Here is a 70,553-nt window from a genome sequence, read left to right on the forward strand (position 1 = left end):
TCTCCAAGAGTAGAAGCGTATCAAGAAGGAGAGGCAGATGAAGCTCGACAACTTGAGTTAGATTTAGTTGAAGAGGTCAGGATCAATGCTTTGACCCAATCGGCTAGATATCTTCAAAGAGTCAGACGTTAACATGATAGCATTATCCAGCAAAGATCTTTCAATATAGGAGATCTAGTCCTACGAAGGATTCAAGATGAAACAGGACTGCACAAGTTAAATTCCAAATGGGAGGGACCTTTCATCGTGTCTAAGGTCACAAGACCTGGATCATATAGAATTACTGATGCAGATGGTAATGAGGTACCCAATTCCTAGAATATTGAACGCTTGCGCAGATTTTATCCTTGATTCAAGTAGCATGGTTATGTCAGTTGATCTTTTTAATAAAGCAAGGGTTTTCCTCGGCTTTTCGACTACATTAAAAGCAGTTTTCAATCTGGCAGCATCATCTCTGACTACAGATTCATACCGACTGGATAACCTGTTCAGGATAGCTTACACAGTTCTCCATCAGGGTAACTGTACAAGCCTCATCCTTTTCCTCGATATAAGGGCACAACCTACTCGCTAGCTCGAGAAGGAATATGGATACCTTTACTAGTTTGTCCATCTTGGGTAATTGCTTTAAAGGCAAAAACTACTCATTTGCTCGAGTATGTTATGGATACTACTAAATTTTGTCCTTCTGGGGTAACCCGACGGGGTTCATCCTAACCGGTCAATCTTAGTAGTTACTCAAGTCTACAAGTTAGACACCCTATTCGCTAGCACGAATAGGTATTGGATATTTCTAAGATGGTTTCGTCTTGGATAACTCAACGGGGTTCATCCTAATAGATCTATCTTAAAAATTACTCCAGTCCTTGGTCAGGACAACCTACTCGCTCGCTCGAGTAGTTTATGGATATCTTTATAGTTGTTTCTATCTGGATAATCTGACGGGATTCATCCTAACTGAGCAACTATACAGATTACTCCATGCGAGCATTCTACTCGATTACTCAAGTATTTGTATTTATCCTACGTATCAGATCATACTTCTGAAGATACACCAATAGGATAAAAGCAAAATATACAAAGACAAGATCTTACAGAAGATGACAAGAGCTGTTACAAGCAGATCATTCTGCCAAGTTCTTCAAAATCTCCTCAGCAATTACTTCTGACTCTTTACAATAGCTCTGGAATTTCTCATCAGAACAATCAGGAGCTATTCCTTTAGCAATGGGAGCTAAATTATGCTGAGGCCAGTAAGACTTGACAACTCCAATCATATGGGTCAGTTAATTCTTGGAGGTGGCCGTCATGACATCGAAGAGTTTCTTGGGAGCCTCCTCTAGACAGTCTACTAAAGACTTACTACTCGACGACCCCTCTTCAGAATCTACCATATCTACAATAACCTGAGCTGCTGCTACAAGTCGATTATGGTCGCTTGGAGAGCCTGATGAAAGCATATTTTAGTGATTATTCAAATCATTGGTGAAACAATGTCAAGACAAGGGTCAAAATACTTACAGTCTCGAGCAGTCTGTAGTTGTTCTTGGAGTTTGGCTTTCTCTTCATGAAGGCTCTTGATCTGCTGCTTCATATCACAAAGCTCTAGATGATGCTTTCGGTTTGCTTCGTAAAGCTTATTCCGTGTAGCAAGAGACTCATCAAGGCGTTTGGCAATTAGAGCATTCTGCTGCTCCAAGATCTTTCGATTGTCAACAGTCTTATACAAAGCATGTGACTTCAAGAAGGACCGATTGGCAACTTCCTACAAAATACAAAGCAAGATTGGTTAGACGCCACCAACTACTCGACATAAGCAAGTAGCAGCAGAAGAAAGTTTACCTTGGTATATTTAAAACTCCACTGCATATAGTCTGCGAGTTTCTTCACGTTGTCTATACACAACAATGGATCATCAAAGAGCTCTTTACCCAATTCCTCCTGGGTAGACTATGGCATAGACTGGAAGGGTACTACTCGAACAGCAGGATCTCTCGATCCTTCGGCTCTACCACTGTTAGTTCCAACATCACTTGAGGTACCTTCAGTCGCTGCAGGAGTAAGCTTGGGTGCTTCAGGATTTGGATCATTTGATGTCCCAGGAATGTCTGTATTCGGCATGTTGGCAGTTGAGTTCTCGATCAACCCAATCACTGGTGACTCGGGGGCTGATTGAGTAGTTGTTTCTGAACCACTCTGCATCCAATTACGGAAATTTTGGATCTGATCCTTCTCATGCGCTGGGAGATATTGGATCCTAGTCAAGCGAAATTCGAAATAAGAAAGCTGAGGCAAACATGATCTAATTAAAGAATGTCAGATTCTTACTGGCCACTGTCGAGACGGTGTATTTTCCTCTGCAACAAAGCTCCAGGAGCTGCCTTCCACTTCCTGCTATCATCAGAAGGAGTAGCATCTTTTGAAGATGGAGGCATGCAATACCATGTCTTGTAATTTTTTTGCACAGGAAGCAAGGATTCGTCAGAAGATCAAAAACTTTATCTAGAAGTACTCGGCAGTGTTCCTCAACACTTACCCAGGTCTTTTCGGGAGGGTTGGCTGCCGAGAAAAGTGCTGGCAGTTTCAGAGGCTTGTCGAAGTTATCGAGTACTTTACAGCATCTCCTGACTACCTCAGAATGGACCATTGCCTCTGGCGAAAGTCTAGTAGGATCCTTTGTACCTTCATATCTGAAGGCAGGATGTTTCCGGTGCTGAAGAGGTTGGATCCGATGACTCACAAAGGAGAAGACCACATGATCACTGGTAACTCCTTTGTTTTTGAAATTGGCAATGGCACGAAGAATGCATTCGACTTGCTTGCCACCAGGTCCTACACTCGACCAGTTTGTTTGAACTTGGGGGGCGCCAGCAATTTTTTCTGGAAGTGGAGAGACAAAGTTCCCGACATGAAACTAGAAACTTTTCCATTCAGTTCCTTTACCCGCTGGATCATAAGCTAAGTACTCGCCTCGGGTCTCATGACGAAGTACTAATTCACATCCGCCAACAACCGCGGGTTTGGCGGCATTTGGAACGGGTACAAGGGTGAAGAAATGTTGGAAAAGATGGAAGTGGAGAAGGATACCAAGGAATGCTTCACAGAAATGAGTAAAAATAGAAAGATGCAAGATGGATTGGGGAGTCAGATTATGCAATTGGATTACCCAGAATTGCAGAAGAGTATAGAAGAACTCAGATACAGGAAGTGCAAGACCGCGTTCCACAAAATCACGGAACACAACGGTTTCAAGAGTACCTTCAAAAGGGTAATCTTTTCCTTCGCCTGCACACCACTAGATCACAACTTGACTTTGGAGAAGGCCCATATTCTCCAGTTCTTGCACAGCTGCTTGAGACATTTTGCTCTTACGCCAGCCCGTCGAAAGATTTGCAACTGTTTCATCTTCAATCTCGGACTTGTTCTTCTTGGGAGCCATCTCAATGTCACGAGTTTAGGCTCGGGGGCTATGAGAGGGGTTATTGGATGGCACGGGTGAAACAGGCCGGGTTCCCGAAAGGTGAACCCGACCCTCTGTATCGTCGTGATAGTCCCTGGATCAGTAGCTATCACATACAGAACTCATTTCAATTGAATATCATAGACATAACTCACGTTTACAACATCACATGGGTTTATTTATTACATAATCCAAAGGATTGTAATACGAGTCTCAGAGTACAAGCCCCTTGGGCTAAAAGAAAACAAACAGAAAGCGGAAACGATATCTAGTCTTCTGGGCAAACTTCATCTTCACGAATCTTCTCGATCTTTCTCCACAGGCAGCTCGGAGTGTAGCTCGGGCCATCCTTAACTCCTTCCACGTTTGTTGTCCTGTCGACTCCTTCTCTCGGATCCTGCATCTATCAGGCTATCCCCAAGGATGGGATAGGTTCACGTCACCATCCGTATGCAAGCTTTATGTGGATGTAGACGGTATAAAAGTAATGCCAAGGATAGGCTATGTCTTCCTATGCAAGTAGTATATGTATAAGTCATCCAAACACCTTTCAACACAGGCAGCTCCGGTAACCCGGACTCCTGGTATCCTATCTTCCACTACAACTATCCCAACCCTGTTTCGGTGCTGGAACTCCCTCTCCCCGCACCTCAGCTGCTATCCAAGCAGGAAAAGTAGACTAGAGGGAGGTAGAAAAGTATATGTGGATCTACCTACAGTGTGGTGCCAGATTCAGAGTTGTACATGACCAAGTACGCAGCTATACGTATAGTTTTCACCCTGCAGGGGTCGTACACCTGTACCCACTCGCCCCGAATCCAGCCGGGGATCAGCCGACTTTCTCCAAGGCACCAGTCAACGAAACTAATGGCTACGGCACCATCCTACTCCCGGTCTGGGGCGCGTCCTCCCACAGTAGGTCGCCCGGGGCTGTGAAGCTATCTAGAATGGAATCACCATGGATCCTGGGATCGGGGGCTAAAGGGTCATGCCCACTCCCCTTGACACTGAAACACTATCCTCCTGCAGTAATGGTGCCACGCGTAGCTAGCTCGGGCTGGGTCCCCCCTCATAAAGGATAAGTGGTGTGCACGTTTGACATAGTTCCGTCACTAGGGCCATAAAGTCAAGTCCTTAATCCCGCAAGGGCGAGCGTCTTCGTCCACAGTTTGCGTTCCGTAAACACGGTTCGCGATCGGCACCCATTACAGGTATCGCCACCTCAACTCCTCGACTCGTGTTCCCACGGGAACAGCCTTGCACCCGCCACAGGTGCTCGTCACCCATCACAGGTGCTCACAGGGTCGTACCCATCACACAACCCCCAGCTCCCGACCCTATGGTCGGAGAAAAGGTCCGCTCGCCCCACTGTAACCTATCCCCAACTCCTGTATATGTGGAGGCATCTTCCAGCACGCAAGGACTAAACCATATATATATATATATATATATATATATTCCCATACCCCAATCTCACACACATAGTAGCAATAGCATACATCAACAATGATAAACATGGGAAATAAGGAATACGGTAGTAAATGGCTATGCAAGCTCATCTCAACACTCAATTTGGGGGCGTAGCATGTCTAGCAAGCAATGCCTAATAGGTATTCAAAACATGGATGGGCGTGAACCTGATAGGTCTTCGTAGCCTTCCTCGTTCTCTGACGACTTCTGGTCGTCTGATACATCCTTCTGGGTCCTCCGGGTGTCAAGGTAGTCCTTCTGGATCTTCTGGTCGTCCGGGATGTCGGTCAACTCCTCCACATCAGGACCTAATTGTAATTACATATAAATACAAGGACCAAAGTGCAAGAGTGCACAAAACTGCTCAAATAAGATCCAACTCACAATAAAACCTATTCTAACGCGTAGATCATATTTTTAGAAGAATTATGGAACTGGTTTCATAATTTTCGGAGCTCCGGTTGAATTACTGTGAATTTTCTAAGAATAAAGCATTTTTTGGAATTAATAAATGATTATCGAAAAAAGGAAAAGCACACTGTTAGCCATATGGCAGCCTCTCAGCGTGCCACGTGTTAAGCTGCTGACGTCGGGGTCGGCCATATGCTGATATTATCATGACTGTTGATGACGTCAGCGTTGACTTGGTCAATATTGACCAGATCAACGGGTCAACAGAGGTCCACGCCAGGGGACAGCTGGGCTCACAAGTCAGTCACAGTGCGTCACTGACACGCGAAACCCACACGTCAGCTCCAGTTAAAAGAAAAAGAAAAGAAAAAGGCTAACGGGCTCCGTGGGCTCAAAGAGTTAGCGAGCCAGCTCGGCAGTCCAACAGCAGCTCGGCTCGAGGAAACGGGCTAGCTCGACCTGTGGCTCACAGGCCGGCTCCGGGTCGGCTCAAGTCCGCGGCGACGATGAGCTGGGCCAGCTCGGGTTTCGGTCCACCACACTCTCTTCTTCTTCTTCTTCACTTCACTTGCTGACAAACTGGGCCCACGGCAGGTTTTCCTCCTTCCACTGATGGCTCGGTCCCACTCGTCATAGGAAAGCAGATCTGGTGTGGATGTGCCCTGATCCGGTGCGTTCTGTGCGCGTGTGTGCGAGCGTATGTCGGCCAGTGTGTGGGCTCGACGGGTGTTCGACGACCAAATGCCCGAGGGCTTGGTCGTGGCAAGGGCGAGCCAACAACGGCTCGCCTGCACGGCAAGAGTCTCGGGCGGCGGGCTCAGGTGACAGCAAAGTTCACGCGCGCACGGCACTCGGCTTGGCCGAGGGCACGGCGCGGCGGGTCAACACAGACCAAAGGGCGACGGCGGAGCAAGAGTTGAGCGGCCACAAAGGCTCGGCGACTTGTCCAAGACGAGAGTGGTGGGGGCGTGCTTGTGTGCAAGACAAGGCTGTGCGTGCATGCATGCTCATGCCAGAGCAAGAACTCCACTGGGCAATGGGCATGGCTAACTGGTGCTCCCGTGCTCAGGTTAGGCATGCTTGCTAGCTTTCGTGGTTAAACTAGGCTGGCTTGCTAGCTGCCGTGCATGGTGTTGTAGCATCATAGATTGGATCAGATCAAAGTACAAGGTGAACGACAAAGCAGAGACACGGGAGGAGCAGGTATAGGTTATGCAGGCTTGCACTCGTGGCGTCTAGCAATAGCTAGTGCACGGTGACTTGGCTCACGCTCGGGGCGTGCGAGAATAGCGGCAAACGCGACATCCTCCGGCGGCGTGCAGGCACACGGTGCTCGGCGAGGCGGCACACGAGGTCGGGCATGGCGAGCCGCAGAGGTAATGAGGGCGGCGCGTGCGTGCTCGCGGCTCCCTGGCATCCCAGGGTCGCGGCGACTTACGTGAGCGAGGGAAACCGGCTGTGGTCCGAGGCAAGACGGCGGCGAGGCAAGGCAGGTTGGTGGCGCGGCGTGAGCCAAAGGGCTCGGCCTTCCGGCTGGTAGGGTGTGCGCGCGCGCGGAACGCGGCGCGTGCGCGTGTACCAGTGCGGCACGACTGTCTCGTGGTCAAGGCAGATCCAGGCTCGTGCGTGCCAAGGTTTGGCGCTGGGGCTCGGCCTAGGGCTGGCCGGTGCACAGGTCAGGGTGTCTAGGTGGGCTTTGGTGCGCGCTCGCGCGTGGAACGCGGGCATTCCCGGTCCACCGCGACGCGGTGAGGGCCCAGAGCAGGGCTGGGTTGTCGAGGCGGAGGTGTAACGTGACGGCGGCATGGCGAAAGCCAACAGCGTCGCGCGAGGTGTCTGCGAAAGAGGCTTAGCGACCGCCCACAAAGTGCTTGGCAAAATGCCAGCGGCACTCGTGGACACCCGGCTGCGACAGGGACGATCGGTGCGTGTGCAGCAGCACCAGGACGGCGTTCCAGGTGACAGTTCACAGCGAGGTGCGCTCGTGTGCGTGTAAGGGCTCAGAAGGTGTATGCCCAGCGACTGCTCGATGAAATGCCCGAAAGGGCTGGTCATGGGCGAACGCTGCGACGTGGCTGGGTTTGTGCCCAAGCGAGGTAGCAGCGTGGCGTGTGTGTGAAAGGAACAGGAAAACACAGGCTCTAGGAGCTGGGTAAGCGCACGTGCAAGGTCAAGCAGCGGCACGGCGAGGCGACGTCAAGGCTTTGGCCTAGCAGCCGGCCGAGAGGGCGACGGCGGTTTGCAAGGTGCGGAACGCGGCTCGTCGAGCTCCTGCAGGAAACGGGGATAGGGGGGCCTATGGCTTGCTACACTGAGGTTTCATCGACAGCGAATGCGCCCGTCGGACAGCAAGGAGGGTGAACGGGAGCGGGTCGCCGGCACTCACTGTGGGTCGACGGTGTAGGCGTTGCTGGCGCGGTGAGGACTCGCGGATCGGCGACGATGACAGCGTTGATGGCCAGCGCACAGTTCCTCCTTCCTCGCGTGCTCCTCCTGGTTCGGCGGCGCCTCAAGTTTGGGCGGCGTTTCGGGGTAGCAGCTCCTCCACCGCGGCGCGGAGGCGACGTCGAGGCCGGTGGCTACGGTGCTCCTCCTTCCCGGCGCCCTCCCCTTCCTTTCCTCCTCCTCCTTCTTCCTCTTCTCCTTCCCGGCTCGTCCATGGCACGGACGCCAAGGGCGTGGATGGGACGCGCGGGGCAGCGGGGACATGCGGCGGGCATCCGCGGGACGCTAGGGTTAGAGCGGTGGTGCGCGGGCGGTCAAGGGCACGGCACGGGGCGCGCACGTGTTACGTCGGGTGGCGGCAGGCGCGGCCGTGGCCCGCGATTCGTCGCGGAGCGAAGGTGGACAGGGAAAAGCGAGGAGGCGGCGTCAACGCAGAGGCGGAAAGGGGGCTTCGCGGAAAAGGAAGAAAAAACAGGGGGCTCCTGTCACGCGGGCCCAGGTGGTCAGCGGCACAAGAAAGGGGAGAGGGGGTGGCGGTGTTAGCTGGGCTGGGCAGTGCGTCCGCGTGGGCGTGCTGGGCCGCGCGCGCTTGAACGGGCCGCGTGAGCGCGTAGCAGGCCAGGCTGGGTTGTTGTGGCAAGCAGGGCTGTTAGGCGTGGTCGGGCCGGAAAAGAAAAGAGGGGGCAGCTGGGCTTAGGCTGCTGGGTTTGACTGCTGTCGGGTCTAGGTTAGGGCCGGTTCGGGTTAACAGGCCAGATGGCTAGCTGAGGTTCAACTGGGTTTAGGTGGGTTAGAGCTCGGATTTAATTTGAATGGCTCAATTCAAATTAAATTCCACACAAGGGTTAGCAGTTGAAATTAAATTGAGGGGCACACCTCAATTTGATTTCCACACAATTTTCACACAAAATAAATCCAATTCGAATTCGAATAAACAAGGTAGATTCAACTTAAATCCAATTAACTCCAAATATTCTCACACTAGCGATACATTATCCTTAATTATATTAGAAATTTTTAATTACTATGATTTTTGAGGAGGCAGAAATCCTACTTAAGTTGATATTTACAGCATTGCCACGAATTTTTTTTGAAATTCACATTTTTCGACTTTATAACATTCCGGAAAAATCCGAGATGTTACAACGGGTAGTTGGAAACTGTAAATCCAAATTTGACGGCAGCTAGGAGGATAAAAATCCTAGAAGTTACCGAATGGGTTTATTTGGTCTCTAATCGCAATTTTGTGAATACTTGCAAGAGCAACGGATGGGTTTTCTCTTCTGGAAAGGTTTTCGTTACCATTTTTGCCACAAGTTTTTTGATTCTTAAATCTAAATTGAGAGATTTAAATTCAAGGCTCAGGGGCTGCGGGACATGTGCATCAGAGATTTATTTTTCAATTTTTTGGAAAATAATGAAGGAAAAAGACTGAAGTGACCCTCAGCCTGATTCTGCGATTCAACCTAAGGCTCGGGGGCTACTCCATATGGAGCGCGAGTACTTCGCGCACCATATATGATCAGGATTTTGGGGCATCAGCACCTCACAGCCTTAGAACAACCAGAAGTACTATGAAAACTACTCGACATGTCTGAAGGAAGGCCCAGAAGCAACCAGAAGGATGTTCTGATTACTTGAAGTACTCGAAGACGCCCAGCCAAGTACTCGACGCCTGCAGAACTCGGCTACGAAGAGCTCAGGGGCTTGTCTGGCTCGAGGCAGCGGGACTGCTTATAGGCATAGAATATTCTAGAGTAAGGGATAGCTCATGGATGTACTTTATCTCTCTTGTAACTACCCGAATAGGCGTAGAACTAGCTGCAGTGCAAAGAAAACTACCCGATTGTGTTGTAGTAGGACTCCAACTGTACTCGGCTAGGACTTTTCATGTAACCCTGTCCCCCCCGGATATATAAGGGCAGGCAGGGACCCCCTCAAAACAACATCAACACTTAATATAATACAAACAACCACAAAGGACGTAGGGTATTACGCAACTCGCGGCCCGAACTTGTCGAAATCTTTGTGTTCCTTTTACCATCGAGTTCCAGAGTAGTCGATCCCTACCTACAAACCTTACTGTTAAGGGTATCTCCGAGCAGCCTTGGCGGTAAACACCGACACGAGGCGGCCGCGGTGGAGGAGACGGGCGCCGTGGACGAGGTCGAGCGCCAAGGCCGGCGGAGGGGAGGGCGGCCCGGTGCGGCGGGGGAGGAGGGACCGCCGGGGAGGACAAGCGGGGGAGGGCGCGCGCGGTGGGGAGGGACTGCCGGGGAGGACATGCGGGGGAGGTCCGGCACGGAAGGCGGTGGGGAGGCCGCGCTCGGTGCAGGCGGGGCGGCGAGGCCGCGGTCGTTGGAGGCGGGGCGGGGGAGGAACAGGAACAACGCCGGCGGGGAAGACGGCGACGGCGGTGGAAAATTTCGTCAGCCTAACGGCATCTTCTCGCACGCGCCAGGATTCTGAAAATTTGTCCAAGTCTTTTGCTATTTATAGGAGAAAGATTTATAGGGGCGGGTGGGGGCTTCACACGCCTCTACAAATCAATTTGTAGGGGCGGGCGAAGCCCCCACCCGCCCCTACAAATCGTTTTTCAAATTTGTTTCAATAATCTTTTAGTTCAGAAAATATAGTTAACAATATCAAAAAATGTTGAAATTTTTACCATGCCCTTATTTTTATGTGAGAAACACAGGAAAAATACCAATATTACATTTTAGTATATATAATAAGAAAATATGTTCAAATCCTAACCTCTACTATGTGACCCCTACTATCTCATACTACTTAATAGGTACTTCGTGTTTTGCACACTTTCAAACTCTCAAAATCACGATTTGTATATTTGCAAATTTTCACTAGATCTACAGGTTATTATAAGCTAATGGTGAAAAATTCATGTTTTTTAGTCATGGTTTGTAATTTTGTTCGAATTAAATTATGTTTTAGGAAAAATTAGAAAACAATTTGTAGGGGCGGGTGGGTGCTTCACCCGCCCCTAGAAATGGATTTTTAGGGGCGGGCCTTGGCTACGCCCGCCCCTAAAAATCTGTTTATAGGGGCGGGTGACGGTCTCACCGCCCCTCCAAACCTTTTTCCATATATAATCCGAAAATAGTATTATATCAGCAAATATAGTAAACAACATCAAAAATGTTGAAACTTTTAGAGTAAAATGCACTCTGGGTATCTAAACTATTACGTGGGTACCAGATAGGTACTCCAACTCATAAACGTAACAGATAGGTACTCAAACTATTTTGTATGTACCAGATAGGTGCTCCAACCCAGAAACGTAACAGTTAAGTACTCAATCTGTTTAGTCAGCTAGCATGTTGCTGTGTGACGTCCGAGCGAGTGCGTTTAATGTCGAGCACATACGAAATGAAATCATGCATGCGGCAATAGTAAACGGTGGTGTTATCTAATTCCTATTGATTCATGCATGCTGGTCGAAAATAATAAAAGTTACTGGCGCTTTTTACAACAGCATTGCAGGAACCATGTCAGGCTAGTGTTATTATAAATTCATAATATTCAGCCCTGATGCAAGAATATTTATGCAAGTAAATTGTGCAGTTTTTTTTTTCTAAACTATTAATCTGGTGAAGCACATGAATGAAAAACAAACCCTATATGAGATAAAAACAATTACTAACTCCACCTGATTCTAGATGAGGAAATCTTTATTATTAATATTACAAATTCATCCACAAATAATTCCAGACAAGCCCTTGCACAATAATCTCAGGATGAGAAATTACTTTGTCATTACCATTATTATTTATCGATGAGGAATTAAATGCCACCACCGTTTGCTACTGCCGCATGCATGATTTCATTTCTTTTGCGCTCGACATTAAACGGACATCATGCAGCAGCATGCTAGCTGACGGGTGATCAACATAAATAAACTGAGTACTTGATTGTTACATTTCTGAGTTGGAGTACCTATCTGGTACCCACAAAATAGTTTAAGTACCCTGGCTGTTATGTTTCTGAGTTAGAGTACCTATCTAGTACCCATAAAATAGTTTGAGTACATGTCTGTTATGTTTCCGAGTTGAAGTACCTATCTGATACCCACATAATAGTTTAGGTACCCAGGGTGCATTTTACTCAAATTTTTACCATACCCGTACTTTTTTGTGTGAAACATTTGAAAAATACTAAATTTACATTCTAGTGTATATAATAAGAAAATATGTTCATATCCTAACCTCTAGTATGTGACCCTACTATCTCATACTACTTAAGAGCTACTTTGTGTTTTGCACACTTTCAAACTCTCAACATCATGAATTGTTTTTTTTTTTGCAATTTTTCACCAGATCCACATGTTATTATATGCCAATAGCGAAAATTTCATATTTTTTAGTCATGGTTTGCTATTTTTTTCGAATTAAATTATATTTCAGGAAAAATTGGAAAACAGTTTGTAGGAGCGGGTGCGTGCTTCACCCGCCCCAAGAAATAGATTTCTAGGGGCGGGCCTTGGCTACGCCCACCACTACAAATGGATTTATAGGGGCGGATGACGGCCCCACCCGCCCCTACAAATGTTTTTCATATTTAATTGGGAAATTCATTTAAATCAGCAATTATAGTAAACAATATTAGAAAAAGCTAAAAAATTTACCATACGCGTATTTTATGTGTGAAACATGGAAAAAATAGCAAATTTACATTTTAATGAATATAATATGAAAATATGTTGGAAATTGGTCTTTTTTTAGAAAAAATTGGGAGTAAGGCGTGAGAAAATACAAACAGTAGCAAACGACACAAGAAGACCGGGAATTGTATCACATGTTTATACAAATTTGAGAATACATAAATACATGAGATATTTAAGCGGTAACAATTCTCGATTCGCCATCTTTGTGTGCCCACAACTTGTCATCTTTTTGTATGACTGCTTCTATAATCTTCATCTTCTGTGGTAGGTCTGTGAAGAGGTTCATTTGATCATACTGATTATATTATTCCACATTGTCGATACCTTCGACTCTTATGATATCTTGTTTTCCAGGGACGACAACATATTTTGTCGTCTTTGCAGGATCAGCTACATAGAGTAACTATACGACCTGTGAAGTAAGTACCCATGGGTCGTCTTTGTAACCAATATTGTTGAGGTCGACAATTGTGAGACCATAGCCGTCCACCTCAACACCTTTGGAGTGCTTCACCCAATGACATCGAAAGACCGGGATTTGTATATTGGAACCATAGTGCACTTCCCATATATTATCTATGACACCAAAATATGTTGTATTTCGACATGTTCTCTCATCCATGGCCTCAATATGAACGCCACTGTTCTGGGACACAGTCTTCTTGTCCTTGGCGGCAGTATAGAATAGATATCTATTTATGTCGTGCCATTTCCAAGATGTGACCTGGCTAGATGGGCCAGCTGCCAATCTTTTAATTGTTTGCTCCTCGACAGTCTCCCCATCTGGTAGATATAGGTCCTTCAACCATGTAGTAAGTCAATGTTTGTGCTCTCTCATGACCCAATCATCGGAGCGGCCATTACATTGTGCCTGAAGTATGCTCAAGTGTTCTTCGACTAAAGGTGTCATTACCATGAGATGCTGCATGATGCAATAATGTGCTTATTGCACACCTTTGAAATCTTTGTTGATGAAGATTTTCCTGCTGACTGTGCCCACACCTTCCAACCTCCCCAAAAAACAGGGAATTGGCAAACCAAGGGACACGTTATCCTTTAGGTAACCTAGACAAGACTCAATGACTTCCTCAGTATTGTATCCCTCTATCATAGACCCTCTCAGGATGAGCACGATTCAATACGTACTGGTTGAGGATAGACATGAAACGCTCATACATCCACATTTTGTGTAGGTAAAGAGGACCAAGTGCTTGTATCTGATCGATAATGTGAATCATTAGGTGTTCGGTTATATCAAAATAACCCGGAGGGAAACACATAGTCTCCGCACTGAATTCTTTAAGATCCTGCAACTCATCTTCGTCGATCACATTTTGTGAAATCCTGTTGAAGAAGTAACACAATCTAGTGATTACCATCTTTACATATACTGGCTTGATCGCTCTGATTGCAATCGGGAGGAACACCGTCAGCAGCACATGATAATCATGATAGTTATAGCCACATAGTGACAAATCTTTCATTGAGACTAGTTTTCTTATGTTGGACGTGAAACGACTCGGAACTCAGATCCCTCTTAAGCTCTCGCACATTGCCTTCTTCTCATCACGTGTCAAGTTGTAGCTAGCTGGGGGGAGTTCATATCTGTCATTCTCTTTCTCCACAAGGTGAAGATCTTGTCTAATCTTCATAACTACCAAATCCTAACGTGACTTCACGTTATCCTTTGTTTTGGCTGATGTCTCCATAAGGGGCCCTATTGTGTTCCCAAACACATTCTTCTTCAGGTGCATACCATCGATTGCATGGCGAATCTCGAGATCCGCCCAATACGGGAAGTACTTGTAGAAGATGGATTGTTTCTTGAATGGTACGCCATCGATAGGTGCCTTATCTCTCTTTCTCTTCTTCCCATCCTCCTTCTTCTTCCCATAAATGACCTGGATAGTCCGAACTATTTTGAAAACATAGCGCCCGTCTCATTGAACTGGTGCAGAATGGAATTCAGGCATGCCGTCAAAATGATTATAGAACTTCTTATTTCGGTACCTATGTCCTTCAACCAAGAAGCATTTGTCCTTCAAGGGAAGACGATATTGTGCCATCGACGCACACCGTGCATCCTGTCCTACCTTTGATCTGTCCTGACAGGACAAACAATGCCTGGTAATCATGGATGGTGACAAATATAATAGCTCTAAGATTAAAGGGCTGCCGTGCAAAACCATCAAAGATATCGATACCCTCCTTCCATAAAGTTTCCATTTCTTGCATTAGAGGCTCAATGAAAACATCTATATCGATGCCAGGATGCTTGGGGCCCTGTATAAGCACGGATAGCAAAAGAAACTTTCTCTTCTAGCACAACCATGTAAGCAGATTGTACATTGTCAGTATCACTGCCCATGTGCTGTGGGTGCTACTTTGTTCACCAAACGGATTCATTCCATCTGTACTCAACGCAAACCAAACATTTCTCGGATCATTCCCTAATTCCAGATAATACTTGTTATCAAATTCCTTCCACTATCGAGCATCAACTGGATGTCGGAGCTTTCCGTCACCCTTCTTGCGCTGATCTGAATTCCACCATCGCATCAGCTCAGCATCCTTTGGGTTCGAGAAGAAACGCCTAAGGCAATCGGAAACTGGGAGGTACCACATAACCATGGCAGGAATTTTGCTCTGCTTCTCAGACATGCCTAAAGTAGCGTCATCTGCTCAACAGATGGAACTTGATTGTCGTCACCACTGTAACCCGCATTGGTTTTGTACCGACTTGCACAACACACAGGGCATTTCTTCAGGTCTTTGAAAGTATCCCCATGATACAAAATACAATGATTTGGACATGCATGGATTCTTTCAACACCCACGTGAATGGACTAACAAGCTTCTTGGCTCGGTATGTGTTGGCGAGCACTTTATTTGGCTTTGGAAGCAACCAAGCCAAGATACGTAGCAGATCATTGAAACTACCATCTGACCAACTATGCTTAGCCTTCAGAGTCAACAGCTCTAAGATGAGATGAAGGACGGTCCAGTGTTTCAGGCATCCCTTGGATCACTCATATATATTTTTTTCTGCTGATTTTCTCACATTCTCGAAGTTTGGTGACGCCCTGGCACTAGCAGCCAATACCTCTGCTTTGGTGTGGCGCAATAGCTGGCTCAGAAAATCTTCGTCGTCAAGTTCATCTTCACTATTGTCACTATTGATGGGCCTGTCATCGACATCATCACTATGGAATCTACCCGCTCCATCATCAACACTGACACCATCGTCATCTCTGTCAAGATCCTAATAAGCATCAAAAATTCTGCCGAAATCATCACCTTGTATGATTTCATCCGATGGGTCATTTGTCGGAGGGGGAACATCCATCTCGCCATGTTTCTTCCAAATCGTGTAGCCTTTAACAAAACCACTCACTATCACATGCCATCTGATTATAGTTGGCTCGCTAAATACTTTCAAATTCCCACAAACTCTGCACGGGCAATGTATCAACACTGTGTTCTCCTTTCTGGCATGGTTCTCTGCGACTTTAATGAATTTATCAAGCTCTCCACGGAAATATGCGTCCATCCTGTTTGAATTGTACATCCATGCCCTATTCATCTATAAAAATTAATAATAAATAAAAAAATGGATTAAAACATTCATAAATTCTTGTCTTCAATGAAAACTATAAATGACAAATACAAAAACACTTCTTTAAATGTGTAGCTATTGAAAAAACGGTAGTTCACATATTAGTAAATGAGAGAATTAAAATCAAAGATCATGCATAAATTAAAACCTATTATCCTACCACTACATCTTAAATCAAATTCATGCATGTGTGTAAAAAAAGAAAAAAATACTAATCTTCTTCGCTCTCCTCCATAGATCTAGTAAATAATTTCCTAAGAAATGAGGGTCAAACATATAGATTTAGTCCAAATGCTTGGATAATATTGTTCTTCTACTAAAAAAGCACAACTTCATCCAAAAGTTTGAGGCAAATATGCTCTTAAATGGCTAATGCACACCATGGAGATCTAAATCTAGTGAGAGGCTAAGAGGGCTCAATTTGAGCCAAAAAGCACACAAAAAACCTTACAAATGACAAGGATTAAGTGCTAACTTACCTCTTAGAGCCCCCATTTGATGGGAATCGATTTGAAAACCTCCCCCCTTTTTTTCTTTTTTTTCGGGAGGAGGAAAAAGGTGACCAGAATTTATACATATATTTTTAGGGGTGGGTCGGGGGCTCAACCGCCCCTACAAATGGTGTTTTTAGGGGCGGGCTAGTTGCTACAGTGTCGACATCCATTTGTAGCAACGGGTAAAATTTAGATCCGCCCCTTAAAAAAATGGAGCCATTTCTAAAAATCGTTTTTGTAGTAGTGGCAGGGGTGGGGGGGCTGGAGGACGGTGACGGCAGTGATGGAGATAACACAAGGAAGTTGAGGAACGTGCGACAATTGCAGTTGGGCGACAATTGCAGTTGGGCCGATATACGTTAAATCAATAATGTACTGAACTACCCTTAATATAGTTTTTAGAAGTGGTCCCTAGCCCACAAATTAATTTGTAGGTTCCAATCCTCTGCTCTCTCCGTCCTCTCTCTCAATCTCTCCTCTGACTTATTTTTTTTTCTACAAATTACTCAGACTTAGGGAGCACAAAGTATATTGGATACATGTGATTACATAGTATTAGACCTGATAACCAAGAGTAAAAAGTTATAAAATATGCTAGCATAAAGAATCTGCTGCTAAGAAGTACAAAGTTTTATTAATATGGTGGCCAATATTTTAAATAGAGGGCTATAGAACTTAGTAGTAGGGTCATAAAAACGCTATTAGCTCCGCTATATATAGTATGCTATTCAAAACATTGATGGTGGTACGTTTCAGATTTAAGAAATTTTAGACTACAAAGTTTATTAATATGGTAGCACAAAGCCCATATTCAGGTTTGAATGTTTTTGTAACTACAAAGTTTATTAATATATATGGCAGTACAAAGATGATAATTTCATATTTAAGAGTTTTCTCGGACCTACAAAAACGGTGCAGAATCACTTAGGAGTACCTCAGTAAAACCTAACAACGGAATATCTGAGTAGGTCTGCTCAGTGAATCAAGACATGAGCGTAGGCCCTGGTTGCCGCGCTGCCATTGCTCTGTGACGCTGCATTGGTATCGACTGGTACTCGGAATTATCTGCTAGATGGTCCAAGCCGTCAGATCTGCAACGTGCTGGATGAGTTGTCGATGTATGATGAGTTGTCCTTTGTTATTGACCATTTTGTATCTGTACTATATGTACGTACTAGCGCTTTCCTTCTTATGGTGTCCACCCCAACCGGCTATCTCGCCACCATCTGCACGAAGGAAAATGGCACGGTGGGACGCGCTTGTCGATGCCGCGCTAGCGAGTCTGGCCGCTAGGAGGCTCCTGTTCAACACGCGCCTCATCTCCCTCACACCACCGCTGGCGCCCTCCGAAACCTTCGCCGGCCCGGAGCCCTGGGACCGCGACACCGTCGAGGTCCAGATCGACCGCAACTCCCTCCAGCAATGGCTCGCCGCAAGTCAGTGCCCAGCCCCGTTCCTCTGCATCTGCCTCTGCCCCTGCAACCCTGCATTGCATATCAAGTTTCCATTGGACGGCGCAACATTATTTTTCGTAACTGGATTTGCTGGATAAAATTTCTTCCTAATGCAAGGAATGAAATATCTCATCAAGACCTGGTTTGCTTTGGTTAGATGGCGTGGTGAGCAGCCAAGAAGACGAGGTGAACGGGAAACTGGTCCTTTTCTCCGGGAACGACTACATGTGCCTCAGCTCGCATCCGGCAGTCCGTGAGGCTGCAGTCAAGGTGTGCCGATTTTGTCCCTCCTCTTCTGCCGCCCATTCGTTCTTTGGCTCGGCACTGTCGTGTTTCTTCGATAACTGCTTTGAACTTGGTAGGCAGCTCAGGAGTACGGCATGGGGCCGAGAGGCTCCTCGTTGATCTGTGGCTACACAACTTACCACAAATTGGTGGAGGAGTCACTGGCAGAACTGCAGAAAAAAGAGGCACATCTCTATCAGATAATGTATTGCAATTTCTGACATCGTTTTTTCTTCTGCTCGGTATATAGATCGATTTTCATTGGTTCTACAGGATTGTCTCCTTTGTCCCACCGGATTTTCTGCAAACACGGCCGTCATGACTGCCCTGGGCAGTATCAGCTCTCTTTTATCTGCTGGGAGAAAACCTGCAGAGGATGAGAGGATAGCCATTTTCTCAGATGCGTTGAACCATGCATCAACTATCGATGGGATCCGCCTTGTGGAGAGACAGCAAGAAGCCGTAGCATTTGTCTACAGGCACCGTGACATGTCGCATCTTGATTCCCTGCTGTATGTTTTTCTAGTTCCCATCACTTAATTACTGGCAATCATGAGAATGCAACAATTAACTTAACCACGGCTTGAATTATCCTGTAACTGTTTTTTGCTATCTTTACAGGTCCAGTTGCTCATTGGAAAGGAAAGTCGTCGTCACCGATAGGTAACCCAAGATTGAATAAGTGAAGTTATGTATATGCTTGTTTTGTGTGTTTATGTATGCATTTGTGAGAGTACTAAAATGGTACCAGTTTTTCCATTTGCAATACACAGTATCTTCAGCATGGATGGTGATTTCGCTCTGCTGCCTGAACTTGTCAAATTACGAAGAAAATATGGATTTTTGTTGGTCGTGGATGATGTTTGTATTTTGTCTCCTCTCTTAAATTACGTTTTTTTTTTGCATATCTTTGCAGTGACAAATAATGTTTGCAATTGCTTTTTCAAGGCACATGGAACACTTGTTTGTGGTGAGAACGGTGGTGGTGTACCTGAGCTGTTTGGATGTGAAAATAACATTGATATTTGTCTCGGCTCGTTGAGCAAGGGAGTTGGTTGCCAGGGTGGTTTTATAGCATGCAGGTAATACAGTCTAACTATTTGTTATTTCTAAAGTCATTATTTCTATATGTTTCATAATGGATGTTGCATAAAACAATAACTACAGCAGAACCGAATTACCGAAATAGTGTTCATGTTGCCACAGAAATTTTTTTATCATCGGACGACATGGTGATTTTTACATCTCATTTATTCATATTATTAGAAATAATGATCTCTAACGTTGCACTAAATAATGTTCAATAGTTTGTCAGAGCGCCCAATGGATCTGACGTCAGGATGCTAGCGGTGGTGTAAGGAAATTAGGGTCGGATTAGGTCTACATGTAGATGCTTAAGAGCCAAGCAAACCCCTTTAAATAAATAGAGTGGATGCAAACCCCTCTAAATAAATAGAGTGGATGCATCAGTCTATGGTTGAAATTCAAACGGAAACAATTTCGTGATCTTGCTGCCCGGCTATCAAAATTCCTAACACACATGTTGTCATTCACTAGTACAAAACGGGGCTTTACTCCTTTAGTCCCGAGTCCAATAACTAGGACTAAAGGGTTGAAAGGAATTGGGTGCTCATAGCCTAAGAGGGGGAGGAGATGAATTAGGCAAACTAAAAACCTTAACTTCAAGCTCCAACTAATTTGCACAAAACGTAAACTAGATCATGCTATCTAGATGTACACTATGGTTTAACTAGTGTGAAAACCCTAATCCCAAAAGAGTTATGCAACCTATAGCCAATCTTATCAAGGAACTACTATATGAAAGAAAAGGCACACAAAATTGCAAAAAGTAAATGCGGAAGCTTAAAGGAGGGATGAGAGAAAACAAACTCTTTGACACGAGGATTTATCCCGTAGTTCGGTTAGCCACAAAGGCACATCTACATCCATGTTGTTGAAGCACTCACAAAGAGTATTACTTCTCGGCTACCAAGTCTCTTCCGTGAACACAATCACGGTCACATTGTCCCCGGGTTCCACTAAGGAGCTTCACCAAGAAGGGTGGGGGTCTCCACGTCCCCCGCACAAAGATGTCATTGCTGCTCCACACCAAGCCGGAGGGTCGATGAAGTTGTCGGCGAGCCACCAAGACTCCAAGGATGGCCGACACACTGAGTACAAGATGTGGTTCTCTCCTAGAACTAAGGCACAAGGCACACAACCTTGCTCATTCACTCACTCAAGAGCTAAACTAGTACTAAACCTAAGGATGAGATCAATTTGCTCTTTGGTTGGCTTGGAGATGTTCTTCAATGTGTCTAGGGTCTCTCTGAACTCCAGCAACTCTAAAATGGACGGAGTGAGGCGCTTATATATGCCATCAACTCAGATTAGCTGTTGAGTAGCCGTTATGCCTTTTTCTACGTAGGCGTCGGATAATCTGACCCTATCTTGACCAGGGCGTCGGATCATCCGACCCCACCGAGTTTTCCACCGTAGCCATTGCAGTTTAAACTTTGCTGCTGACGTCATTTATCCGACGAGTTAGTCCGACGTGTTCTGAGTCCTGCGTCAGATCATCCGGTGCAACGGTCAATTTTGAATTCCAGAATAACGGCCATGATCATTACTCCCGCCAATTAGTCCGACGCTCCATAAATGCCACGTCGGATCATCCGACCCTGAAGGCAATTTTCCATCTCGACGAAACAGGCACTCTGGAGAATAATCCGACCCTTAGTCCGATGCCTCTTCATTCCACACATCGGATTATCCTGATGCACTTGGGGATTCTTCAGCTGCATTCTGTATCCTATCAGAATTGATCCGACGACCTGCATTCTTCGCGTCGGTTGATCCGGCTGCATTGGTCGAATAGTCCGACCATGGGAGTGTCGGATTATCCGAGCTTACTCTGTTTTCTGCTTCATCCTTGCATATGTCCAACATGTCGCAGCGGTCATTTGCATATGTCTCTGCTTTTTCACTACGATTTGATATCTCTGCGGTGAATTGGACGCCTCGTCTCGATGGTGCATTGGACGCCTCGTCTCAACAGTGCATTGGATGCCTCGTCTCGACGGTGCATTGGACGTCTCGTCTCGACGGTGCATTGGACGTCTCGTCTCGACGGCGCATTGGACGACTCGTCTCGACGGCGCATTGGTCATCTCGTCTCGACGGTGCATTGGACGACTCGTCTCGACGGTGCATTGGTCGTCTCGTCTCGACGGTGCATTGGACGCTATCCAAGGGACCTAAAGAATCCTACAAATATAATCTAGCAAACTCATTAGTACCATTGATTGCGTTGTCACTCGATCACCAAAATCACTCGAAATGGCCTAAATGGGGCCATGTTCGTTACAAGGGTATGTGTAAGGCAAAAGTATTATGCACGATCCAGGACTCAATCCCGAGACATCACGTCTCACGTGTAACTCTTTTACCACCTACCTACCCAACATATATGATTTTAGATGGTATGGTTTCATTTTAAACTAACCCGTGAAGATTTTAGATGGTATGGTTTCATTTTAAACTAACCCGTGAAGGACCCTTTAATCCCGATTAGAGCTTCCAACCGGGAACGAAGACCCTTTAGTCCAGGTTGGATCTAGTAACCGGGACTAAAAGGGTCATCCTATAGTCTTGGTTGATGGCTCGAACCAGAACTAAAGCTCGGTGTCGTCCCCTGGTCGTTGAATCCGGGACTAAAGTTTTCATTGATCCCGGGCCCAATGGTGGCCGGGATTAATATGCTAGACCAAGACTCTTCCTCTACTAGCTAGTGTTTCAGAGAACTTACTTGGTATGAACGAATATCTTTCATTTTTAAGCTAGTATATTAGACTATTAGTAATCTTGGTACATACTCTGGAGACCAAACATTGTGGCAGACACGTATTCCAGTAGTTCATACCATCGGAATTATCAATCTTCATGCATTTGTACTGCAGAATCTCATTTTTAGGAATTTGCTGAATACTGTGTTGGGGTTTCACTGAGATTTATTACATACTAACTGGTTGAAAAATGCTGAGCAGTACTCCATGGAAGAGGCTAATTTTATCACGAGGTCGCTCATTCATATTTTCGACTTCCTTGCCGGTGCCCGTAGTTGCTTCTGTGAATGGTACTATTTACAACTTTAAACATCACTCACAGTTCTTCTAAAAGTGAACAGTGCATGTGTTCCATCTATATTTTTTACAATCAATTGAACTGAGCATCCACATTTCCCCCAAACATTTCATTACATAAAAACTAGTCATTATTTAGATGTTTGCCCTTAATGATACGGTAAGTGGTGCTGTTCCTGATTATAGCACCAGGGACGTTTTCTGAATTGAAACTATTGGTTTCAGCGGCGATCTATGTCTCAAAGAAAGAGATATGGCGAAGATCAACTATTTGGGAGCATGTGCGGTATTTTGCTTCTTTGACCAAACTTGAGATAACTAGTCCCATCATTGTCATTGTAGTTGGAAGTGAAGAAGCAGCTGTCAGTGCTCACAGGTTCCCTCTTGCTTCATCTAAGTTTTCCTTAAATTATACTTATTACACTTATTGACACTCTCATCTGTTGATGTTTATCATGCTTCCCTATTTGAAACTGCAGGCATCTTCTAAGATCTGGATTTCTTGTCCAACCAATACGACCACCCGTTGTGCCACCCAATTCTTCTAGGTTCCAAATCATTTAATTTCTCTCTCTCTCCGAGTTATGAATTTTGCATCTCCCTTTTCATGTCATGAGTTCAGCAACCTATCTACTCGCTTTGTTCCAAAATATAGATCGTTTTAGCTTTTTAGATTTATAGTATCTGCTATGTACCTAGATATACAGAATATATATCTAGACGCATGGCAAAATCTGTAAACTTGGAGAAGTCAAAACGAACAATATTTTGGAATGGAGGGAGTAGAATTGATAATGCACCATTTTGCTCATGTAATAAGTGGGATCCCTGCTAGAACTTGATGGATGAACATATACATCCTCTAGTAGCTCAATACTGGAGTCTATTGAGTTGAACTGAGACTAACTGTGGATCTTTTGCCAGGTTGCGAATTACCCTTAGTGCAGCTCATTCTTCGGATGACATCAAAAGGCTTGTTGATGCGCTCACTCCCTGGCTCCCTATTAATCATGCTGATCAGCAAAGTTACGCTACAACTTCAAGACTATAAGGATTGGACCATCTACTGTTGGTGTTTGCTCAAGAGCCATATCTTGGGGATAATTGTATCACTTCTGCATTTGATATAATTTTGAGCAATGTGTTTATTTTTTTGGCGAGGAGATGGAACAGTGCGTTTATTCTCTGTTTGTTGGATAATTATCTTTTTTACATCAATCAACAACTGTGTGTGACTTGTTTGTAACGCTCTTTATTTGATTTGTTTGTTATATTATTCTAAAAAAGTTTTGTTATCATTTTTTTATCAAATTAGTAATATGGACAACTATTTAGAAAATATTTCTAAAGAAATATAAAATCATATAATCAATATAGCGCGCCAACCTTGATATTTTACTGCAATCATGCTCTAGAAATCCCAGTGTCATGAACCATGTAGGACGTAAGAGAAAGAAAAGCAAAATCTAGCTTAGGCACTGCATGCATCAGGCCTGTTAGTTAACTTCAACACATATTCGAGTGACTTTTTTCACGGTAATATTTGATTTGCCAAGATGATAGATAGGACAAAAGATAATGTTGGTGGGCCGGGAATCCTTTTTGGCAACCTGCAGAGATGTGCATGATGAGATGCGGCGTGGTGCTTGCGTGGTCACTAGGCACACTTGCTGTTGTGGGCTTGTGGCCCTGTTTTAATTTGTCATGTCATTGAGAATACGTGGTAACGAATATTGTTTTAAGTAGAGGAAGGTCGGAAAGGCCCGGCCCCAGTGATCTCGCTCCGGTGCGATAAGCGTAAATACGAGAGCCCCGTGACCAATCGTACAGGGTGTACGAACAGGTGCGTATATATCCATGCATTTTGATGGCTACCCATTTCGGGAGTACCATACCTTCTAGAGAATGTACGTTAGTACACATCGGTGCGGTCTAATAGATTGTCTCGTATAATTTCACGTAGGCTTTTTTTTTTTATGATAGAGTCTGATAGAGAACGAGGTGATGATTATCATAAGCTAATATTAAGAACTATGGAACTGATAACTTACCATGGTACGAGTTAGTGTAGTAATGCAACTTACAATATTTCCTTTTTATATATACATTAAGAGATTGAGCAATTATCACGGAGACGCTTCAAAGGATAATGTATTTTAGGAATCGCCTGTTAAATTGTCTTAAAATTATATGACAATGCATAAGACCGCCTATATATATTAGATAACACCATTAAGTAAATTGCATAGTCACTGACAATTCAAGCTATTTTCTAATCTACACAAAAACTACTATTCATACTAGTAGTAATGCAAACAAACATGTGTCACGCTTGATTTTGAAAGAATAAACCGAGCAATAAAACATATGTGCGCTAGCCGCCAGGATTAAAATTACACACATGATAATAAAAGTGAATATAGTAGCAATATCATAAAGTATCATAATTTTTTAGTACAAACCAAACGGAAGTCATCAATATAAAAAAATAAATAAGTGTTGCAGTTCACATTTATTCTATCCACAGGTACCTACCTACTAATCTCAAATATCTTATGAAAAATCTTCAATCTGGTCTTGTTCTGAGCAGTGTTAATTTAGCAACTGTGAGTACACTTATGGTTGGTACTCAGCAAGAATATTAGAAATAAATAACATGAAAGGCTAAAGTAAGGATAAAGGCTGGCTAAATAAAGCGGTAAGCATTACAGTTGAACATTGACAGCCTATTTACTAAATCATGTATGAAACCATCCCTTATTTATGAAATAAAATCTAGCTCAATAATAAATAAACTTGGAACATTAAAACAACGAGTTAAAGTACTGATTTTAATTAAGTTGACATACGAGGGTTCGAGTCACTCTTGACTATGGGCACGACTAATATATCAGTTTTCGCTATGTAGAGGTTGCACACTTTACCCACAAGTCATGTTACTCGTCACGCAATGCTAATCAGGCACAGTCACCACACTTTCTTAGGTATGGGTGCATAGTACACTACGAGGTCTTTACAAAGACTTTTGCACCTTCCCCATAGCGAGGCGAGTGCTTGGGTACACCAGACTGCTAGGCGAGTGCACCTCGTAGGCATACCAAACCCTTTTGGCAAGCCGAGTACCTCTCTTGAACCTAGTCCCCACCCCCCCCCCCCCTCTTACGCCTTTCAGTAAGCTACTAATAAGCCAGAGAAATATAATTCATCAACTAAGATCAAAGTCATATAGTTCTTGTGGTTGCGCTGTTTTTCTCGGTGGTTCTCCATAGTTGATTTTAAATAATCATTATCAAATCATCATAATGTTTTCCAAAAAAGATATAATCCATGTATCAAGTATAGTGTTTTCACAAACCACCTGTAACCATAGTTTAGCAACTAAGCAAGCTACACAAAAGATTTATTAAAAATAACCTGGCTGTTCAAGGACACGGATTAATATGGATCATAGAAACCCATCAATTTAATGTATGCAAGCATATAATAAATAAATGTTATTTGACGAAAATATGATTAAGGAATACACTTGCCTTTCTCAGTCACTTGATGTTGCTCAAAATCTTCAAAGTCATGCTATTGGAAGTTCTCGAACGGCTTATCATCTACTCATCACGAATAAGCCAAGCAACACACAAGTACATACAAGAAAACAATAAAAATAATTTAAAACACAGCAATTATGGATAAATAGAGATAAAAAACTTATAAGCTAGTTCTACATGTTACAACGATCAATACGATACTAAGAATGTGTAAAACAGATTTAAAATGCTAAACATAAGTTAAAAACGACTCTGCAGGAGCTTATTTGCTAGAAAAACTATAAAAAATGGCTAAATAGAAAGAAATCGGGGCCTGAAACATAATTATATTAAAACCTAAGGGCTAATATGCTAAAAACTCAACTAAGGTCGGTAGATTCTATTTTACAAAAGATTAGGGGATTTTATGCAATAAATAGGCTGATTTAAAAATACTTTTCAACTAACGTGGACCACGGGTTACATTTGAAGAAACACATGGGCCTTTTCACAAAAAACGCCAAAGCTGACCAGCAAGGCTGTGATTTGACCGGATTGGATCTGATCCGGACCATCGGTTCTTTATCGAACTGTGGAGGCGGCGGGTGTGCCCGGCGGCGCTAGCATGGCCGTGGTGGAGACTTCGCCGTCGTGGCGCGGATTTGGCGCCACGGTGCGCAAAAAAAATATCCATGAAATAGCTTGGGGCCAAGAGGGCGATGTAGGGAACCCAATTGGGTAGTCCAGGGCGCCAGAGGAAAGTCAGAGTGGGTGGCCGATGGTGATGTGCGGGGGAGAAGCTCCGGCGAGCTCGAAAAGGCGTTAACTTGGACTAAAACAAGCCGAGAAGAGGGGGAGGTAGGGAGATGTTATGGTCACCACACAACTCTAGGAGGCGGCGGTGCGAGCAGAGAGGTTGCAGCGGAGGATGTCCACGGCGAGCTTCAGACAGCGGCACAGGCTCTAGCGGTGGGGCACGCACGTGCGCAAATTTAGGCAGAAAAGCGACGACTAGGGCATACGGGGCTGTGTTGTGCGACCGAAAAAAGTGCACGACGTGTGTGGCCGGGTCGGCCTAGGCGTGCGCGCCCAGGTGGGCTCAGAGATGGCCGACTCCGAGCCGAACTCAGCTTTGAGGTGGAAGGAGTTCATAGGCGGGCCCCGCCAGTTAGTGGAAGAAGAAGAGAGGGAATGGTCAAAAAAAAATGAGAAAAGGGAGAGGGAGAGGGAGAAAAAGAGAGGTTGGGCTGGCGAAAAAACAAGAAAAGAGCCGCCGGCCCAAGAAGGAAGAGAAAAGAGAAAAAATAAATGAAAAGGAGAAAAAGAAAAAGAAAAGATTTTTTCTTGCCAAGAAAGCAAAACAAAATCACAGAAAATATAATAAAACCCCAGACAATTCAGGAAAAAATTCTAGTTATATCTAGAACTCAACCATGATCATACAAAAATAAAATATGCACAATCATGATGAGTAGTCTATGATGAGTTTTAAATATTCCAAAAATAGTCCTTTTAAAACTTGAAAATTACAAAATTAAACTAGACTATTCTAATATGAATTTTGGGGTGTTACAACATGGATGCATACTTTACACAAAAGTAATTGCATAATCTTAGAGAAAGAATTGTCAATTTGTCATAAATAAATTCAGCTATACTGTACCGGAACCCCCCCCCCCAGTTTTTTTTTAAAATCATATAAAGAAAGGATTAAAAGAAATTCAGTTATAAAAAAGAAATACCATTGCCCACCAGCGCGCGAGCAGGCGCTCGTAGGTGGACCGGTAACCTTTGTTATAAAAAAGTTAGACTATTGGACGGATGATCCACTGTGCTATCTACAGATGAGGTGGATGTATCTGGTAGATAGCATCATGCTCTACTATTGTGGGTGCCCTTACAATACTAAGTACTCTACAACTGATGTGGCTATTTTTTGTGGGTGCCCTAAGTTTCCTGTCTCAACCTCTCCGCACCGTGTCTCAACCACCGAACGAATCTCCTCGAGATATCCTCGGCCATGAAGAAGCTCTCCTGCATATTGTCGTCATCGCACTACGAATACGGCCAGACAGCATCGATGTCTCGAACCTACCTCCCGTGCTGCCATTGCGGAGTATCCCTCCCTTATCGAACACATGCTGCCGTCGAGATCGTCAAGGCAGTGTTGTAAAATATAATTAATGAATATACCGCACGTACATTTTACTAGTAACATAAATTCAGCTATGCTGTACCGAACACAACTCCTTTTACGAGGAAATAGCACAACATAAATGTAGGATTATGCATTACCTGAACACGCAGCATTGTTTCGAAGAAATAGCACAATATATATAAATGTAGGATTAAGCATTACCTGAACACGCAGCATTGTTTCCTTCAACGTTGCCAAGGGGTTTGGTACTCTTCACCAGATCCGATCCATACACCACCGTGGACCACAGTCACATGCTGCTCCAAAATGAAAACGACATTTAATGTTCCTTTGTATTTTTACAGGTAATAAAAGAAATGACCGCAGCTTGTGCTATTCAAACGGTTGGTACATCATCCTTCTTCAGAGCATGACTGATTTTTTTTTTCGAATATATTGATTTAGATCAATGACAAAGTGTCAGCATCCCGATTGACTCTCGCACGGGAACAGACCAAACCAAACGGCTAGTAAATCGAATCCCTAACAAACTAAGTGCCAAGCCTAACAAACAAACTGACCGAGTTTTAAGGGAAACAAAATAGATCATGAAGCCAACAAGTAATGAACTGATATTGAAGAATTCTTGCACCGTCATTCGCATCCCTACATAACACGATAAGGTAAAATCAGGACGCCATGAATAGTACTAGTAGCGCCAAAAAAGGGCACCCCACCATTGTATGCCGCCATTTAAGGTAAAATCAGAAATTGTTTGTCACGTGAATATACTCTCCCGGCCTCCCCTTGCGACCCGGCGTACCCAAATACATTGTCGTTGCAATGTTTGGTAGAGCCGTTAGTTGGCAATTGTTCGCTGTGGGAGCATTGCGGCGAACGAGCCGCAGGATTCCAGTTTTTCATCTCTGAATGTAGAAACTAGGAAATTCATCATATTGTAAAAGGATGTTAGCTTGGTTTTCCATGCAGATCTATATGATGAATTTATCTCAATATTCAACAAGGCCTAGTATTTGGGCAAACATGTCGGCAAGCGGTGCATATTCAGTAGCAGTAGTTCAATCATGAACTAGCATGTGTTCGGACTAGACATCAATGGAACTTTCATTACTACTGATTCCAAGATTGTGGCCAATAATCAAACTAATGCTACGGTTCCATATGTGCAGATGCAGCTAACAGTGTGTTGTCGAAGCCACTGGCTAGATTGGGCATCAAAATTAGTAGGCAGTAGCAATGTTGGTCTGCAGTGCTGAATGAAAAGCAGAGCACAAGTAAATTTCAATATCTGCAGGACAAAAAAGCGGACCCACGAAAACAAAAGGCAGCAGCTAGCATAGACTACCTACAGCGGCAACCATTAACACAGAAATAGGTCTCAATAGTGGTGGGACGGACGGGCCTCGCGACCACAAACTAAAAGACATGGTTGAGCAGGGGTTTGGGAGCATGGCGGTACAACTCACCAGGAATTGAAGGCCACGAATGGTGACCAAATTCGATGTCGACAAATAGGTGGTGGAGGATTGAGATTTGACGAAACTCAATGGTGACCAGGTAAGGCAATACTCCCTCCATCTAACTATGCAAGACCTATTTTTGCTTGGCTGCGAACGGCCTGCCGGCCGACTTGGCTAGCAGCGCTCAGTAGCGCCCCCTGCCTGCCGGCCGGGGTTCGATCCCCGCTGGGGACGGATTTTCCGGCAGGCAGTGCAGGGGTAAAAAAATCTCCCTCGCTGTGTTCGCCGCAAGGCATGGCCCTTGTGGGCATGGGCCAGGGTTCGGGGGGTTTTTCCACAGTCGGAGAAGTTGTGGTCGCTTCCTCTTAATGAAATACGGTGGGGGCCGTTTCACCCTCCCGGCCGCGTTTTTTTTGCTTGGCTCAAAGACCAAGGGAAACACTCCCATTATTAGTTTTTCTTGGGAAAAGAACAACCAGCGTTTATTGCAGATTTGATTACTCTCTGCATGTGCTTTCACTCCCGAGGCATGCATGTGATAAATTATTGCCGCACCGATTCCCGAAGCGTCACTTTTGAGGAAAAACCAAAATAGACCTTGCATATTTGGATTTTTTCAGATTTCCTAATAGGCCTTGCATAGTTGGATGGAGGGAGTATATCATAGGGGCAAATTAGTCACTTCATTAGGCTTTTAATGAAAAAAAGGAGTACAAATAATTAAAACAGTGAAAATGCTATGGAAATCAAGATGTGCATAAGGAGAGTGTCAATTTTGCGAGGTCAATATTGAATATGTTAACTCGCGAAGCCCAACGAAGTGTCAAAAATCCAAATTTCACTCGAGGTTGAAGGTAGGCCTCGGCATTCGGTTCTAACCAAACCGATCGGTTTGGTTCCTCCGTTGCTACACAAGTTCGAAGTTCGGTTCTTAAAAAATAAGGACCGATAAGTTCTTTTTAGAAATAGGAATAGAGGAAATTCGGCTTCAGTTCTTTCAGTTTGGTTCCGATTATAACCGAATTAATCGAGTTCATCTCCTCAACACAGTACACAAAGTTAACAAAAAAAAACTAGATCTCGACGGAGGGTGCCACGCCACCGAGCAGCGTGCCCGATCGGGTGGCTGCCGCCGCGGCGCCGCCATGCCGTGCGCCCGCCTGGGTGGCCGCCACCACACCCACGCTGGCCAGCGGAGTGTCCGCCGGCGCCGGCGCCGCCACCCTCACCAGCTGGATCCACACGCTGGAGAGAAGTGGTGGAGGATGGAGTGGAGCGAGTAGCGGTGCGCTGCCGGGGAGAGGACTTGCGAGCGAGAGTAGAGGAGGGAGCGGTGGCAAGCTGGCCGGGGGCTGGGCTGGCGGGCGCAGAGCGGCGGCAGGCGCTAGGCGGGGGGTGGGGGCCGGCAGCAACGAGCAAGGGCCACCCGGGAGTGCCTTAGTGCCTGACTACAGATGGGCTGCGGGGGTGGCTAGGTGGTGAGTGGTTTCATACCTAGAATTTGCTCTATTGGACCCATGATGATATATTGGGCTTAATTAGTAAATGGGTTGAATGTCTATTCGGTTCTTTCGGTCTCTCAAACCAAACTAACCGAGTTAATTCAGTTCCGGAGATATAGAAACCGAATAGAGAACCAGATTTCTTGTTTCTGCTTGTTTCGGTTTCATTCAGTTCCGGAGATATAGAAACCGAATAGAGAACCAGATTTCTTGTTTCTGCTTGTTTCGGTTTCAGTTCTCGATTATTTCAGTTCGATTCTTGGTTCGCAGTTAAATTTGCCCAGCCCAAGTAGAAGGCGTAGGGATAAAAATGGAGAAACGGCTGGGCTGGAGTTCAAAGCAATATTTGGAATTCTAGAAGGGGGGGAGTACGCGACCATCCTAATAGCGTAGCAGTTCCACCATTTGCTGTGACAGTTTCCGGTGCACGCGCTGTATAAGAATTTGAACATTTGGACTAGATGCAACAATTTACTAAATTATTCTACTAAATTGAGCATTTTACAAGTAGTTGGATCAATATGCACCCGCTTACCAAATTATCGTATGACCTAATCTATGGTAGTTTTGACTAATTTTGATGGCTAATATATATTACTTCTGTTCCATGAAAAGTGCAATCCTGAGTTTGAAAAAAAATCCCATAAAGAGTGAAATTCTAGAGATTGGATCTCAATTACCTATCTAATTAAGTGGTTAATTTGAATTCCATGCCAAAACTAATCATATGTGGCAAATATATGAGGGTACGAGAGTGTTTTCATGCCACCACTAAATTGTCTGAAAAAAATCTAAAATTGCACTTATCATGAGATGGGGGTATATCAGTTTTGATGGGCCGCTCTTCTTGGTGCTCAATTGTGCTACTTGGCTGTCACTATAGGCCCGGGGCTGCAGCCAATGCCCACAGCCTGGTGGGCTGTAGCTCCTCCATTGTGTTTTATAAAAGAGTAAATTGTACCCATCATACAACAACTTGCCAGGTGGGTACAAATTGATCCAACAATTTGTAAAGTGCTCAATTTAGTATAATAACTTGATAGCTGGGTGCAGATTCATCCAAAAACTTAAAAAAATACTTATTTTAGTGCAATAACTTGGTAAATTGGTGCATTCACAGTCCAAACATTACACGACAATATATTTGCTAACGTCAAGTCACAATAAAAAGTATATTCACGTCGGAACGTATTATTTGACCGTTGATTTTTGTGTCGCAATGGACACCAATAATTTTATTTTATTTTCAAAATAAATTAATTATTGGTTTATCAAAATAATATATTATTTAACTACCATTACGACATCAACATATTAAGCAAAGTAGATGAACGTCAATAATTCTTAAATTTTATAATTGGAAATTATTGATGGTGATACGGTTGTTGCTTTTCAACTATGTACAATTCTTTATTAGTTCACAAATTTTAGAATTATTACACCATTAGCATAACTCAAACACTAAAATCGATAAGAGGGACCCTGAAACCTTAGGTTTCTTCTGCACTTATGCTCATGTATTCAACAATGCTCATGTTTGTTTCTGTTTATTTGGCTCATTTTTTCTTTCTAATGAATATATGAGGCTTTAAAAATATATATACCAAGCTCCTAAAAGGTATCAATAGTTTGTATCAACGTATTGCTTTTTTAGTTTAATAGTGCATATAATCAAACATATCGGAAAACAGTGAGGGTGAATTTTTCAATATTGAATATCAAATTAAATAGTTTTAACTAAAATTAAATCACTATACATAAATAATTAATGTAAAGATATAACATTAATTTTTAAACAGTGAGGGTTTTTTTATCCTGGCCAAATACATTGCCACGCAGGCCGCAACATAAAAATCAATGGTCAAATAATACTTAATAATTTGTCCTAACATGAATATACTCTTTATTGAGACTTTGCGTTAGCTACATTGCTGTGTAATATTTGGACTGTGGATGCACCTATTTGACAAGTTATTGCATTAAGTTGTGCATTTTACAAGTTATTGGATCGATCTGCACCCACGTTATTGCACTAAATTGAGCATTTTACAATTTGTTGGACCAATTTGCACCCACCTGACAAGTTGTTGTATGGTGGGTGCAATTTACTCTTTATAAAAATATACTCAATCCTTATTAATCATCTTAATTCCATGAAGAACGCAATCCCAGTTTTCTCGAACAGATTAGTGTTATTGGTAAATAATTAACCTTGCTATCCTTACTATTATCTTAATTCCATTATTTGAGGAGAAGGTGTTCAATTTCCACAAAGTTAGTTACAACAAGCAGATAATTAATTAATTCTTAGAAAATATGTTTAAAAGGATAAGATAGGTGGTTATTGCTAGGATTGCATTTTTTGTGGGATTTTGTTTTGAATCTAGAATTGTATTTTTGATGGAACGGAGGGAGTATTTTACAAGTGAAAACTCTAGGACTGGTCTTATAATGCTGGTCTGGATAGGTAAGGGCATGTTTAGTTCCCAAAATTTTTCCTGCGCTACAATAACTTATTACTAATTAGGAGTATTAAATGTGGATAACCGACAAAACTCATTTCGTAACTCAAGGGTAAAATCGCGAGACGATCTAATGAATGTAATTATGTGATGATTAGACAATGCCGTACTACAGTAAACAATATCTAATGATGGATTGATTAGACTTAATAGATTCGCCTCGCGATGTCCTGTCCATCCGTGTAATTAGTTTTATGACTAGCCTATATTTAATAGTCCTAATTAGTGTTGTAAAAATTCCCAAAAAATTTTTTGGAACTAAACACGCCCAAAATTTGTTCGACTAATGTTCTGTTTCTATTTCTCGCTTGTATGCAGTATGGACAACGCTATCTGAATTCAATTTCACTACAAGAAGCTAAAGGCACTTCACTTCCATTATAGCGGATTTTGAGCAGGTGTCTCGTTTCCTTGGGCAACATTTTTGTTAGACGAAACAATCACACGTGGGATCCTGAATCTTTGGTTTGGTCTTCACTCTGAAATCGCAGTTCGTCCTTGTGTTTTTCTTGACTCTCAGGTGCCAGTTCGTTCCTCTTTCCACAGAGGAACATGTAGAGCCCAGCAAGAATCATGAACATGCCTAAAATACTGCATTCATGCAAACAAACGAAGGTATCAGCTCTGCATATCAACTGCAATGCCCTTTACTTTTTTTCAGTTCCCAATAGTCATTGTTATTTCACCTTCCCGATTAAAGTTACTGTATTTTCTAACACTTTTTTTCATCATCATGCCAGATACAAAACAGAAGAAACCTTAACTTCCAAACCCGAGTTTTGTAATTATAATACTTTTTGATGGGATGCTTAGCTTGTGAGTCTTAAGAACTAAGAAGATTATGGAAAAGTAACATTATAATCATACCTTCCAACATACAAGTCATGGCCGAGGAGCAGTGAGTCAAAGACAGTGGTGAACAATACTGACACTGCGCAAAACATCGATGGGTAGGTTGGGCCTCGCTGCGTGACGACCCATGAAATCATCACGAATTTCGCGGCAGTGTTGAGTATTGCCTGTGCATATATACAAAGTATTAGTTAGATAATACAGTAAGAATGAAGCACTTGGCTAAATATTGAACAAATAATGCCCGCACGGCTGCTTAATTTACCGAGTACACGATTGTGAGCAGGCTCATATTCCATTTCAGCTGCCAGGTCTCCTTCTCTCTGTTCATGGCGACCCCTACAACAGCCATCTGTATGCAGCCGACGAAGCATGTGACAACCGTGGACCAGTACTTGTAAGGGAACACTTTCAGCATCTGGGCCTGTCAAAAGAAAACTAGGTGTAAGTTTAGAACTAAGTGTACGCACTCCTTGTTGAATGATCATCATAGTTACATCAAAGTTTCTTTTAGCAGATTTTGTTTATAGCCTGACAGCCGGAACGCTCTGAAAACAACAGATAGAAGGAATGAAGGATACTGCTTGGGTACCATTGTTAGTATCTGCATTTGCTTGCTTATTATACCTGCACTGTGTACCAGACGGCCAGGCTCAAGCAGCTGATGATGAGCAAGATGGTTCCACGCATATGGTGGTGCCCATATGCAGCTCCTGAATGCTTCGCATGGTACCCTATAACGTTGGTAGGCCACAGATGAAGCACTTTGCCCTTGTACAGGCTAATCACCAGTGTTCCCCCGACACAAACAATGGTTCCTATCACCTTCAAGTTTCCTACCAGGCTCTTCATGTTCAGAGGCTCCTTCCTGAAATAAAGGTCAATTTCAGGTGTACCGTTTCAGGAACTATGACAAACTTTGGGTCTCAGTTACCTGAAAAGAACCGCAAGGATGAATGTGGCTATTGGGATAATGTTGTAAAAGTTGATCGCATATCCAGGCGATGTATCTCCGAGGCCAATGTAGTAAAGACCAGGAATAGTGAACCTATCGATAACCAAGAAACACAATTTGTAAATGAAGAAAAATAATCCTGTACCTATGGAGAGTACTTAACAAGATTGATATCAATAACTAATTCATAATAGGACAACTCACCCCACAAGTGCACTTGTAAAAATCCATATGGATGCCTTCAAATTAAGCTCCTTCAACTTCCCCCTACATGGCATAATCAAAATCAACATTATCATAAATGAACACAAAAAGAACATGTTCAGCAGAGCATATTTAGATCAAAGCAATACAAGTAAGAACAATTGTATATCTTCTTTTGTTGATAATAATTGTACAAGCTGTAATGATTTGTTATATTTGGAAGCAAACTCCAGGACTCTGCAATTTTCATATTAGAAAAAAGTAAAATTGTGTGCAATTTTTTTTTTGCTTCTATCGAAACATATAAGGTGGTTGACTGACAACATGAAAGTAACAATACACAGGACAATATTCTTGGAGACTGCAGAGCTAACTTCTCAAAGATCACAGCTAGGGGAATGACCAAGATGGCACCCATGAAGAACCGATAGGTAAGGAGGGTGCAGACGGACAACCCATCATCGACGACCACCTTGGTGAGCAACATCTGCCCAGTTGTGAAAACTTGAATCAACGCCATGAACGAGGCTGCCCACCATTCCTTCTTGGTTCTCCCCATCTCTCTCTCTACAGGACAGTGGAGCAGCAGTTCTGAAGGAGAATAAATAAAGCACTCCGATGTGGCGTCAATGCGTGATGCGTGAAGGGGACAGGGATTCAGCAACAGGTCGACAAGACGATGCTTGTGTGCTTCTATGTCATAGCAGAGGTTTCTTTAGGTCGACAAGACAATGCTCGCTTGCTTCTTTCTCTTAGCTGAGGTTTCTTTAGGTCAGCCTTCAGCCTATGTGTGTGAACAACTATGACGTGTATCGATGCTGATATATATACAGATGATATGCATACTACATGCGTGCAGCTTGTATTATAGCGCGTGAATTGTAGTACAGAACTACAGATATATAGTGATGGTAGAAATGCAGGGGAAGTGTAGTGTATAAAGTGTACAAATTCTAATACTTCAGGCAATAAATTTTTGGCACAGTTTTCCCTGGAACAGTCTACTTTTAGCTGTCCCAAATATTCCTGAAGCAATTAATTTCACAAAGTTATGACTTCCGAAGCAACGTCCAATCTGTTATTTTCCTAACGTTTCAGCAATTACTATATATTGTCATGGTATATATGTATATATAGATATATATAGACGTTCAGATTGTATACCCATTCAAGAAGATTGCAGACTTTGGTTTAATTAAGGTCACTACGGGAAACGCCTGTTTGCAAAGTGCTCTGGGCTTTGCCAAGTGCATTATATCAGACACTCGGCAAACCGAGTGCGGCCACTAAAACACTCGACAAACACATGACACTCGGCAAAGCCTTTTGCCGAGTGCCGAGTGCATTTAGGTCTTTGCCGAGTGCCCTGTATACTCGGCAAACAAGGTGATTCCGGCAGTGGGTGTCCCAAAGGAAGCCCCATCCGGAAAAAATGTAATATAGATACAGGAAGGCGCAAAGGGTCCGGAAACAGAAAGGAACAGCTGGAGACGCAATCAACCAAGGCACGGATAGTCGGCCACCTCGCCGCCATCAATGCATCGCAGGAACAGCTCGGTGACTTCAGGCATCAGAAAGAAGACAAAAGAAGTGATGCTAGGCAAAGACATGAGTTGAAAGGCAGAAGAAAAATGGGAAAACAAAACTGCATCTGGATCCTGGATATGTACATATACATACAAACACTATTGCAGCAGATTTAAGAAATACAAATACGCAGCAATCTGACTCGAAGACGATGCAAATAAAATGGAATTGGCGTAAAACTTCTCAGAGTATTTGCCTAGTTGGGTGATACGGAGTACGGACCTCTCGAAGATGATGGCGAGCGGGATGACCAGCACGGTGCCGAGGAAGAAGCGGTAGGTGAGGAGGGCGAAGACGAAGAGCCCTGCATCGACGACCACCTTGGTGAGCAGCATCTGCCCCGTGGTGAACAGCTCGATCAGCACCATGCAGATGGCCGGACCCCACTCCGCCTTGAACGACGACGGCCTCCCCATCTCGTTCTTCTCGGATCTCCCGACTCCGTCTCTCCACAAGATCGATTGATCAGCAAAGCGAGCGAAGAAGAATAGCCGCAGAAAGTGCAGCCTGAGCAGAGGGAATCTAGGGGGAGTGGAATGGCCCCATTTGGTTACCCTGCAGAAGTCGCTATAACGGACTTTGACCGCTAATTATGGTGTTAAACAAAAATAGTTTACAAAACCAACTCCAGAACTTAAAAAAAAACTTTGCTCATCATTTTTGGACTTAAATGTGACGGCGGAAGAATAGCACCACCCACTACTGATATAGTTATGTGACTGGCAGCATCATTACATGTGATTGTTTATCTAGTCGACACACTAATAGAAAACAAGCTATCAGCCCACCCAAATATATATCGGTATGAACTAGACCTAAAGGTGTCAATTGGTGATTTTTAGGTGCGCCTCCAACTCTCTTTAGTTCAAAATCTTGGACGACTTCTTTAAAGTGAGATCTCATTTTGAACTAGTACAAAATTTTAAATTAAAAAGAGTTGGAGGTGCACTTAAGGGTCACTAATTACACCCCTAACTAGACCTAATATTAATGCTAGACCTGATATATATGGTCCCATTGCTAATTAACACTTATTCAAATGGTGTTAGTTCCAGGGCCATTTAGGAGCCAGATAAACAAACACGCATCCTAAAGCTACATCCCGGTCGACGGATGGATGTTCTAGGCAGTTGCCCTTGGGGGCACAAAATCCACTATCACCATGACACAATTCCGTACCAAAGTACCAAACGGCCACCTGAAAAGAGGCTCCTCATTTCTTAACATCCCACAGTGGAGAAGACGGCAAGAGGAAGGGCCCCCGCCATTTCTTAACTCCAGCTGCGCGCCGGCTGCTCGCAGCCAGTGCTCAGCCACCCAGAATCGCTGGGCTGTTTTGTATCCCGTGCGTTGGCATCGAAACAGAAACACCACCGCAGTCCGCAAGCTGATGCTTTGAAAATGACAGACGTCTCATGTGCCTGTTTCTAGTTAATTGCTGAACAATAGGGTATTGTCAAATATAAATACCACAACGAGGATTGTAATGAACTTTAGGAGCAAAACAGAGGGCGTTTTACAACTGAAATTTATCTTAAATAATCCATGGTAATTAAATACACGTGGATCAGTTATGTACATCGCTCAGATACATGATGGACAAATTAATAATCAGAACTAAGAATTTTACATGGTTGTCACAAAAATGTAATTCTCGATCGTTGGATCTGGGGATCCCTGACAGGAAGATTATATCCCTGACAGCAATGCCAAAGAAATTCACCTAATCCTGATGGACGGCCCACTGCGTGATTCACGACGAACCTTGACCTTTTGTTGCATGCTGATCCAGCCAAGAGATTATATCATTGAGAACTTGGAAAATTGTATCATCTGGCTCACCTTCCAATATGGCGTGGTATGCACCTTTGTAGAGGCACAGCTTCTTGTCTTGGCTCTTTGCTTTCTCATACAGAGCTTTACTCACGGCCGGGTCAGTAACCAAATCAGCCTCGCCGTGTAATATTATCATGGGCAGAGAAACCTGTGAAAGATGAAGCAGGCGTCAACCACCAAGATACTGAAACAGCAACGGTATACATCAATAGACCACCAGCAATACCATATTCTAGTTAAAACTTGTCTTCAAAACAGAACACTTATTTATTATAAAGGCAAGTGTTATCTGATCACACCTATCTATTTCCATAATGTTATGCCAAAGCATTAATTCTGTTAGGGGCCGTTTGGATCCTCTCATTTTGGAGGAACTCAAATCTACTTAGGGTGTGTTTGGTTGGGCTGTAGCTTCTGGAAAAGCTGCGGTGGGCTGTGGCAGTAGAAAAAGCGGCTGTGCAGAACTGGCTGTAGAAAAAGCAGAAGACTGTTTGGTAGAGTAGCTGTGGCTTTGGGAAAATCTACAAACAGACCCCACATGTCATTCACACTACACACCACTCAGACCTTTCCATCTCTCACTGACGAGTGGGGTCCACTCGTCATCTTCTTCCATCTTTCTCCAAGAGCAACAACACGAGCAGGGGATAGAGGAGCTGGGGCTGGGCAGAGTTGCCGGTGAGCCGCTGCGCCGGCAAGCAGCTGCGCCAAGCGCACCGCCGCCACGGGCAGCCCCACCCGGCGATGCTGTCCACAGCCCCGCCCGCCGCCATGCGTGCCGCCGGCGGCCGCGGCCCCACGCGCCACCACGCTCGCCGCCCTGTGCCCCACGGCGGCGGCCGCCCCCGCAGATAACCCCTCCTCCCGAGCACGAGAGGGAGGATACCGTACCGCACCCGCTTGGGGATCGCGCTCCACCCGCCGCCGTAGCCGTCATCGCCGTCATTGTCCAATCTCGAGGAGGCCCTCCCCCTCGATGGCCGCCTCCTCCATCCAAGCGCCGCCGCCGCGCCCTCCTCGCCCAGGGGCGGCGCCGGCCCCGCCGGGTGCGCCGCCGCTGCCGCCGGCACGGGAGGAGGGGCTCTTGGCGCTGGCGGAGAAGCGGGAGGAGTCCCAGGGTCTTGTCCTCGCCGTCGTCGTGGCTCAGCGACTGCACGTAGTAGGCCGCGCGCGGCGGGGACGACGGCTCCATGCTCGACGTCACCTCCGAGTCCGTCTTGGCATGCCGGTGCGGTGGCGAGGCCTGCTGCTGCTGCTGCTGCTGCTGCCACTGCAATATTTTCGCGGTCGCAGCGCTAGGAGCGCGCTGGGGCTGGGTCAGCGGGGGTACAAGCAGAGTGGTGCGTCGGAAGGGAGGAAGTCGCCGGAGAAGAGAGGCTCCGGCCACGGCTCACCATCGCTATAGGGAGGAGAGAGAGCGACGAAAAATAGAACGCGAATCGGTACCTACATAATGAGTGGCAGGTGGGTAATTTTTTGATCCAAAAGCCAGTGAAAGCAGGGATCCAGGTGCTTTCTAATTTGTACTAGATAAAAGCTACTTTTGGCTGACTTTGGATGGCAGCCAACCCCTTTGGTTGGACTGTTGGCTTTTGGAGGCAAAAGCCACAGCCAAAAGCTCAACCAAACACACCCTTAATAAACTAGGCTATTTAGCTTAAAATTTGATATCCCACCACTTTCCAAAGTTTAGATATAAGCCTATCCTAAATTCATTGGGTGGGAGATGGAAATTGATTCTATATACCACCAAGTTATGCTTCTATTCCGTAACTTATAGCACGCTCTTTAGGGCATCCGTAGTAAAGAGAATATGGGGGTCTTAAGCCTTCTTAAGGTCGACCATATAAGTTATCAGGTTGACCTCAAGATCGACCTTAGGCACAAAAAGGTTGAGGTCGGCTTTAAGCTAAAGACCCTGTCTTATAGATTAAAATAAGATTTTCGCAGCCTGCTAGCAATGGGAAGTTCCCGGCGCGGCGACGTTTGCTTCTCTTATGGGCCACGTGCAGACTTTTTTTATTTTCATGATAGGACCCACCTTAAAGCCGGGAGCTGGCCTCATACATAACACAAAGGGGCCTTATCATCATGTGGGGCCCAGCTAAGGTCCATCCGACCATATATGCTACTGATGCCCTTAGCTCACTCCTCTATAGTAGAAATATAGCACATAAGTAAATTCCTCATTTGGCTAACAATAGTATACAAATATATTCCATATATAATCATATTAGCTTAATAGATTTGTGTCTAAATTATAATTATCAGAATGGAATTCAACTCCCTCCTTCCAAACGGGGCCTTAAGGGTATGAGTCCTTTTTGTATTCCTATTTCACTGCTCTGATACTCTCTCTATATTGCCCTCTTGTGGCTATTATTCAGGACACCTGCTATTCATAACCTGGTACAAAGACAAACTAGAAGTTTTTTTCATGGGTCTTCCCTAGTTGTTCCTGTTTTTACCACTACATGCTTTCATGCAACCCACCACCAACTAGTATACGGCTAAAAGCATGAATGGAAGCAAGGCATTTCCTTCAGCACTAAATATAGATCATCATTGGATCTGTGCAGTCACAGCAAGGTGAGGGATATCTACATATAAACAAGTGCATGAACTGACAGTTGAAAGTAACACACTGAACATGGAAACCATCTAATATAGCATGCAAGACATGTATAACTCAAGTAACTGGAGAAAAACAAATATGAGCCACATACTTCTTCCAGACGTCTTTCTATTTCTTGTGTCGTATTCAGCATCTCCAAAGCTGTCCGGAGCCTTGGTTTATCCTTGTAGGCGATCACATTGAATGAACACTGCATTGGTCAGTGAACTAATAAGTACACTCTAATAGCAAGGTATAACAAAAATTTGCATTGATTGAGTAAATAAATATTTCAAAGAACCAAACTGATTTCTTTTAAGCACAAAAAAACACTAACAGCACCTAAAAATCCATATTCGTACATCCTCCAGGATTGCTCTAAGACAAAAGTAGAAGCAGTAATAGAACCATACGGTCCCCTTATGTCACAAATAATTTGTTATACTGATCACTGGAAAAGATAAGAATGCCTAGTCATTTTAGGTGGAGTCAGAAGCAATGTTAAATGGATCATATTCTTAATTTGTAACATGTCATTATCTCCAAAAATTCATGACCTAACAAAGAATGTGCAAGGCAGTCAAAACGGAAGAAAAGAAGGAAATACTACAATTGGATGAAAGGGTCCAATATTAGTTTCAAAGATTTCAACATGACAGACAGACAGACACTGACCTGCTCCTGTTTCTTCTTCTCTTTGAATGCCAACTCAGCTAAATCCTTTTGAGGAACAAGCTTTTCTTTGGGCAAAAGTTTGGCCATAAAAATTAGAACTTGCCGAACAGGCCAAGGTGGAACCACATCATCTGCAATCTATTGAAACAATCTTGTGAATATTCCCTCCATCCTAAAAAGAATGGCAGAATGCAACTCTCGCTTCCCGAGGAGTCAAATAATTTCAAATTAGACCAAATTTATACAAAATAATATTAACATTTATATTACAAAATAAGTATTAATAGATTAATGAGTACTTCGACAAGTTGTTTAATGGGGAGAGTGAGAGCCCTACCCTTGAGTTAGATGACTCTTTTGACGATACCAACAGACGTTTTGTGAGGAGAATTCAGGAGGTAGAGATCGGGGATGCTTTGAAGAGGATGAAGAGAGGTAAAGCGATGGGCCCTGATGGTATTCCCATTGAGGTGTGGAGATGCCTAGGAGATAGAGCAATAGTATGGTTAACTAAGCTTTTTAATCTCATTTTTCGGTCAAACAAGATGCCGGAAGAATGGAGGAGAAGTATATTAGTACATATCTTCAAAAACAAGGGCGATGTTCAAAGTTGTACTAACTACTGTGGGATTAAGCTGATGAGCCATACGATTCGCCTAAGAAGAGTGACAAGTGTGACCCAAAACCAATTTGGGTTCATGCCTGAAAGGTCAACCATGGAGGCGATTTTCTTAATACGGCAATTGATGGAGAGATAGGGAGCAGAAGAAGGACTTGCACATGGTCTTCATTGACCTTGAGAAGGCATATGACAAAGTACCGAGAAATGTCATGTGGTGGGTTTTGGAGAAGCACAAAGTCCCAACTAAATACATTACCCTCATTAAGGATATGTACAAGGATGCGACGACGTTTGTCCAGACATGTGATGGCAACACCACTGACTTTCCTATTAACATAGGCCTACACCAGGGGTCAGCATTGAGCCCTTATTTATTTGCTTTAGTGATGGATGAGGTCACAAGGGATATACAAGGTGAGATCCCTTGGTGTATGCTCTTTGCTGATGATGTGGTGCTAGTTGACGAGAGTAGGGCAGGGGTTAATAGGAAGTTAGAGCTGTGGAGACGCACGTTAGAGTCGAAAGGGTTCAGACTTATTAGAACCAAGACCGCGTATATGATGTGCGATTTCAGCGCGACTAGGCATGAGGGAGGAGACGTTAGTCTAGATGGGCAAGTGGTGGTCCAGAAGGATACTTTTCGGTATTTAAGATCGATGCTACAAAAGGATGACGACATTGATGAAAATGTTAGGCATATAATTTCAGCTGGTTGATTGAAATGGCGGCAAGCTTTTGGCGTCCTTTGTGACAAGAGGGTGCCACAAAAGCTAAAAGGCAAATTCTATAGGACAGTAATTCGTCCGACGATGTTATACGGTGCTGAATGTTGGCCTACAAAAAGGCGACATGTCCAGCAACTGAGTGTAGCAGAGATACGGATGTTGCGGTGGTTTTGCGGGCACATAAGGAGGGATAGAGTCCGGAACGAAATTATTCGGGATAGGGTCGGGGTGGCACCAATTGAGGAGAAACTTACCCAGCATCGGCTGAGATGGTTTGGACATGTCCAACGAAGGCCTCCTGAGGCACCGGTGCGTAATGGGGTTCTTGAGCGGGTCGATAATGTAAAGAGGGGTAGATGTAGACCTAAACTGACGTGGGATGAGTCGGTTAAGAGAGACCTTAAGGATTGGAATATCTCTAAAGAGATAGCTTTGGATAGGAGCGCTTGGAGACTAGCTATCAATGTGTCTGAACCTTGAACTTATTTCTTTCGGGTTTCATCTCTAGTCTACCCCAACTTGCTTGGGAAAAAAGGCTATGTTGTTGTTGTAAATATTATTAGATTAATCATGTAATATATTATCATACTAAATCTATTTGGAGACATAAATGTTAGTAATTTTTTGTATAGCCAAACTTGAAATTGTTTGACTCCTCGGGAACCGAGAGTTACATTCTTTTTGGGACAGGACGGAGGGAATAAGTGATAAGCCATTAACTTACATAGATAACATTCTACACAAGGTTTTAAAAAACGCTAGACCCTAGGTGAACGCTAGCCTATGGTTTAGAGTTTTTTGTGATTAAACGTCTTTTGTGATTAAACGATACTGTGATTAAACGCAACGCTAGGCCAAAGTTTAGCGTTTAATCAAGATTAAACATAGTTTTAAAACGTTTTTTAAAACAGGGATTCTACATAAATATAACTACCTTGCACATGGGTGCAACTAGTATTGCACCATTCCAATCATTTGGTTGCTTGAAGTGAACCTTCAATGCAACTGCTCCACCCATAGATTGACCAAATAGAAAGCTCGGCAGACCACTATGTTCAGGATTTCCTAACAAGAAGAAAAAAGAACATGTTTACAGTCTAATGATAATCTTTTAGTTAAGAATTCTTTGTCACAAAAGTATGCAACCGTTCCTGAAGATCATGTTGAAACAGCATGAGTTACTAGTAAGATCACTGCTACAGCATACCTTTGACCTTAGCGAAGTGTTCAGCTACGTCGTCAACAAGAGTATCAAAACTTGGAATATATCCATGAAGTCCTTCCGAAAGACCAAAGCCAGGGTAGTCAAGTGCAAATACTCCATATCCAGCTGAAGCAATCTTCCTAGCTACCCCTAAAGTAAAAAAGAAAAAAAACTATTCAAAATATGTAACAAAAGCAACAAATCAGATAAACTGAAGCATTACAAGCATCGTACAGGAAAAGCTAACCATCAAGGAAGAAGGTACAGGTGTCTCCATAACCATGACAGAGACAAACAATTGCTTTCATGCAATGATTCTCTGGGAACCAACATTTCGAGAAAATCTCCACGCCCCTAGAGTTCCGCTCATATGACTGTAAAAGGGAAAAAAATCAATGATGAATAATTAATCAACAAGCTGGATTAAACTTGTAGAGAGATAGAGGGAATAGGAAAACACCGCACACCCTATGCGGGGGGGGGGGGGTGACCTCTCATTATATAGCCAATGTGACTTGCAATACAAGAAGATGTACATGCCCGACATGGGCCGCCCAATATGGGCCTACACGCCCAATATGGGCCTCAAGTATACGCACACAGCTATACACTCTATCACCCGCCCTCAGTCGAAGCATCAGGATTCCGGATGCAAAGGCTGGACCGAAAATCCTGAAATAGCTGCACAGGAAGTCCCTTCGTCATGATATCAGCGAACTGATATTGTGACGGCACATGAAGAACACGAACTTCGCCGAGAGCCACCTTCTCGCGAACGAAGTGGATGTCGATCTCAATGTGCTTGGTACGGCGGTGGTGGACCGGATTGGCAGTCATGTAGACGGCGCTGACGTTGTCGCAGTAGACCACGGTAGCTACCTTCAACAGGACATGAAGTTCCTGAAGGAGTTGGCGCAGCCAGCAACACTCGGCGACCACATGAGCAACAACCCGGTACTCGGCCTCCGCACTGGACCGGGACACCGTGGTTTGTCGCTTGGACGACCAGGACACCAAGCTGTCGCCAAGGAAGACGCAGAAGCCTGATGTAGAGCGGCGGGAGTCGGGGCAGCCTGCCCAGTCGGCGTCGGAGTAGGCGATCAGCTTGTCAACCGACCCAGTGCCGATGTGGAGGCCGGCTGACAGGGAGCCCTTCACATAGCGAAGGATGCGCTTGATCAGCGCAAGGTGAGGTTCCCGAGGGTCATGCATGAACAGACAGACTTGCTGTACTGCATATGCGAGATCCGGACGCGTCAGGGTCAGGTACTGGAGAGCGCCGGCGAGGCTCCGGTACTCAGAGGGGTCGGCGACAGGAGGACCCTCGGTAGCCGAGAGCTTGGCATGAGTGTCAACAGGTGTCGACGTCGAGTGACACTCGGCCATGCCTGCCCGCTGGAGAAGATCCAACGCGTACTGGCGCTGGCTGAGGAACAGCCCGTCGGAGGAGCGCGTGACGGAGATCCCAAGGAAGTGGTGCAGCTCTCCGAGGTCCGTCATGGCGAACTCGGAGTGAAGACGAGCTGTGATTCGCCGGAGCAAGTCCGACGAAGAAGCCGTGAGGATGATGTCATCGACGTACACCAGTAAGTAGGCGGTGGCGCTTCCCTCTTGAAGAACAAAGAGGGAGGTGTCGGTGGCAGAGGCGACGAAACCCAGGTGGCGAAGGTAGGTAGCAAAACGCTGGTACCATGCCCGCGGAGCCTGCTTCAGACCATAAAGAGAGCGCTGCAGCAAGCAAACATGGTCAGGATGAGCAGGGTCGACGAAGCCAGGAGGCTGCTGACTGTAGACGATCTCCTCCAAGCGTCCGTGAAGGAAGGCATTCTTCACATCGAACTGGTGTATCGGCCAGTGTCGTGAAGTAGCGATGCTGAGGACAACCCGGATCGTGGCAGGCTTGACGACGGGGCTGAACGTCTCGCCGTAGTCGACGCCGTGTCGCTGGGTGAAGCCGCGAACAACCCAGCGAGCCTTGTGACGGGCAAGTGTGCCGTCGGAGTGGTATTTATGTTTATAAATCCACTTGCCCGTCACAATATTGGCACCAGGAGGCTTGGGAACGAGCCGCCAAGTGTCATTGTCGACGAGCGCCTGGTACTCCTCAGCCATGGCAGCCCGCCACTGTGGATCTGCCAGAGCAGTCCTGTAGTTCCCCGGGATCGGGGAGATGGCAGTGGCGACGAAGGCCATCTGAGCCGTAGGAGCTAGAGGCGGTGGTGGTGGAGGGAAGCCGTAGCGCTCAACAGGCCGCAGGGAGCCTGTCTGAGACCGCGTCATAGGCCGGCTGACTGAAGCCGGCGGTGGAGGTGGCGGAGGAGGCGGTGGAGGGGCCGCCACAGGAGGCGCAGCTGGACCAGCAGCAGCGGGCGCAGGTGCCGGTGCAGCTGCAGGAGCCCTCGGTGCTCGACGCCGAGTGTACACCCGGAGTGGAGGAGGGGCGACTGGAGCTGGGGGTGGGCTGGCCGGAGCTGCGGCCGGCACGTGGCCGACAACCGGCCCAACCTGGAGGACAGCAGGGTCCTCGAAGAGCTCCTCCAGGTGAGCACGGGGCCGCGGCTGCTCGACGTCGACAAGCGACGGAGCGACCGCAGTAGGAGCCGCTGCTGCAGTGCGAGGCACCGGTGCGGCGTGACCTGAAAGAAAAAAGTCCAGAGAGCTCGGAGGCACACTGGATGGGTCAGCACTGAACGGAAAACAGGTCTCGTCGAACACAACATGGCGAGAGATGATGATCCGCCGAGTAGTGAGGTCGAGACAGCGGTACCCCTTGTGGGAGGAAGGATAACCGAGGAAGACACAAGCTGTGGAACGAGGAGCAAGCTTGTGTTTGGCGGTGGCAGTCATGTTGGGATAGCACAGACAGCCGAAAATGCGAAGATGAGCGTAGTCGGGTGGCTGGCGGTGTAGCAGCTCATAGGGAACACTGTTCTGAACAGCAGAGGAGGGGCGCCGGTTAAGGAGGTAGGTCGCCGTAGCGAGGGCCTCGGCCCAATACTTGGGCGGCATGCCGGCATGAATGAGCAGGGTGCGAATGCTATTGTTGAGGGTTCGAAGAACGCGCTCGGCTTTGCCATTCTGCTGGGAGGTGTAAGGGCACGAGAGACGTAGGTGAATGCCGCGGGATGCAAAGAAGGTGGCGAGAGCATTGTTAACAAACTCAGTGCCGTTATCAGCCTGAACAGCTCTAACGGGAAGGCCGAACTGTGTCTGGGCAAAGCTGCAGAAGTTGGTTAGATGACCAGCAACCTCGGACTTGTGAACAAGAGGAAAAGTCCAGCAAAAATGAGTAAAATCATCAAGAACGACGAGGTAATACTGAGCACCCGAAATACTCGCTACAGGAGAGGTCCAGACATCACAGTGAACTAGTTCGAAAGGCATAGTGCTGATAGAACTAGAGGTACTAAACGGCAGACGCACATGCTTGCCAAGTTGACATGAATGACAAAAAGGATGCCTAGATTTATTACACTGGATGGAAGCATTATTTCTAAGCAACTCTATGGTGGCGACCCCAGGATGACCAAGACGCTGATGCCAGAGACTGGTGGAGATGGCGAGACTGGCGTGTGGAGCTGCAGGGCTGGCGGGGATGGTGTACAGGCCGTCGGAGCTATTGCAGCGAAGAATCACGCGACTGGTCGGGATATCCTTAACAGAAAAACCAAGGGCGTCAAATTCAATAGTGCAATTGTTGTCTTTGGTGAACTGGCGAACTGAAAGTAAGTTGCGCACTAGAGAAGGGACAACAAGAACATTATGAAGAGAAAAATTTGACGCGTGGGTGGGTAGGTATGAGCTGCCATGACTGGAAACCGGGATGGTCTGACCATTGCCCACGGTGATGAAAGGATGAGAGGGGGGATGGCGGGAGAGAAGTATACCATCCGACGAGTGCATGTGGGAGGTCGCGCCAGAGTCCATGACCCAGGAGTTGGAGTTCTGGAGCGCCATCTGGTTCAGGGCGGCAATTAGGCCGGCCTGATCCCACATCTGAGGGGTGGAGACTTGAGCCGGAGCGAACGCGGTGTGCGCTTGGGGGTTGGCGCCAAGGAGGCCGGGCGTGCGCCCGCCCTGCACGCCCTGCCACCCGCCGTGGCCGCTGGACCACCCGCCCTGGCCGCCTTGCCAGGAGCCGCCGGCTTGCTGACCCGTGGGACCCTGAGGGGCGTACGGGTTGAAGTAGACCCAGGGTCCCATTGGACGGTACTGTCCCCCCTGTGGGGTGCCCTGCAGGACGCCGGTCTGCGGGCCGCCGGTGCCCTTGCCTCCTTGGCCACCAGATCGGCGACCCTTGCTGCCGCCTTTGCCGCCCTTCTGCTTGGGCGCGCCGCTACCTCCGATGTCCCCGCCCTTGCTGCTACCGCCCGTAGCAACCCCCGCGAAGGAGGAGCGGCAAGAGGGGCTGGTACAGCAGGCGGTGGTGGAGGCGACGAGGGCAGTGGCCACCGTGTTCTTCGCGTCGTTGGCGAGGCGCAGCTCTTTGAGGGAGAGCAGCTCGTGGGCACGCGTGAAGGGCGGAAGAACCGTGGCGTTGGCGATGTCGTCGGCGGTGCAGTCGAAGCGAGGGTTGAGGCCGCGCAGAAGGCTGAGAACGAGCTGGGAGTCGGTGATGGGGTTGCCGACCTATCGAAGGGCAGCAGCCTTCGACTTGAGGCGCTGGCAGTACTCGTCGATGGTGGAGTCGCCCTGCTTGAGAGTGTGGAACTCCTCGAGCAGGAAGACAGCGCGGGAGGCCGTGTTGGTGCGGAACAGGGCCTCGATCGCGACCCAGAGTTGGCGCGCGGTCTGGTTCTCATCGGTGATGGCGAGGTCGAGGACGGAGTCGTCGACGGTGCCGAAGATCCAGCTGCGCACGCAGCACTCCGCGACGTCCCAATCTGGGTTGTCGGGCTGTGCTGCGGTGCCGTCGATGTGGCGGCGGAGGCTGAATTTGCCGCACAACGCCGTGAAGAACGACGCCCACTTGGAGTGGTTGCCGCTCTTCATGTCTAGGGTCACGGGAACGTGAGCCTTGACGTTGACGGTGGTGTAGGGGTGGACGACGATGGCCTGTGTTGGTGCGGTAGGGAGCACAGGCGCGGAGGCGTCCGATCTGGCGGCGCCGGAGGAGGAGGAGAGGCTCATGGCGGCGGCTCTGGATCAGATTGATCCAGGGGCGGCGGCCTGCTGGTGGGCGCGACGCGAGGGGATCGCGGCGCGAGGGAAGGAGCGGCGCCCTAGGGTAGGGCGCGCAGGGAGGGGAGGGCTGCGCCCTAGGGTAGGGCGCAGAGAAGGGAGAGATGCGGCGCCAGGAGGCGGCGCACTAGGGCAGAGAGGTGGGGCGCAAGGGGGGAACCCTAGCGCAGGGGGAGCGGAAGCGGAAGGTCGATCGTTGCCTTCTCTTGATACCATGTAGAGAGATAGAGGGAATAGGAAAACACCGCACACCCTATGCGGGGGTGACCTCTCATTATATAGCCAATGTGACTTGCAATACAAGAAGATGTACATGCCCGACATGGGCCGCCCAATATGGGCCTACACGCCCAATATGGGCCTCAAGTATACGCACACAGCTATACACTCTATCAAAACTCATAAAGAAAGATCCAAATGGTGTGTCATCATGCTCTCAAATACCATTGAGCAAAGAAACACGTTTTGCATAGCATATTACCATGTTAAAACAACTTGCAGACCAGAAAAAATGATCTATAAAATAGCAAAATCCTGAAGGTTCATCACTTTCGCAAAATCCTAGCAAAGCATAGGAGAAACTAGTGTATGTATGGGATACACTCTAAGAACTTCAACATTGTAATGCCTTGGAGTTATCTTTTGAAAAACAGATACTGAAACTATCCATATTTCTGTAGGGTCAGCATTTGCCAGAATTACGAAATAAATACACTTGAACGTACATAAAGCGTAACCGCTCGAATGTATCTCATAAATAGAGCATGCACTCAGCACTGGTGAAGAGAAACTAACTCTATATGGCATAAATAATTTTGTGTAGAAATAGGTGACATAAATTTAAAAATTGCAGTAGTTAAGTTCAGGGATCTCATTATTAGGGCGACACCGTATAGTTATGAACAGTACCTCCTTTGTTCCAATGCCACTATATTGTCCCTGCAGCATAAAATGAATGCAAGTGAGAGATTATTAATGGCATTAAATAGCTCAAAAAGAGTGTTCAAAAAAGCCAGAACCATGTCCTGAATTTTGTATGCATATTTTTATAAGAACACAACATATATTTTTCCAAAAAACACGTTTGCATTGCAGGCTTGTTTACGCGAACAAGTACACAAAACGCACGAAATCAGAACTTATATTATCTTGCCTAACCAATCCCATGCTGACACGTCACTAAGAAATGTGAAGAACCGAAAAGGAAAGGACATCTGTTTTAGAACATCGTTCCTTGTGGCTCTAAGCAGATAGGCAGAGTAGGGGGTTGACCTTGAAGAGGCAATGGTCGATGCTGAGCTGCACGTCCTTGAATGCCTCGCGGACGCGGCGGCGCTCGGGGGCCTGGTCCAGGCACGCGCCCAGCACCTCCCGCTCCAGCGCCTCGTCCACCAGTCCCTCCCAATTCCTCGGTGCCTGCGCCGGCGGCGTCGCCGCTGCCGACATCGCCGCCGCGCCCGCGGCTCGTGTCGTCGGCCAGCTGGGACGGAACGGGTGGATAGATTCGATTAGTAGATCTGCAGCGGGAGGAAGAGGAGGCGGGAGGAAGGGGAGGGCGAGGGACCGGCGACCCACCAACCGCGGGAAGACGGGAGCAGTGATGAGGGGCGGCGGCGGGAGCACCGGGAGGAAGACCTTCGCGAAGGCCCGCGGCTTTGACGCCATTTATTGTGCCTCCTTTTTTTCTTTTTGGGAAAAGGAAATGAGTTGCGAGCACACGCCATCAAACTTTTTTCCTTTTTCTTTGCTTGTTCGGTGTTGTTTTACGTCACCGGAACCGGAACCCAGCTGTTCCTAGTCTCTAGCATTTGCATTTCCTCTTCGAGCAATTCAAAAGGTTTGAGTGAGATTAAAATGGATGGTTGCAACTCCAATCTCAAGTGGATCAAAATTATCCTACCATAATGTAATGACCATACTAATTTAAGATGCTAGTTACATATAAGAGTTGATTAGTTGGCTGGTTCAAGTTGAGCTGAGCTTGTTACAGCAACTCAAGCAGACCCTCTAAACAGTTTTCTATCTCATGTTTAGAGGACTAGACTAAAAAGATATACTCCAACAGACTTTCTATTTGGACCTCTATTTTGAGAAGATCTCCAAATTTACCCGTCCACCATCGATTCCTAGGAAGTCTACTGTGATCCCTCTATTTTGAGAAGATCTCCAAATTTACTCATGCGGAACATACTGAGACCGTGCAAGAGACCAATCACGCCCATATATAAGCTCACGGTGGGCCGGGTTACGTCAGTGTAATGAGAAAATGTTTAGTTATTTGAGAAGCCATCTTATATAAAATAAAAGTGAAAGCTCGTAGTGCAATTATACTGTACTCATTGATAATTTACTTTAAAATATACTAATATCAGTTAACATATCCTAACCATGTGCTAATAGCATCTTTATAATATAAGATGCGCGTTGCGCCACGCGAATCAGAAGAGTGACAATAATTTACTTTAAAATATACTAATATCAGTTAATATATCCTAAGCATGTGCTAATAGCATCTTTATAAGATGCGCGTTGCTCCACGCCTCCACGCGAGTTAGAAGAGTGCAACAATATTTTATATACAAGCCGGAAGTATGTATGACTTTTGCATCTAGTGCATATGCGGCAAAACAAAAGTCCTCTTAGAGCAGCTCCGCATATGAGTTTTGGGGTACTCTTAAATGTTTGAGAAAGATTCTCTAGTCATAGCCTAGAGATAGAGATCAAGCACCATCTTAGCTACGGAGCTTGATTTTGCAACCGGTGCTTCAAATAGAATAATATTTTTTATCCATTGACCATTACAAGCAGTTATTGCATATGTGAACTCTAGCATCTAATAACTACAACTATGCATACAGTTCTACACATCTAGATAGACTCAGTTTGGAGCCAATCCAACCACCATTCTGTTCAAGGATAAAAACATCCCACCACCCTCTCTAGGGGAAAAAGCTACAGCCCAGACACTTCAATGGATTATTCAAACCCATTCAATCCTTCAAATTCTTCTCCTCAAGAGCAAGGAGACACAAGCAACCAATCCACCTAAGGATACTGCTGAGACTCGTTAAATACCAAAATCGCTCTATCGTCAATTTGATCAGAAAATCATAAGACCTATAATTTCTTGCACACATATTTGTTCAGAATAATATCATTTCCACATGTCTAGTAGAATTTAGTGCTATGTAGGGATTTGAGCAGAAACAGGGGGAAAACACACCCTACGTAGCAAGCAGCAAAACATCAAAGGGCCCATGAAAACATGGAAACCGACTTAAGACATCATGGTGCACGGAAAACCGACTTAAGGGCCCCCACAGATTAGCCTCCTGCGAAGGTCGGTGGCCATAGGCGGTTACTCTGGTTCAGCCAACCCCCTTGTTTGCCGAACCAGGAGTGGGCTCCTGGCCCCCCATTTTTCACGTGGCAACTCCTCAGCTCTCCCCGATGCATGCCGCCACCCATTTTACCAGCCTCAAACCGTCTTACCAAGGTTATAAATATGAGGGGAGGGGATCCAAATGAGCAAACATTTTAAATTGCTCATTCTATCATTTCTCTCTCAGTCCAAAGGCTAGTGAAGTTTAGGTTAAAGCAACTCTTCATCGGGTTCTCAAGGTTTCTAGGAGTATTTGGTATGCCTTTAGCTCTTACCTTAAGTATATCCGAGAGTTACAATAGAGTTATCTTCTAGATTTACATAATCGTGTCGTTTATATTCTACAGTGTCAAATGTATGCTCTGTGATTAATTTACATTTGTTTCATATACCTTTCACAACTAGACAAGTAATTCCACTTCTACAACATTGGATCCAGTATTCGAATGTTTGCTCTAGTATAATGTATGTCGAACTAGAGGGTCGGGGCTTCACGTGGATACAAGAATATCACTTACTAATGTGGGCATGCGGTCTGGATTAATCAAGTGTTGTTGGATGTTGCTTTACCACAGTTTATAGAGGTAGGCGGCAGGTGGTGATAGCACTATCCATCTTCTATATCCTCCATGTTCCATAGAAGGGTAGAAGGTCTGTAATGTTGGCACCAGATTTTGGTAAATCTGATATAATCTAAATTGCAAAGCAATCAATTATTTGTGTTAATATGAAAGCCCATGGTCAACAACAGTTGCCGATAAAGATGGAAGCCCGATGAAGCTTGAAGCCTGCTAGTTGTGAATTCACACGTGAAGGCAATGGAAGCCAGAAGGAGCTTGCGTGGCAAGCGTGTGGGAAGAAAAAAAAAGAAAGCAAACTTGATTAGCACCCTGGTCGGATTATTTTATTTGATATTGAAGGCGGGTCAAATAGAAAATAGAGTTTGTACGTGTATGTATTCATTGGCTTGTGTCGCAGATGGCACAGGGGGTTATTTGGCTTAATCTGATCGGATAATCACATCATTAGTATGCAAGACAAAACAAAGGAAGGTTCACGTACAAGAGATGTAATGCGCCACACGAGAAGTAATCTGGGATAATTATGCATTGTGATGGGACGGATAGGCAAGAAGCTTAATTAGCAAGGATTCGATACAAGAGAAGTTAGAGTCCATGTATCTTAGTATTTTCTTTTAGTTTAGATTTTGCTTGTCAAGCAAGTTAGTCCAACCTATAAATATGTACTTCCGTTCATTGTAAAAGGTTTATCACGTCGATCAAACAAAACACATTTACCCTTTCCCGTACCTTTACCTTTTTGCCTTAGGAGTAGGAGTAGTATAGATCTTCCATGAGTTCTTCAGCAAGCTGGGCTGCATCGTCTCAATCGCCGTTGGAATAGATGATAGATTGTTCAATGGCTTGTTCCATATTAATCTTGGCTACTTCTCAAGTGCCGTTGAAACTGGTCGGTTGGTGAAGTTTAGATTAACCTCTTGCTGGCAGTAATTCTAGATCGCAACTTCCGGGTGCATCGCTGTCGTTTTATCTAGAAAATACTGGTGGTAATGTTTGAGGAACGAGAGTTCTCTATCCTGCTTGTGATGAGTGAATTGTCAACCGTGCGGTGTGATCGTGCGCTTGGTCTTTGGATTGCAGGTACACGGACGTCAAGTGTCGACGGGGAGCTGCCGTGGAGGTGCTGTGGCCGATGGACCGTGCGGTGGACGGCGGTGAAGGGCAGCCGGGACCGGAGCTCGGACCGGGCGGCAGCTGTGGCGTCCACTCCTGGATCGAGGGCGCAAGCGGCGATGGAAGGCGGGTTTCTTTGTTTGCGCCACAAAACCAAGGAGGCGGACGGCAGTTGAAGACGCCAAGTCGTGGAGGCACGGGCGTCGGTCTCGGGATTGACGGAGGCGACGGGCGTCGACGGCGTCTAGGGCCTCGCTGCGGGCGAGGAGGTGACGGGCGTCGGGCGGCGTCTAGGGCCGTCAGAGGGCCGAGGCGGGAACGGCGTATAGGGCCACGGTGTGGAGGCGGGAATCTTCCCGCGCGTGAGGATTTGGCGGTTTTCTCAAAACCGGCCACCTACCCGGGTTTCGCAGACCCTCCAAAACCGCGGACTGGATCTTCATCAAGACGGCGGCATCGCGGAGAAGACTTCGTTTCGAAGAAAGAACCTCGGCCGTCGGATGAGATCGTTGTACAGGGGGTGCTGCAGGCCAACCGGTCTGACCGGTCCCTGGCACCGGTCTGACCGGTCTAACCAATCGGTCTGACCGGTCCAGCATACCGGTCTGACCGGTCCCGCGGGTATAAATACCCCTTCACTTGTGTTAGGTTAATTGCGGCTTTTGTATTGTGCCCGTGAATTCTCTGTTTCCCCAGGCCGCCGCCCCTGTGTTCCTCTCCCTCTGTTCCTCTCGTTTGAGTTGATTTTGACCATGGATTGTTGAAACCTTGTAAGGGATTTGATTGGGAAACGAGGCCCTATCCTCCTCGTGCCCTCAGGGCTTTTGAATCTGAAGAGTTCACTTGCATGTGCTGAGCATCTCGTCCTCCCTTCCTCCTTTGCGTTTTGGATTCAATTCTCCTCTTTTGGTGCGATTCTTGTTTGGAGGAAAACAATCCTTGTCTCCGTGGTTTATTGAACTCTTTGCAATGATTCTTTTGCATCTAGCCTAGTGCTACACTCCCTGGAATCATGAGTTCTCACGGATTGGCGATTTCGTGTTCTTGAGAAAACCCCAATCCTCTTCGATTCTCCCTCGATTTCTCACGATCTGTTGATCCTTCGGGAGAGATCTTTTGGGGATATGTTCATGGGGTAGTTACGACACTTTCCTCCAAGTTTGATGAGATTTGGACTTCGTTTGCTCAAGATTTGCGATTTGGAGCTTTTGTTCGCGGGCTGTCTGGGAGCAACCGGTCTGACCGGTCTGAGAAACCGGTCTGACCGGTCGGCATTTTCAAATCCCAGCCCGACCGGTCTGACCGATCCGGGCAAGCGGTCAGACCGGTCTGACTCAGCAGAGCCGCAGTTTGAGAAGTTTTCTTGTTTTGCTTCCGCTTTGCGACTCGGGTCTTTTGCTTCGAGATAGCTTGTTCATAGCTATTCTCGCTGACCTAGGTTCGAGGGTTTGCGGTGGTTTTGGGATATAGGCCGACAATTCGAATTTCGGAGAAATTTTGATCGGCTCCCATTCACCCCCCTCTGGTCGCCGGCTTCGGTCCCACAATTGGTATCAGAGCTTGGTTGAGGTTTTCAGTACCTTAACCGGTTCGAAAACCACTCGGCGACCATGGCGAGTCTTGGTAAGATCCCGGTGTTTTCCGGCGAGGATTATGCCTACTGGAAGGTTCGCATGAGAGCCTTCCTGCAGAGCATGGGAGCCGATGTCTTGGAGATTACCACGAACCAGCTTTACGAGGTGCTTGCTGTTCGGACCACACCTCTTCAGGTGACCCAGCACGAGGCTAACGCCAAGGCCGTCAATGCCTTGTTCATTGGCGTTTCTCATGCGGAGTTCTCACGCGTCCAGGGTTTTCAGGAAGCCCACAAAATTTGGACATGCCTTGAGAACTACCACGAGGGTACACCTCAGGTGAAGGCCAGACTATTCGAGACTCACCGGCGTGAGTACGAGAACTTCACACAGGAACCGGGTGCGAGCATTGATCTGATGTTCAGTTGTTTTCAGTCGATTGTGAACAAGGTCAATGCGAACAGATCTGCTGGTGCCCTTGAATACACAGAGCACGAGAAGGCTCTCAAGTTGCTCTACGCACTTGACCGCTCTGTGTGGGATCTCAAGGTGAACACGATCATTGAGTCTGCAGGATATGAGACTCTGACCGTGAACGAGCTTTTCAGCAAGCTCAAGGCCACGGAGGTGGATAACCAGACACGAGCCAAGCTCAATGGTGCCCCTCCTTCCAAGAGCGTCGCTCTTGTGACTGGCCCAGGTGGATCGAACTCTAACGCTAACTCTGCTCTTGGCTTTTCTCTTCCCTCTTTACCTTCTATTTCAGATGAGCAGCTGGAGACGCTGGGCGACGACGACTTGTGCCTTCTGATCAGCAAGTTCCAGTGCGTCTACCACAACAGGCAGAGGAAGAAGAACCCCAGGTGCTACAACTGCAGCGATCTGAACCACTTCATCGCCGATTGCCCCAAGAAGTCCGGCGGTGGCCAGAACAACTCCTTCGACTACTACCGCCACCGCGACCGCGACGAGGGAGGCTCCAACAAGGAGCGTCAGTGCCACAAGCACCGCAGTCGTGACCGGGGAGGACGCTTCGACAAAGAGTCGCTCAAGAAGCGCTTCCAGTACAAGGCCAAGAAGCGGGAGAAGGCCTTCCTGGCGCAGCTCAGCGACCTCGACAAGAGCTCCGACACCGACCGCTCTTCTTCACCGACCTCCGACGACGATGACAAGAAGAAGAAGAAGCGGGACAAGGAAGCCACCGGCTTCATCGGCCTTTGCTTGGCGGCCAGTCGACGCAAGAGCTTCTGCACCATGGCGGGCGAAGCCGATGGTGCTCGTGCGTCTTCGGGTGGACATGCTACACCGACGCACTCCGGCTCTTCTCCTGGATCCGAGAGCGATTCAGAGGTAAACTCCATGATCGACCTGCTTGATACAGAGGTTAGGGAGTTGTACGCCGCTCTCGACAACCAGAAGAGGCTGCTTAAAGAAGCAGCTAGAGAGCGTAGAAAGCTTAGGGCTGAGCTGGCTTGTGCTAGGGAGAAATCTAGTGAGGATGAGTGTGCTGGCTGCATATCTCACATGAACGATCTTGTTGCTCTCCGTGCCAAGCATGATGAGAACATCGCGGACTTAGATGTTGCTAAGATTTCGCTTGCTGACGTGTCTCATGAGCTCCCTAAGGCCAAGCATGAACTAGAACTGGTTAAGGATGCTCCTATTATTAGCGATGTGCTTGAATGCGAGGAGTGTCCTATCTTTAAGTCTGATCTAGCTTCGTTGCAGTCCAAGTTTGCTACTGTTGTGTGCGAGCTAGAGGAGATGAAGTCTAGGCCAGTTTTGCTTGGTGCTTGTAAGCTTTGTCCCACGCTTAGGTTGGAGCTAGAGGAGAAGAACGCTTTGATCAAGTCTTTTGGAAAGACTAAGGTCATAGAGTCTAGCCCACCTATTGACTGCTCTGTTTGCCCTGGTTTGATCTCTGATTTGGATAATCTTGCGGTAGAGAAAGCCAACCTGGAGAATGAGAATACCTATCTTAGGGCGATTCTTAGTTGGGTTTCTGCTAGTGAGCCGCAGTTGGGCATGATGATCAAGCAGTTCAAGCGTGGTGATGGGTTTGGGGTCGGTTACACATACACGAAGTCAGACTTTGACAGGTTGTATGGTAAGATCGGCAAGGCTGCTGGAAACACTGCTAGCACGAGCACGCAGCCTTCGCTTGTTGACCCCGCGGATGGTGTGTTTAAAGAACCACCGAAAGCACCTCCGCAGAAGCAGGTTTGGGTTCCAAAGCCCAATGAGCTGAGGAACTCCCTCGACACGCTCCCTGCTGCCACAGCCCAGGTTGCCCAGAAGAAGAGGGCTACTCCTCCCCATCCGCAGGCCAGGCCTCCACCTCCCAAGCGTGAAGTGAGGTACCACTGCGAGTTCTGTGACAGGGAAGGTCACCTGGAGGAGTTTTGCTTCAGGAGGAAGCGGGCTGTGAGGAGAGAGCAGGAGAGACGGAACGCGGACATGTACTCTGCTCGGGTGCATGATCCTTCTCGGCGTGGTGATAGGCGAGATGCTAGGGCGCGCCGTGTAGGTGGAGGTCAGGGAGACGGTGGTGGTTACCGTGCTCCAGCGGGTGGTCGCTTTGCCGGCCATGCTCCTGGTCGTTTTCAGTACGGCTATGGACCACGAGACCGAGGCTTTGGAGGAGGTTTTGAGGCTCCACGCTTTCCTCGCGGTGGTGTTCGTCATTCGCGCGGTAGACGGGACGGGGGATATGCTTTGTCTGGTTTTGCTAACCCTTCTGTAGAGCAAATGGCTCGACACTGGTTTGCTTCTCACTTTGCTAACCCCAGTGTTGAGACATTTGCTCACCCCTTGTCTCACTACTGATGTGCAGGTCGGAGGCTTGGAGAACAGGTGGATCATGGACTCCGGTTGTTCGCGCCACATGACCGGGAATGACAAATGGTTCTCCAGCCTCACCCCGATGCGCTCTAAGGAGTACATTGTGTTCGGGATAATGGAAGAGGAAAGGTACGTGGACTTGGCGCTGTTCGAGTTTCTGATCGCTTTACCCGGAGAGAAGTTGCTTGGTTTCGAATCTTGGTTTTAATTTGCTCTCTGTTTCGCAACTTCTTGATGAGGGGTTTGAGGTTCACTTCAAGGAGGGTTGTTCGCGTGTTTTGGATTCCAGTGGAGATTTGGTTTGCCGGATTACACCTCGCGATCGAGTTTTCTTGGTTGACTTCTCTGGAACTCCTTTTGGCCCTTCTCATTGCTTGATGGCTGGTCCTTCTTCTGATTTGTGAAAGTGGCATAGGATACTAGGACATTTGAGCTTCGATTTGTTGTCGAGACTGAGCTCACTTGGCCTGATCGGAGGATTGCCCAAATTGAAGTTTGAGAAGAACCTTGTTTGCCATCCGTGTCGCCACAGGAAAATGATTGCCGCTTCTCATCCGCCTGTTAATCAGGTGATGACCACTCACCCTAGAGAGTTGCTACACATGGACACATTTGGTCCTTCTAGGGTGATGTCTGTTGGTGGGAAGTGGTACGTGCTTGTGATTGTGGACGACTTTTCTCGCTATTCTTGGGTCTTTTTCATGAGAACCAAGGATGAGGCTTTCGAGTTTGTTCGAGACTTGATCTTGAGATTGAAAAACGAGCTACCCCAGGCCATGCGAGCGATTCGCAGTGATAATGGCACAGAATTCAAAAACGCTCGTTTTGATGCCTTTTACAGTGATCAAGGGCTTGAACACCAGTATTCTTCTCCCTACACTCCACAGCAGAATGGAGTTGTAGAGCGGAAGAATCGGACGCTGGTTGAGATGGCGAGGACGATGCTCGATGAGCATAGGACTCCTCGCAAATATTGGGCTGAGGCGGTTAACACCGCTTGTTACGTGTCCAACCGCATTTTCTTGCGTGCTTTCATGCACAGGACTTCTTATGAGTTGCGGTTTGGACGCCAGCCCCGTGTTGACCATCTCAGAGTTTTCGGTTGCCGGTGCTTTGTGCTGAAAGATGGAAATCTTGATAAATTTGAGTCTCGCTCGTCTGACGGTATTTTTCTCGGTTATGCTTCTCATTCTAGAGCGTACCGTGTGCTGATTATTGATACTAACATCGTCAGAGAGACTTGTGAAGTCACTTTCGACGAGACTGCACCGTGCAATTCTTCTGTCTTTGAAGTTGCAGGAGATGATGAGCTCGGCACCTCCATATTTGAAGATGAGGAGGAAGAAGCTGCAGATGGCGAGGCTGAGGCTACCACGCGTGCTGTGGACCCAGCTATCTCTACTACGAGCTCGGACGATGACGACGGCCCCGATCCGACTACATCCACTTCCCGGGGGCTGTTCGAGGAGGTGACTCAAGCTACACCAGCTGCACCTGAGGAGGCACCAGCTTTGGTCGAGGAGGAGGCGACTTCGACACGGGAAGCACCGCGACATATTCAGCGTCGCCATCCACCTCAACAGATGCTAGGTGATCTTAACGAGCGAGTCACCGGGTCCAAGGTAACAAGTATCGCTGGCTTTGCTCATTCAGCGTTTGTTGCCTCTTTTGAGCCCAAAGATATTGGACACGCTCTTTCTGATTCTAATTGGGTCAATGCCATGCATGAGGAACTTGAAAATTTTGAAAGAAACCAAGTTTGGGTCTTAGTCGAGCCTCCACCTGCTTGTAATCCCATCGGAACGAAGTGGGTTTTCAAAAACAAGCAGGGTGAGGATGGTTTGGTTGTTCGAAACAAGGCTCGTCTTGTTGCCCAGGGGTTTTGCCAAAAAGAGGGTATTGATTTTGAGGAAACCTTTGCTCCTGTTGCTCGTTTGGAGGCTATTCGAATCTTTCTTGCATTTGCTGCTTCCAAGGGTTTTAAGGTTTTCCAAATGGATGTTAAATCTGCATTCTTGAATGGTTTTATCGAAGAAGAGGTTTATGTGAAGCAACCCCCTGGTTTCGAAAATTCAAAGTTTCCAAATCGTGTTTTTAAACTCCAGAAAGCTCTTTACGGTTTGAAACAGGCACCTAGAGCTTGGTATGATAGATTGAAAACCTTTTTGCTGGCTCAGGGTTTTAAAATGGGATGTGTGGATAAAACTTTGTTCCTCATGCGATCTGGTACTAATTTTCTTTTGGTTCAGATATATGTGGATGATATTATCTTTGGTGGCTCTTCTCACGCTCTTGTCTCCATGTTTTCTGAGCAGATATCCAGGGAGTTCGAGATGAGCATGATGGGTGAGTTGCAGTTCTTCCTCGGGCTGCAGATCAAGCAAACTCCTCAGGGCACTTTTGTCCATCAAGCCAAGTACACTAGAGACTTGCTGCGGAAGTTCGACATGAGCGACTTGTCTCCTCAGCCGACTCCGATCAGTACATCTATGGCGCTTGATGAGGACTTGGACGGCGAGGCAGTGGACCAGAAGGAGTACAGGAGCATGATCGGCTCCCTCCTGTACCTGACGGCGACGCGACCGGACATCCAGTTCGGCGTCTGCCTCTGCGCGCGGTATCAGGCTTCGCCGCGCACCTCCCACAGGCAGGTGGTGAAACGCATCTTCAGGTATCTGAAATTCACCCCTGAATTTGGTCTTTAGTATTCTGCGGATTCTTTTCTGGTTTTGGTGGGCTTTTCTGATGCCGATTTCGGTGGGTGTCGGTTGGATCGCAAGTCAACATCCATCACTTGTCAATTTCTCGGGACATCTTTGGTGTCTTGGTCCTCTCGCAAGCAGGCTAGTGTAGCGCTTTCTTCCACAGAAGCTGAGTATGTTGCCGCTGCTAGCTGCTGCTCCCAGATACTTTGGATGAAATAAACCTTGCAGGATTATGGCTTGAGTTTCGGTAGGGTTCCCATCTTTGTAGATAACATGTCAGCCATTAGCATTGCAAAGAACCCTGTCCTACACTCCAGAACCAAGCATATAGACATCCGATTCCATTTCCTGCGAGACAACCATGAGAGAGGACACATAGACTTGATCCATGTCCCTTCAGAGAGACAAACTGCAGATATCCTCACCAAACCGATAGAGCAGGACACCTTTGCTCGCTTGCGAGGGGAGCTTGGGGTGTGTTACCCCTTTTGATTGCTGACTTTTCTTTGGTTAGATTTGTAGGCTTTATTTGCTTCTCTTTGATTTCTAGGTTTGGTAGTTGCTTTGTGCATATGCATTGTACATGGTTGCATTTTGCATTGTCTCACTTGCACTAGCATTCTTGTATACATTGCTATGATCTTCTAGTGCCTGCTAGTGTGAGTTGATAAACTTGATCATGTATAGCTTGCTCCACTGTGTATATGACATCATCTGAGTTAAGCTATTTTGATTTGAAAATCTGAAAACATGATCACCCTGTCTTGGCTACTAGCATGTTAGGGAGTGTTGATGTGTTTTGCTATCTTATTCATGCTAGTATAGCCTTCTATTCAGCAATTCACACTTGAAATGATCTAAATCTGATAAAATTGCTTGAACTGTTCTTGAAATGGATTGAAAAGATCCAGGTGGGATTGCTTGTCGCACTGATCGAGCTTTCGGGACGGCTCACTTTGCACTTGTGAGAACCCGGGCAAGGTTGTGCATGACTGAAACGAGTGCTTTAAGCTTCTGATTGTCTTTGGCATAGGCTTGGCCTCGTTGCTAAGTAAAGCATGACAAGCTTTCAACCCCTGGCATTAAGAATTACTTCATATAAATTTGGTTGAAAAATGAATATGTGCAATATGCTTTTGGCTGGTTTGGCTCACCTGTATGAGTTTGAGTAGCACTGCTTTCCATTTCCTAATTGTTGGTGCTAGATCATGGGTGATGCTTTTATTTCTCCTAAACTGAACTTGCCTAGCTCTTGACTGATTTGATATACCATGTTGAGCTAGATGCAGGTCTTGTTTATGGATGCACACATGCTTGAGACTAGATGTTGCTCATATCTTTGTATCCCTGAATGCTTTCACTTACACCTCCTGCATTGCATTCATTGCATAGCATCTGTTCAGGGGGAGTTTCAGCTTCAGGGGGAGCTTTAGGTCTTTTTAGGCTTGATGTGTGCATGTGCCAACAAGGGGGAGAATTTTGAGAAGTGATCGAACAAGGGGGAGACTTGTTTGATTTTTGAAAAACTTGTTGTGCACAGGGCTTTGAGAGTGCATCATTTTGGGAGAGTTGCACATGTGAGAGGGAAAAACTTTGCTTGTGGAGTTTCTGCTTTGGTTTTGGCTCCTGGTTTTCCTCGTTTTCCCTCTGCTTCTTGCATGACTGCGTCGAGCGTTACCTCTGTCTTTGAGGAGTCATGTTGTGGCTTTTGGTCGATTGCGTCGAGCCTTTGCCCTTGTCTTAGGGGATCGATCTTTGCTTGAGTAAGTGACTGGTCTTGCTTCTCTGAGCTTTGTGTCACTTGCTTGAGTTCTTTTTATCACTTCTCTGCTTTCAGGTGGTGTATTGACAATGCACTCATCAATGGGGAGATTGAGGAACGAGAGTTCTCTATCTTGCTTGTGATGAGTGAATTGTCAACTGTGCGGTGTGATCGTGCGCTTGGTCTTTGGATTGCAGGTACACGGGCGTCAAGTGTCGACGGGGAGCTGCCGTGGAGGTGCTGTGGCCGATGGACCATGCGGTGGACGGCGGTGAAGGGCAGCTGGGACCGGAGCTCGGACCGCGCGGCAGCTGTGGCGTCCACTCCTGGATCGAGGGCGCAAGCGGTGATGGAAGGCGGGTTTCTTTGTTTGCGCCACAAAACCAAGGAGGCGGACGGCAGTTGAAGACGCCAAGTCGTGGAGGCACGGGCGTCGGTCTCGGGATTGACGGAGGCGACGGGCGTCGACGGCGTCTAGGGCCTCGCTGCGGGCGAGGAGGTGACGGGCGTCGGGCGGCGTCTAGGGCCGTCAGAGGGCCGAGGCGGGAACGACGTCTAGGGCCACGGTGTGGAGGCGGGAATCTTCCCGCGCGTGAGGATTTGGCGGTTTTCTCAAAACCGGCCACCTACCCGGGTTTCGCAGACCCTCCAAAACCGCGGACTGGATCTTCATCAAGACGGCGGCATCGCGGAGAAGACTTCGTTTCGAAGAAAGAACCTCGGCCGTCGGATGAGATCGTTGTACAGGGGGTGCTGCAGGCCAACCGGTCTGACCGGTTCCTGGCACCGGTCTGACCGGTCTAACCAACCGGTCTGACCGGTCCAGCATACCGGTCTGACCGGTCCCGCGGGTATAAATACCCCTTCACTTGTGTTAGGTTAATTGCGGCTTTTGTATTGTGTTCGTGAATTCTCTGTTTCCCCAGGCCGCCGCCCCTGTGTTCCTCTCCCTCTGTTCCTCTCGTTTGAGTTGATTTTGACCATGGATTGTTGAAACCTTGTAAGGGATTTGATTGGGAAACGAGGCCCTATCCTCCTCGTGCCCTCAGGGCTTTTGAATCTGAAGGGTTCACTTGCATGTGCTGAGCATCTCGTCCTCCCTTCCTCCTTTGCGTTTTGGATTCAATTCTCCTCTTTTGGTGCGATTCTTGTTTGGAGGAAAACAATCCTTGTCTCCGTGGTTTATTGAACTCTTTGCAATGATTCTTTTGCATCTAGCCTAGTGCTACACTCCCTGGAATCATGAGTTCTCACGGATTGGCGATTTCGTGTTCTTGAGAAAACCCCAATCCTCTTCGATTCTCCCTCGATTTCTCACGATCTGTTGATCCTTTGGGAGAGATCTTTTGGGGATATGTTCATGGGGTAGTTACGACACTTTCCTCCAAGTTTGATGAGATTTGGACTTCGTTTGCTCAAGATTTGCGATTTGGAGCTTTTGTTCGCGGGCTGTCTGGGAGCAACCGGTCTGACCGGTCTGAGAAACCGGTCTGACCGGTCGGCATTTTCAAATCCCAGCCCGACCGGTCTGACCGATCCGGGCAAGCGGTCAGACCGGTCTGACTCAGCAGAGCCGCAGTTTGAGAAGTTTTCTTGTTTTGCTTCCGCTTTGCGACTCGGGTCTTTTGCTTCGAGATAGCTTGTTCATAGCTATTCTCGCTGACCTAGGTTCGAGGGTTTGCGGTGGTTTTGGGATATAGGCCGACAATTCGAATTTCGGAGAAATTTTGATCGGCTCCCATTCACCCCCCCTCTGGTCGCAGGCTTCGGTCCCACAATGTTAGCTGAAGCTTTGTTGGTTTATGGTTCTATTCATAGTGAATCAAGAGCTCAACGGCGCTCTGTTTCATATCGGCTTTCTAGCCAATTGCTTTTGAACTTTATTGTCATGAATCGTATTGATCTGGATTGGATAGCTGATGAACTGCTCATGTTCATCAGATGCTGGAATCAGCCTATGGCCGATTACCTATTTAATGATGATTTATCCTTCTACATCATTGCTGTTGCTGACGCCAGGGTTACATCGGCCTGACCGGTTGATTGTCTCAAACTTCGAAAAGATCATTTTCACCTTGTCAGTTGAATGGTTAAACTGAATGCCATGCAAGCGCACACCACGCGTGCCGATTTGGGCTCAGTACATCGGAGTGAAGCAGATCTCCATGGTCCAAGTGTACGTGGAGTGCAGAGATCCGTCCAGCGGGATTTTTACGTCAACACATAAGTAGACGAGTTAGCTGGCGGCTCCTCTCCTACTCCTGTACGGTTCACACGGTAGTGCCTGGGAGCCTAGAGCTGAGGTGTAATCATGTGTATGTATATAATATAAGATGCATGTTTAGATAGGAGTATATAAAGTCCTCTTCTTTCTTTCTCCCTGCCTATGCCTATTCATGAGTTTGAGATTGAGTTAATTTGTGTGTGACACTACCTTATTGCTCGAAGGGGTAAAGACCTTCGGTTGCCAGAGAGGAGCTTTGAGAGCTGCATTGCTCCACTACTGTTGTGACCGAGAGGGGGGGGGGGGGGGGGGGGTAGGGCTCCGCTCCTGCCGGCCTCAAGGTGGAGGTCCTCCTGGCAGCCTTTCCGGCGGCGTGGGGTGGTCGGATGATTTGAGCTAAAATGAGAAAATTGTAATGATAGGACACCAAACAATAGACTTCGCAAATATAGGACACCAAATATCGACTTGCCTAAAATGATTCTTGAAACATCATCCCTTTGTTATGAATGACATTTGGAGTCTTTAATTTATTTGTTACCAAAAAATACATGTATTTTGGCACCCTTTCGCCCTTCTGTTCCATCGATTCATCTTTTGCCCTATGAACCGAGCCCGACGTTTCTTGAGACGACGCCCTAGCGCCGCCCTACTCCTGCGCTGCCTGGGGGCTGCCACGTTTCCGTCTATCTGGAGGATGCCGTTCCGCTGCCTGCAGGCCGCCATTCCACCTGCCTGGAGGCCGCCATTCCAACCGCCTGGATATCGCGCTCGCCTCCATGACTAACGACGCCATATCCCGCCCGCCGCGCCGTCATCCCGCGCGTCCTCCTCGACCACCGGCCCGCCGCCGTCCTTGACGTCCTCCGTCGGCGACTGCCGCCGCCGCCTTCGAACTCCCCGCATGGTTTCCTCGACCCCCGCCTCTGCGCGCCGCCACCTCCCCTCGCCGACGTCTGCCGCGCCGAGACTGGCCGCTGCCGCGCGTCCCGCGGCTTCCCCTCGCCGACGTCTGCCGCGCCGCCCTCGGCGCCCTAGACCGCCCACGCGCGCGCCCTCGCACGTCGCCGCCCCAGCCTCACCGCGCGCCGGCCGACTCCGCAAATGGCTGACCTAAGCTCTCTGCTGACGTCGGCACTAGCATTGCTAATGTCAGCACATGTATTTTATTATTTGATAGATAATCATTGGAAAATAGTTGGAAATTGTAGAAAATAGTTGGAAATTATAGGAAAATTATAGAAAATAGTTGGAAATTATAGGAAAATCTTAGAGACTTGTAGAAATTTATGCAAAAATTGTGGGGATTTGTAGAAAATCATAGAAAATATTTGGAAAATCTTAGAAAATTGTAGGAACTTGTACAAAATAGTGGAAAATCATAGAGGCTCGTAGAGAATTATGGAGAATGGTAGTAAGACTTGTACATATGTAGAAAATTTGTAGAAAATATTTATTATATATATAGTTCATTAATTTTTTGTTGTTGTGATTATATATATGATGTGAATTATGTGATTTATAATTTCATGTATATAACTTCTAAATTTATTGATATGTACCTTTGTGTATGTAATTTCTCAATTTTTTTATATGTATCTTAGAGACTTATATGAGAATTTTTCATATATGATGCAAATCATGTGATGTAAATTATTTATCAAATTTTTTATATGTACAACCTTAAGGTCATAGATCACGACACGTATATAATTCCACGTATTATATATGTTTGAATAGGGATTGAGATGGATCCCTTTCAGCGTGATTTCGAAGACGAGTACACCCTCCATGAAATGATCCAAGAAGGCACCCAGGCCGTAGGGTGTTTGCAATAGGATGAACACGAGGATGATGGCAGCCAGTATCTCAATTATATCGGTGATGGCGATGCCAAAACTCTGGAAGAATGCATGTGGAAGATGTTGGAGCCGAGGTATATGGAATTGGATCACATGTCTAAACATGATATGAGAGACATATATATATCAAATGTGTAGTAATATATATAGATTTTCAAGCTTCCGGATCGAAGAGCTCGAAATGTAAACAAGGCTCAAAGAAAAAGATGGAGGGGCGTACCACAATCACCTCGTTGCACCCGGATGGGGAACCTAAGTCTCCCAAGGGGGTTAAGACGACTGTGGTCAATCAATGCGGATGTTATGTCAGGGAGAACATACCCATTAGCTTCAATCTATGGAAGAAAACCAAAAGCACTGATAATGATGCTGAGATCGTCCCTGACACAGAGAAGGAAATGCTATTGGCAGATGTCAAACGACACTTCATTTTCCCAAAGGACAAAGAAGAAATCTTTAAGGATTGGGTCATGAAGAAGATGGCTATTGCTTTCCAGACGTTCAAGAAGAACTTGAACAAAGACTTCATAAAGAAGGGCCTCGTGCCAGACTTCGAGAAAAACTTCAAGAAGAAACGTCCTTATTGGGATGCATTCGTGCAGTACAAATTGTCCGAGGATAGCGAGAAAAGGACAACACAAGCCAAAGAGAATGTGAGCAAAAAGAAGCACTTTCATCATCTTGGGCAAGGAGGTTATTTGTCGGCGATTCCGAATTGGCAGAAAATGGAAGACAACCTCATCACAAGGAGAATCGTACCAGCAAATTTCAACTGGCCGTAGCGAGCAAAGTATTTCTTCTACGCTCTTGGAGGCTCCCTGAACCCTGAAGATGGCTCATTTGTCACCAACGACGCCATAAGAGAAGCGGCCAACAGGCTGGATGAGGAACTAAAGGCCATGTCCGAAGGCAGTTTCAAGCCGGACAGAGAGAAAGATGAGCCGACGTACGCTTTCGGGACACCAGAACACACAGGACGTGACACGTGAGCGAGGTATGGGTGTAGTTCCATGGAAGCATGGCTTCAGTGCTGACATTGAGACCTAGCGAAGTCGATCCAGAAAGAAGGCTAAACAAGAAGATAAGATTCGTGCCCTAGAAAAAAGGGTAGCTTCGATTGAAGGTGCAATGGCAGCTAGCCAGCCCCAACAACAAGAAGCCAGATCAGCCGCCAATTTGGAGAGCAGCCCCGGCTCCCAACGCCGTAGCAGCGTCGCTTCCACGGAGCACCCAGCCGGAGGTCAACCCGCAATGGTTTCGGACGAGCCTGAACATTACCCAGTGGATGACATCATCGTGAGGTCCCCCTGCGAACTTCTGTATCAGCAGCGGAAAAAGATCAAATTGGTCGCGCATGGTGTTGCTGAAATACCTGTCCAAGGTGGGACAATTCATGGCATGCCGATTCCAGAAGGATATGCTAGGGTCATGGTTGATCGAGTCGAGCCAGGATGGGAAGACCGCGACCTCGAGATCCCTAGAGGCGATGGAGAGGAGGAACTAGGACAGGCTGTCCACACATGGATCTGTTGGAACAAACGCTACATACGATTTGTGCAATCGGACAGGCCTGGAACACATTCGTTGATGCATCGACTCCCGGCTCCGAGCCCGCAATTTCACCGGCAGATCAAAGAGGTCCCAGCTTGGCTCTGAGATCATCACCGGCACCGGAAAGGAGTCCCACTCCGGCTCTGAGATCACCTCCGGCACCAGAAAGGAGTCCTACTCCGGCTCTGAGATCACCACCGACAGCAGAAAGGAGTCCCAGTCCGGCTCCAAGATCAGCACCGTCACCCGATGATGCAAGGACTCAAGTCACAGTTCAGTGCCTTGGGTCCCACCATCACCACCTCCGAAGGCGAAGAAGCAGAGCACAAAGGCTTGGGTCCCGCCGCCGCCGCCTCCTAGGAAGAGGAACCCACCTAAAAAGAAAGAAAAGCCCCCAGCACCGAAGTTAGCATACCATATGACTCAGGAGGAATTGGATGAAAGTGTGTGCAAGCATGTCAGAGAGCATTTCGCGCCAAAAAAGGCTGCGTCGAAGCAAACATTTTCAGCGGACGAAAAGAAGTACTTCAAATATTTAGTCCAACCAAAGTACAACGGACCCATGTCGGACTACGACTGCCAAATCACAAACTCCTATGACAAGAAAAGTAATTGTCAGTACAACCAAGTTCCCCAGCTTAAAGTGCTTTCCAAAAAGGATGAAGCTACTGCTCAATTTGTGCTGGAAAGCAGCCTCACAAAAGCTCAGCTCCAATGGGGATAAATCGAGATTCACCCAGGGTCAAACAGAAAACCATTCAAGTTGGGGAAACCTCTTATGTGCGAAGAGTTGATTCCGCGGCTACCAACTAAAATGCGTGAGTTGCATCAATGGTACATGAAAGCAAGTGCAACAAAGGATGTAATATTCCGTGCTCGAGT

General features: G+C 46.4%; 4 protein-coding genes and 1 long non-coding RNA gene across 6 annotated transcripts; 1 reads left to right on the forward strand and 4 right to left on the reverse strand.

Annotated features, from left to right (window-relative positions):
- Positions 1 to 1,058: 1,058 nt before the first annotated feature.
- On the reverse strand, positions 1,059 to 2,442 carry LOC120692960. The gene is made up of 2 exons (XM_039976353.1): positions 2,329 to 2,442; positions 1,059 to 2,257 (listed from the first exon to the last, which is right to left on the reverse strand). The coding sequence occupies exons 1-2, from the start codon at positions 2,433 to 2,435 to the stop codon at positions 1,951 to 1,953; spliced, it is 414 nt and encodes a 137-aa protein (XP_039832287.1). The 5' UTR covers positions 2,436 to 2,442; the 3' UTR covers positions 1,059 to 1,950.
- A 1,174-nt stretch (positions 2,443 to 3,616) lies between these two features.
- Positions 3,617 to 7,831, reverse strand: LOC120687942. The gene is made up of 3 exons (XR_005680915.1): positions 7,728 to 7,831; positions 5,098 to 5,238; positions 3,617 to 3,871 (listed from the first exon to the last, which is right to left on the reverse strand). It is a non-coding gene; the product is annotated as an uncharacterized LOC120687942 (long non-coding RNA).
- Positions 7,832 to 17,770: 9,939 nt separating this feature from the next.
- Positions 17,771 to 23,716, forward strand: LOC120691673 (8-amino-7-oxononanoate synthase-like). The gene is made up of 11 exons (XM_039974821.1): positions 17,771 to 18,013; positions 18,189 to 18,301; positions 18,394 to 18,501; positions 18,590 to 18,828; positions 18,938 to 18,979; positions 19,090 to 19,177; positions 19,265 to 19,398; positions 22,363 to 22,451; positions 22,684 to 22,834; positions 22,938 to 23,006; positions 23,383 to 23,716. The coding sequence occupies exons 1-11, from the start codon at positions 17,818 to 17,820 to the stop codon at positions 23,507 to 23,509; spliced, it is 1,356 nt and encodes a 451-aa protein (XP_039830755.1). The 5' UTR covers positions 17,771 to 17,817; the 3' UTR covers positions 23,510 to 23,716.
- Positions 23,717 to 33,964: 10,248 nt separating this feature from the next.
- Positions 33,965 to 37,739, reverse strand: LOC120687576 (WAT1-related protein At3g30340-like). The gene is made up of 7 exons (XM_039969591.1): positions 37,442 to 37,739; positions 35,633 to 35,695; positions 35,408 to 35,521; positions 35,101 to 35,341; positions 34,739 to 34,897; positions 34,489 to 34,640; positions 33,965 to 34,212 (listed from the first exon to the last, which is right to left on the reverse strand). Exons 1-7 carry the CDS (start codon positions 37,633 to 37,635, stop codon positions 34,062 to 34,064), a joined length of 1,074 nt encoding a protein of 357 aa, XP_039825525.1. The 5' UTR covers positions 37,636 to 37,739; the 3' UTR covers positions 33,965 to 34,061.
- A 990-nt stretch (positions 37,740 to 38,729) lies between these two features.
- LOC120690642 (caffeoylshikimate esterase-like) lies at positions 38,730 to 51,815 on the reverse strand. Of its 2 annotated transcripts, none has more exons than XM_039973368.1 (9): positions 51,652 to 51,815; positions 51,349 to 51,556; positions 50,986 to 51,015; positions 45,143 to 45,269; positions 44,899 to 45,045; positions 44,626 to 44,756; positions 42,345 to 42,482; positions 41,782 to 41,880; positions 38,730 to 39,203 (listed from the first exon to the last, which is right to left on the reverse strand). In XM_039973368.1, exons 1-9 carry the CDS (start codon positions 51,798 to 51,800, stop codon positions 38,973 to 38,975), a joined length of 1,260 nt encoding a protein of 419 aa, XP_039829302.1. In that variant the 5' UTR covers positions 51,801 to 51,815; the 3' UTR covers positions 38,730 to 38,972. The 2 variants fall into 2 exon arrangements, with proteins under 2 accessions (XP_039829302.1, XP_039829303.1); XM_039973369.1 differs by having other exon boundaries at positions 51,656 to 51,773.
- Between the last annotated feature and the right edge of the window lie 18,738 nt (positions 51,816 to 70,553).

The sequence above is a fragment of the Panicum virgatum genome, chromosome 9N (genome assembly GCF_016808335.1).
Source record: "Panicum virgatum strain AP13 chromosome 9N, P.virgatum_v5, whole genome shotgun sequence".
In the NCBI taxonomy this organism is placed as follows: domain Eukaryota; kingdom Viridiplantae; phylum Streptophyta; class Magnoliopsida; order Poales; family Poaceae; genus Panicum; species Panicum virgatum.

Excerpts from the sequence above, each read along its gene's own strand:
- LOC120691673 (XM_039974821.1), top strand. The coding sequence starts at position 17,818 with ATGGCACGGTGGGACGCGCTTGTCGATGCCGCGCTAGCGAGTCTGGCC. Across the intron at positions 18,014-18,188 it reads CCAGCAATGGCTCGCCGCAA|ATGGCGTGGTGAGCAGCCAA; the intron begins GTCAGTGCCCAG and ends TGCTTTGGTTAG. Across the intron at positions 22,835-22,937 it reads GCAGCTGTCAGTGCTCACAG|GCATCTTCTAAGATCTGGAT; the intron begins GTTCCCTCTTGC and ends TTGAAACTGCAG.
- LOC120692960 (XM_039976353.1), bottom strand. The coding sequence starts at position 2,435 with ATGCCTCCATCTTCAAAAGATGCTACTCCTTCTGATGATAGCAGGAAG. Across the intron at positions 2,258-2,328 it reads CACCGTCTCGACAGTGGCCA|GATCCAATATCTCCCAGCGC; the intron begins GTAAGAATCTGA and ends TCGCTTGACTAG.
- LOC120690642 (XM_039973368.1), bottom strand. The coding sequence starts at position 51,800 with ATGGCGTGTGCTCGCAACTCATTTCCTTTTCCCAAAAAGAAAAAAAGG. Across the intron at positions 45,046-45,142 it reads CTGTACCTTCTTCCTTGATG|GGGTAGCTAGGAAGATTGCT; the intron begins GTTAGCTTTTCC and ends TTTTTACTTTAG. Across the intron at positions 39,204-41,781 it reads TAGAAAGACGTCTGGAAGAA|GTTTCTCTGCCCATGATAAT; the intron begins GTATGTGGCTCA and ends CATCTTTCACAG.
- LOC120687576 (XM_039969591.1), bottom strand. The coding sequence starts at position 37,635 with ATGGGGAGGCCGTCGTCGTTCAAGGCGGAGTGGGGTCCGGCCATCTGC. Across the intron at positions 35,342-35,407 it reads ATCCTTGCGGTTCTTTTCAG|GAAGGAGCCTCTGAACATGA; the intron begins GTAACTGAGACC and ends CCTTTATTTCAG. Across the intron at positions 34,641-34,738 it reads TGCTCACAATCGTGTACTCG|GCAATACTCAACACTGCCGC; the intron begins GTAAATTAAGCA and ends ATATATGCACAG.